Source organism: Somniosus microcephalus, chromosome 1 (genome assembly GCF_052327205.1).
Source record: "Somniosus microcephalus isolate GS21.2 chromosome 1, FLI_Smic_1.0, whole genome shotgun sequence".
NCBI lineage: Eukaryota > Metazoa > Chordata > Chondrichthyes > Squaliformes > Somniosidae > Somniosus > Somniosus microcephalus.
In genome coordinates this window covers 334,360,661-334,428,029 of record NC_140987.1, presented here as the reverse complement: position 1 = coordinate 334,428,029, position 67,369 = coordinate 334,360,661, and the positions used below count along the sequence as shown (strand labels likewise).

Below are 67,369 nucleotides of genomic sequence, written 5' to 3'. Positions count from 1 at the left end.
GAGGGACAGACAGACACGGCCTGAAAGCCTGGTACTCGATTTAAAATGTTGCCCGGCAGCAGATTGAGAGAGGGACACAGACAGGGCCCAAAAGCCTGGGACTCCATTTAAAATGTTGCCCGGCAGCAGATTCACAGAGGGACACAGAGAGGCCCCAAAGCCTGGCACTCGATTTAAACCGCCCGGCCCAAAACAGCCCTGGCAAAGCCGGGCTCCCCCAGCTAGTATTTACATAAATGAATTGGCAAAACTACTTGAACAATCTACAGCACCTGGCCTCGCCCTATATGACTCCAAGGTTAAATTCCTCCTCTATACAGATGACCTGATTCTGCTCTCACCAACTGAGGAGGGTCTACAGCGGAACCTGGATCTGCGAGAGTCGTTCTGTCAGACCTGAGCCCTGACAATAAACCCCCAAAAAACCAAAGTTCTGGTATTCCAGCAAAGATCCAGACATCAGGGACCCAGAATAAACTTCACACTAGGAGCAACTAAAATCGAACAAACAACAAATTACACATACCTAGGCCTAAAAATCAGTTCTACGGGAAACTTTCATTTGGCTGTGAATGAACTGAAAGAGAAAGCAAGAAGGGCTTTCTATGCCATTAAGAAGTCAACCCAAATAGAAATTCCAATTGTCATTTGGCTCAAAATTTTTAAATCAGTAATTGAACCAATTGCACTCTATGGCAGTGAGGTGTGGGGTCCGCTAACACAACAAGAATTTGCAAAATGGGACAAACACCCAACTGAAATCCTGCATGCAGAATTTTGTAAAAGTATCCTCCGGACTCAGAGGAAAACCACAAACAATGCATGCAGGGCAGAATTAGGCCAATACCCACTACTAATTAATATCCAAAAACGAGCAATCAAATTTTGGAAACACCTAAAAATGAGCAACCCCCACTGCTATCATTACGATGCCTTGAAATGCCAAGAGATGATCATAGAGAAGAGTCCCCTCAGTCAACTAGTCCTGGGTCTCAGTGAAGTAACTACCAACATAATAATAATAACCAGCCCCAGGACAGTGACACCCTAGCACAGAGAATTCAACCCAACACAATTATCACTAAACAAAAGGAAAAATATTTGACCTTTTGGACAGAAACGACAAAAACCCAAAACAAACTCGATTGCTATTTCGCCCTAAGCAGACAAAACACCATGGCTGAATACCTGACCATGGTAAAGGATAGCAAACTGAGAAAAACCTTGACAATGTACAGACTTAGTGAACATAGCCTGGCCATTGAAAAAGGCAGACCTGGCTGCCAAGAGAGGACAGGATATGCTCTCACTGCAGTCAGGGAGTGGGGGAGACAGAGATGGACTTCCTCACAACTTGCAGAAACTATCAGGACATGAGGGAGAATTTCTACCCAAAATTCACAAAAATATGCCCTGAATTCAAAAATTTGAATGACCTCCAAAAACTCCCATATCTATTGGGGGAACAGAGAAAATATGTAACTATAGCGGCAAACTATGTTACAGCTTGCCACAAGCTGAGGGACAACCAGTGACACATTAAATCTAAGAAAAGATTATATGCATATTATATGTGTATATATCTATGTATACATGGGTATACTTGTCTATACACTGTATGTCTAGATTGGTGTTTATGTGGTCAATCATACATGTATTTCTGTGCTTTGGCAACATAAGATGTATCTTGTCATGCCAATAAAGCAATTTGAATTGAATTGCAAATTGAGGAATTCCTGTGGGGGGGGCGGTGTGGAGTGAGTCTGCAGGAGTGCCTGAGGGTGTGTGGAGTGAGACTGTAGGTGTACCTGAGTGTTGTGTGGAGTGAGACTGTAGGTGTACCTGAGTGTTGTGTGGAGTGAGACTGTAGGAGTATCTGAGGGGGGTGTGAAGTGAGACTGTAGGAGTACCTGAGGGTGTGTGGAGTGAGACTGTAGGTGTACCTGAGGGGGTGTGCAGTGCATCTGTAGGAGTACCTGAAGGGGTGTGGGGTTAGACTGTAGGTGTACCTGTGGGGTGTGTGGAGTGAGACTGTTGGAGAACCTGAGGGGAGTTTGTGGAGTGAGACAGTAGGAGTATCTGAGGGGGGTGTGGAGTGAGACTGTAGGAGTACCTGAGGGTGTGTGGATTGAGACTGTAGGAGTACCTGAGGAGTCTGTGGAGTGAGACTGTAGGAATACATGAGGGGGTGTGGAGTGAGGCTGTAGGAGTACCTGAATGGGTGTGGAATGAGTCTGCAGGAGAACCTGAGGGGGGTGTGTGGATTGAGACTGTAGGAGTACCTGGGGGGGGGGGGTGGAGTGGGACTGTAGGAGTACCTGAGGGGGTGTGGAGTGAGAATGTAGGAATACCTGAGGTGGGTGAGGAGTGAGACTGTAGGAATACCTGAGGAATGTTTGGAGTGAGAATGTAGGAGTATCTGACGGGTGTCTAGAGTGAGACTGTAGGAGTATCTGAGGGGTGTGTGGAGTGAGACTAGGATTATCTGAGGGGTGTGTGGAGTGAGAATGTAGGAGTACCTGAAGGGGTGAGGAGTGAGACTGTAGGAGAACCTGAGGGGAGTTTGTGGAGTGAGACTGTAGGAGTACCTGAAGGGGTGTGGAGTGAGTCTGTAGGAGTATTTGAGCGATGTGTGGAGTGAGTCTGTAGGAGTACCTGTGGGGGTGTGGAGTGAGACTGTAGGAGTAATTGAAGGGGTGTGGATTGAGAATGTAGGAGTACCTGAGGAGTCTGTGGAGTGAGACTGTAGGAGTATCTGATGGATGTGTGGAGTGAGACTGTAAGAGTATCTGAGGGGGTGTGGAGTAAGACTGTAGGTGTACCTGAGGGGTGTGTGGAGTGAGACTGTAGGAGTATCTGAGGGGTGTGTGGAGTGAGACTGTAGGAGTACCTGAGTGGGTGTGGAGTGAGACTGTAGGAGTACCTGAGGAGTGTTTGGAATGAGACTGTAGGAGTATCTGATGGGTGTGTGGAGTAAGACTGTAGGAGTATCTGACAGGGGTGTGGAGTGAGACTGTAGGAGTGTCTGAGGGGTGTGTGGAGTGAGACTGTAGGAGTACCTGAGGAGTCTGTGGAGTGAGACTGTAGGAGTACATGAGGGGTGTGGAGTGAGGCTGTAGGAGTACCTGAATGGGTGTGGAATGAGTCTGCAGGAGAACCTGAGGAGGGGTTGTGGATTGAGACTGTAGGAGTACCTGGGGGGCGGGGGGGATGTGGAGTGGGACTGTAAGAGTACCTGAGGGGGTGTGGAGTGAGACTGTAGGAGTTCCTGAAGGGGTGTATGGAGTGAGACTGTAGGAGTACTGGGCGGGGGGGGGTGGTGTTGAGTGAGACTGTAGGAGTACCTGAGGGGGAGTGGAGTGAGTCTGTAGGAGTATCTGAGGCGATATGGAGTGAGACTGTAGGAGTGTCTGAGTGGGGTGTGGAGAGCGACTGTAGGAGTTTCTGAGGGCGGTGTGCAGTGAGACTGTAGGATTATCTGAGGGATGTGTGGAGAGAGGCTGTAGGAGTACCTGAGGGGGGTGTGGAGTGAGACTGTAAGGGTACCTGACGGGGTTGTCGAGTGAGACTGTAGGAGGAGCTGAGGGGGTGTGGAGTGAGTCTGTCGGAATACCTGGGGGGGGGAATTTGTGGAGTGAGTCTGCAGGAGTGCCTGAGGGTGTGTGGCGTGAGACTGTAGGTGTACCTGAGGAGTGTGTGGAGTGATACTCTAGGAGTATCTGAGGGAGGTGTGGAGTGAGACTGTAGGAGTACCTGAGGGGCTGTGGAGTGAGACTGTAGGAGTACCTGAGGGGCTGTGGAGTGAGACTGTAGGAGTACCTGAGGAGTGTTGGAATGAGACTGTAGGAGTATCTGATGGGTGTGTGGATTAAGACCGTAGGAGTATCTGAGGGGGGTGTGGAGTGAGACTGTAGGAGTGTTTGAGGGGGGTGTGGAGAGAGACTGTAGGAGTACCTGAGGTGGGTGTGTGGGGTGAGACTGTAGGTGTACCTTTGGGGTGTGTGGAGTGAGACTGTAGGATGACTTGAGGGGGTGTGGAGTGAGAGAGTAGGAGTACATGAAGGTGTGTGGAGTGACACTGTAGGAGAACCTGAGGGGGGTTTGTGGATTGAGACTGTAGGAGTACCTGAAGGGGTGTGGAGTGAGAATGTAGGAATACCTGAAGCGGGTGAGGTGTGAGACTATAGGAACAGCTGAGGAATGTTTGGAGTGAGATTGTAGGAGTATCTGACGGGTGTGTGGAGTGAGACTGTAGGAGTATCTGAGGGGGGTGTGGAGTGAGACTGTAGGAGTACCTGGGGGGGGCGGTGTGGAGTGAGATTGTAGAAGTGCCTGAGGGGGTGTGAAGAGTGAGACTGGAGGAGTACCTGAGGCGGGTGTGGAGTAAGACTGTAGGGGTACCTGAGGGGGGTGTGGAGTGAGACTAGGAATACCTGAGGTGGGTATGGAGTGAGCCTGTAAGAGTACTTGAGGGGGGTAGAGTGAGACTGTAGGAGTATCTGAGCGGTGCATGAAGTGAGACTGTAAGAGTATCTAAGGGGTGTGTGGAGTTAGACTGTAGGAGTACCTGAGGAGTGCGTGGAGTGAGTCTGTAGGAGTACCTGAATGGGTGTGGAATGAGTCTGTAGGATAACCTGAGGGGGGGGTGTGAATTGAGACTGTAGGAATACCTGGGGCAGGGGGGTGTGGTGTGGGACTGTAGAAGTACCTGAGGGGGTGTGGAGTGAGACTGTAGGAGTATCTGACGGGGTTGTGGAGTGAGACTGTAGGAGTATCTGAGGGGATATGGAGTGAGACTGTAGGAGTACCTGAGGGGTGTGTGGAGTGAGACTGCAGGAGTGCCTGAGGGTGTGTGGAGTGAGACTGTAGGTGTACCTGAGGGGTGTGTGGAGTGAGACTGTAGGAGTACCTGAAGGTGTGTGGAGTGAGTCTGTAGGAGTACCTGAGGAAGGTGTTTGGAGTGCGACTATAGGAGTACCTGGGGGCTGTGGAGTGAGATGTAGGAATACCTGAGGCGGGTGAGGAGCGAGACTGTAGGAATACCTGAGGAATGTTTGGAGTGAGACTGTAGGAGTATCTGACAGGTGTCTGGAGTGAGCCTGTAGGAGTATCTGAGGGGGGTGTGGAGTGAGACTGTAGGAGTACCTGAAGGGGTGTGGAGTGAGACTGTAGGAGTACCTGAGTGGGGTGTGTTGGGTGAGACTGTAGGATTACCTGCGGGTGTGTGGAGTGAGACTGTAGGAGGACCTGAGGGGGTGTGGAGTGAGACTGTAGGAGAACCTGAGGGGAGTTTGTGGAGTGAGACTGTAGGAGTACCTGAAGGGGTGTGGAGTGAGTCTGTAGGAGTATCTGAGCGATGTGTGGAGTGAGACTGTAGGAGTACCTGTGGGGGTGTGGAGTGAGACTGTAGGAGTAATTGAAGGGGTGTGGATTGAGAATGTAGGAGTACCTGAGGAGTCTGTGGAGTGAGACTGTAGGAGTACCTGAAGGGGTGTGGAGTGAGACTGTAGGAATATCTGAGGGATGTGTGGAGTGAGACTGCAGGAGTACCTGAGGGGGTGTGGAGTGAGACTGTAGGACTACCTGAGGTGGGTGTGGAGTGAGACTGTAGGAGTATCTGAGGGTGTGTGGAATGAGTCTGTAGGAGTACCTGAGGGGGGTGCGGAGTGAGATTGTAGGAGTACCTGAGGGGATGTGGAGTGAGACTGTATGAGTACCTGAGGGGCGTGAGGAGTGCGACTGTCGGAATACCTGAGGGGGTTGAGGAATGCGACTGTAGGAGTACTGAGGGGGTGTGGAGTGAGACTGTAGGATTACCTGAGGGGGTGAGGAGTGAGACTGTAGGAGTACCTGAGGGTTTGTGGAGTAAGACTGTAAGAGTCCTTGAGGGGGTGTGGTGCGGTTCTGTAGGAGTACCTGAGGAGTGTATGGTGTGAGACTGTAGGAGGACCTGAGGGTGTGTGGAGTGAGAGTGTAGCAGTAACTGAGGGTGTGTGGATTGAGATTGTAGGAGTACCTGAGGGGTGTGTGGAGTGAGACTGTAGGAGTACGTGAGGGGGTGTGGAGTGAGACAGTAGGAGTACCTGAGGGGGTATGGAGTGAGACTGTAGGAGTACCTGAGGGGAGTGTGGAGTGAAATTGTAGGAGTACCTGAGGGGGTGTGGAGTGAGACTGTAGGAGTACCTGAGGGGTGTGTGGAGTGAGACTGCAGGAGTGCATGAGGGTGTGTGGAGTGAGACAGTAGGTGTACCTGAGTGTTGTGTGGAGTGAGACTGTAGGAGTATCTGAGGGGGGTGTGGAGTGAGACTGTAGGAGTACCTGAGTGGGGTGTGTTGGGTGAGACTGTAGGATTACGTGCGGGGTGTGTGGAGTAAGACTGTAGGAGTCTCTGAGGGGGGTGTGGAGTGAGACTGTAGGATTATCTGAGGGGTGTGTGGAGAGAGACTGTAGGAGTACCTGAGGGGGTGTGCAGTGCATCTGTAGGTGTACCTGAAGGGGTGTGGAGTGAGACTGCAGGATTACCTGAGGTGGGTGTGTGGGGTGAGACTGTAGGGATACCTGTGGGGTGTGTAGAGTGAGACTGTAGGAGTACCTGAAGGTGTGTGGAGTGACACTGTAGGAGAACCTGAGGGGGGTTTGTGGATTGACACTGTAGGTGTACCTGTGGGGTGTGTGGATTGAGACTGTAGGAGTACCTGAAGGGGTGTGGAGTGAATCTGTAGGAGTACCTGAGGAAGGTGTTTGGAGTGCGACTGTAGGAGTACCTGGGGGCTGTGGAGTGAGAATGTAGGAATATCTGAGGCGGGTGAGGAGTGAGACTGTAGGAATACCTGAGGAATATTTGGAGTGAGACTGTAGGAATATCTGACGGGTGTGTGGAGTGAGACTGTAGGAGTATCTGAGGGGGGTGTGGAGAGAGACTGTAGGAGTACCTGAGTGGGGTGTGTTGGGTGAGACTGTAGGATTACCTGCTGGGTGTGTGGAGTGAGACTGTAGGAGGACCTGAGGGGAGTTTGTGGAGTGAGACTGTAGGAGTACCTGAAGGGGTGTGGAGTGAGTCTGTAGGAGTATCTGACAGATGTGTGGAGTGAGACTGTAGGAGTACCTGTGGGGGTGTGGAGTGAGACTGCAGGAGTAATTGAAAGGGTGTGGATTGAGAATGTAGGAGTACCTGAGGAGTCTGTGGAGTGAGACTGTAGGAGTACCTGAAGGTGTGTGGAGTGAGACTGTAGGAGTACCTGAGGAAGGTGTTAGGAGTGCGACTGTAGGAGTACCTTGGGGGTGTGGAGTGAGAATGTAGGAATACCTGAGGCGGGTGAGTAGTGAGACTGTAAGAGTAGCTGAGGGGTGTGTGGAGTGTGACTGAAGGAGTACCTGAAGGGGTGTGGAGTGAGACTGTAGGAGTACCTGAGGGGTCTGTGGAGTGAGACTGCAGGAAACCTGAGGGGGTGTGGAGTGAGACTGTAGGAGTACCTGAGGGGAGTGTGGAGTGAGATTGTAGGAATACCTGAGGGGGTGTGGAGTAAGACTGTAGGAGTACCTGAGGGGGTGTGGAGTGAGACTGTAGGAGTACCTGAAGGGGTGTGGAGTGAGTCTGTAGGAGTACCTGAGCGGTCTGTGGAGTGAGACTGTAGGAAACCTGAGGGGGTGTGGAGTGAGACTGTAGGAGTACCTGAGGGGAGTGTGGAGTTAGATTGTAGGAGTACCTGAGGGGGTGTGGAGTAAGACTGTAGGAGTACCTGAGGGGGTGTGGAGTGAGACTGTAGGAGTACCTGAAGGGGTGTGGAGTGAGTCTGTAGGAGTACCTGAGCGGTCTGTGGAGTGAGACTGTAGGAAACCTGAGGGGGTGTGGAGTGAGACTGTAGGAGTACCTGAGGGGAGTGTGGAGTTAGATTGTAGGAGTACCTGAGGGGGTGTGGAGTAAGACTGTAGGAGTACCTGAAAACGTTTGGAGTGACACTGTGGGAGAACCTGAGGGGGGTTTGTGGAGTGCGACTGTGGGAGTACCTGGGGTGCGTGGAGTGAGAATGTAGGAGTAACTGAAGGCGTGTGGTGTGAGTCTGTAGGAGTGATATACCTATCAATTCCTCCAATAAAAGGCGAAGAGTTACGAAGGTGACTAAAGGTTTTTATTGACTAAATAACAGAGCCCACTCTCGTGGGTGATCCGATCCAAGCAGGAGGAATACCAGCCAGTCGCTCACCTTTATACCTGGCCTGGTGGGTGGAGCCAAGGCGGAGTCGGCAGTGGTCATCCCAGGTATAGCAGTGTGGCAAGAGGCGACCTCGTACCGTGATACAATAGTGGTCAGTGATACAGTTATAACGAACAGTGGTGAACAGTGCTAACTACTAACAGTGATACGATAGTGAACGTGGTTTACCACATTCACCCCTTGTTTAGAATTAAGTCCGGCGGGGTGAAGTGTACTACCAATTCTGGTAGGTCAGTCTGTCCGGAGGCTTCGTAAGCCTCTCCGATCGCCGCAGCGGTGGTGTTGCCTTATCCGGTGATGGTGCCTTATCCGGTGTTGATGCTGGTGTTTGCGTGGTCGGCGAGGGCTCGTGGGGTTCCGGCATGCCGTCTACCTGGGCTGAGGTTGGGGGGGGTGGTGGCGGTGTTTCCGGATCGGCTGAGGGTGCGAGGTCTCGTAGGGAGACAGTGTCCTCCCGCCCGTCTGGGTACGCCACGTAGGCGTACTGGGGGTTGGCGTGCAGGAGGTTCACCCTCTCGACCAGGGGGTCCGTTTTATGGGCCCTCACGTGTTTCCGCAGCCAGACCGGCCCCGGGGCGGTCAGCCAGGTTGGTAGAATGGTTCCCGTAGTCGACTTCCTGGGGAAAACGAACATTCGTTCATGGGGGGTGGTGTTAGTGGCCGTGCAAAATAATGACCGGATGGAGTGCAGCGCTGTCGGGAGGACTTCTTGCCAGCGGGAGGTTGGGAGGCCCTTAGACTTTAAGGCTAAGAGGACGGCCTTCCATACCGTCGCGTTCTCTCTTTCCACCTGACCGTTACCTCTGGGGTTGTAGCTGGTGGTCCTGCTTGCTGCAATACCTCTCTCTAGGAGGAATTGCCGGAGTTCCTCGCTCATGAAGGAGGAGCCCCGGTCGCTGTGTATATAGTTCGGGAACCCGAACAAGGCGAAGAGGGCATTCAGGCACTTAATGACCGTGCTACTGGTCATGTCGGGGCAGGGGAAGGCAAAGGGGAAACGGGAGTACTCATCAACGATGTTGAGGAAGTACACATTATGGTCAGAGGACGGGAGGGGCCCCTTAAAGTCGATGCTCAGGCGCTCGAAGGGGCGGGCGGCCTTGATCAGGCTTGCTCGGTCCGGCCTATAGAAGTGCGGTTTGCACTCCGCACAGGTCTGGCAGTTCCTGGTCATGGTCCTGACCTCCTCGATGGAGTAGGTCAGGTTGCGGGCCTTAATGAAATGGTAGAGTCTGGTGACTCCGGGGTGGTAGAGCTGGTCGTGGAGGGTCTGAAGCCTATCGATATGCGCGCTGGCGCATGTCATTCGTGAAAGGGCATCAGGGGATTCGTTCAGCTTGCCTGGCCGGTACAAGATCTCATAATCGTAGGTGGAGAGCTCGATTCTCCATCTCAAAATCTTGTCATTCTTGATTTTGCCCTTCAGCTTGTTATTAAACATGAAAGCCACCGAACGCTGGTCGGTGAGGAGGGTAAATCGTTTGCCTGCCAGGTAGTGCCTCCAGCGCCGTACTGCCTCCACGATCGCCTGGGCCTCTTTCTCGACCGACGAATGTCGGATCTCGGGGCCCTGTAGGGTCCTTGAGAAGAAGGCCACTGGCCTCCCCTCCTGGTTTAGGGTGGCGGCTAAGGCGAAGTCGGATGCGTCGCTCTCCACCTGGAAGGGGATGGACTCGTCCACTGCGTGCATCGTGGCCTTGGCTATGTCTCCCTTAATGAGGGAGAAGGCCGCGCACGCCTCCTCCGTGAGGGGGAAGGAAGTGGCTTTCAGGAGGGGTCTGGCTTTGTCCGCGTAATTGGGTACCCATTGGGCATAGTAGGCGAAAAGCCCCAGGGTTCTCCTAAGTGCTTTAGGGCAGTGGGGGAGGGGTAGCTCCATGAGGGGGCGCATTCTTTCTGGGTCGGGGCCGATGATTCCGTTCTCCACTACGCAGCCGAGGATGGCAAGGCGCGTGGTGTTAAACACGCATTTCTCCTTATTGTAGGTGAGGTTCAGCCGTTGGGCCGTACGGAGGAATTTCTCCAGATTCGCGTCATGTTCCTGCCGGTCGCGGCCGCAGATAGTGACGTTATCTAGGTAGGGGAATGTAGCCTGCAGTTCGTTCTGGTCAACCATCTGGTCCATCTCCCTTTGGAAGACCGAGACCCCATTAGTGACACCGAAGGGGACCCTAAGGAAGTGGTATAGGCGCCCATTCGCCTCGAAGGCGGTATACTGGTGGTCCTCAGGGTGGATAGGGAGTTGGTGGTAGGCCGACTTCAGGTCGATGGTCGAGAATACTTTATACTGTGCAATCTGATTGACCATGTCAGATATGCGGGGGAGGGGGTATGCGTCCAGCTGGGTATATCTGTTTATGGTCTGGCTGTAGTCGATGACCAGGCGGTTTTTATCGCCGGTCTTTACGACTACGGCCTGGGCACGCCAGGGGCTGCTGCTCCCCTCGATAATGCCCTCTTTCAGGAGGCGCCGCACCTCAGAGCTAATGAAGGCTCTGTCCCTGGCGCTATACCGCCTGCTCTTGGTAGCGACGGGTTTGCAGTCAGGGGTAAGGTTAGCAAACAGAGAGGGTGGCGGGACCTTGAGGGTGGAGAGGCTGCAGGTGTTACGCGGTGGGCGGTTTAACGTTTGCTGGTTGTTGACTGTGAGTGGGGGGAGGGGTCCACCGTATGCTAGGGTTACGCTTTGGAGGTGGGATTGGAAGTCCAGCCCTAGTAGGACGGCAGCGCAGTGATGGGGGAGGACGAGGAGTTTAAAGTTTTTATACTCCGTGCCCTTAACCGACAGGGTCACGACACAGTAGCCGCTGATGTCCGTGGCGTGGGACCTCGATGCCATCGAGATTTGGCTGCGCGTTGGTAGGACAGAGAGGGAGTAGTGGCTCACCGTGTCTGGGTGGATGAAGCTCTCCGTGCTTCCGCTGTCGAACAGGCAGGTCGTGGCGTGGCCGTTCACTTTGATGTCCATCATTGACTTGGACAGATGGTGCGGGCGGGCTTGGTCCAGGGTGACGGAAGCTAGTGTGTAGCTGAGCGAGTCGTTGTCATCTGCGGGCGAGGCGGTTGGGCGTGGTGAGTAAAATGGCGTCTCCCACGAGGTAGGGCAAAATGACGGAGAAGATGGCTGCCCCCGTAGCTCACATGAGGCACTATTGGGGTCGGTTGCCTTAATCAAAGATGGCCGCCCCCATGACTCATGTGTGGGGATGCTGGCCTCAGTTGCCCTAAACAAAGATGGCCGCCCCATGACTCATGTGTGGGGATGCTGGCCTCAGTTGCCCTAAACGAAGATGGCCGCCCCCATAGTTCGCATGCGGCACTGCTGGCCTCTGAGGATCCGCTCCTGCAGGCCTTGGAGAAGTGGCCTTTCTTCAGGCAGGTTTTGCATATGGAGTTCTTGGCTGGGCAGCGCGACCTCGGGTGCTTCTCCTGGCCACAAAAAAAACAGCCGGCGGCCCGATCGCGGATGCCCGATGTCGGGGCCGGTGCCGGGGGTGGCGGGGCCGGTCGGGTCCGGGACGCCGACGCAGAGGTAGGTCCCGGGGGCGGCGCTGGGAAGGGTGCTGTGGTAGGGGTCGGGCCCGAGTCCCAGGGTCGCGAGCAGTACCTGGTGAATGCTTCCTGATCTTGGTGGGCCACTTCCAGGGAGATAGCGAGGGCTTCAGCTTTTTCCATGCTGAGGTCTTTAGCTTCCAGCAGTCTTTGCCGTGAGTACTCGGACCGTAGGCCTTTCAGGAATGCGTCGCGGATATTATCTTCAGTATTTTCGGCTGCCGACACCGATTTAAAGTCACAGTTCCTGGCGAGTGCATATAGCGCCTGTGAGAATTCGGCTACTGATTCTCCTGGCTGTTGCGGCCGTGATCTTAGGAGGTGCCTAGCGTACATGTAGTTTACCGGGGTCCGGTACTTCTGTTTCAGCAGGTTGATGGCGGTCTCGTAGGTAGTCATGTTCTCGATGAGAGTGTATACTCTCGGGCTCAGTTGTGCCTGCAGGACACTTAGTTTGGATGCCTGAGGGACGCTGGATTCTCTCAGGTATGATTCGAAGCAGACCAGCCAGTGTTTAAAGTCTGCGGCTGAGTTTGCTGCTCGTGGGTTCAGGTCCAGGTACGGCGGTCTGAGGGCTCGCAGCCAAGCTGGCTGGTGTGGCTGTGCTCCTGGGAGCTGCGCTGGTGGCTCCTCCGCCGGTTGTGACTCGTTGTCGGACATCATTAAATTTAGTCAATAAAATTGATATACCTATCAATTCCTCCAATAAAAGGCGAAGAGTTACGAAGGTGACTAAAGGTTTTTATTGACTAAATAACAGAGCCCACTCTCGTGGGTGATCCGATCCAAGCAGGAGGAATACCAGCCAGTCGCTCACCTTTATACCTGGCCTGGTGGGTGGAGCCAAGGCGGAGTCGGCAGTGGTCATCCCAGGTATAGCAGTGTGGCAAGAGGCGACCTCGTACCGTGATACAATAGTGGTCAGTGATACAGTTATAATGAACAGTGGTGAACAGTGCTAACTACTAACAGTGATACGATAGTGAACATGGTTTACCACAAGGAGTACCTGAGGGGGTGTGTGGAGTGAGACTGTAGGAGTACCTGAGGAGGTTTAGAGTGAGAATGCTGGAGTATCTGAGGGGTGTGTGGAGTGAGGCTGTAGGAGTACTTGTGAGGGTGTGGAGTGAGACTGTAGGAGTACCTGAAGAGTGTGTGGAGTGAGGCTGTAGGAGTATCTAAGTGTTCTGTGAAGTGAGACCGGTGAAGTATCTGAGGGGTGTGTGGAATGAGACTGTAGGAGTACCTGAGGGGGTGTGCGGAGTGACACTGTAGGACTACCTGAGGGGGGTGTGGACTGAGACTGTAGGAGTACCTGAGGGGGTGTGGAGTGAGACTGTATGAGTACCTGAGGGGCGTGAGGAGTGCGACTGTCGGAGTACCTGAGAGGGTTGAGGAATGCGACTGTAGGAGTACTGAGGGGGTGTGGAGTGAGACTGTAGGATTACCTGAGGGGGTGAGGAGTGAGACTGTAGGAGTACCTGAGGGTTTGTGGAGTAAGACTGTAGGAGTACCTGAGGGGGTGTGGAGTGAGACAGTAGGAGTACCTGAGGTGTGTGTGGAGTGAGACTGTAGGAGTAACTGAGAGGGGTGTGGAGTGGGACTGTAGGAGTATCTGAGGGGGTGTGGAGTGAGAGTGTAGGAGTACCTGAGGGGGTGTGGAGTGAGACTGTAGGATTACCCGAGGGGTGTGTGGAGTGAGACTGTAACAGAACCTGAGTGGGTGTGGAGTGAGACTGTAGCAGTACCTGTAGGTGTGTGGAGTGAGACTGTAGGAGTACCTGAGGGTGTGTGGAGTGAAGCTGTAGGAGTCCCTGAGGGGGGAGTGTGGGGTGAGACTGTAGGTGTACATGAGGGTGTGTGGAGTGAGACTGTAGGAGTACCTGAGGGTGTGTGGAGTGAGACTGTAAGAGTATCTGAGGGGGTGTGGAGTGAGACTGTAGGAGTATCTGAGGGGGTGTGGAGTGAGAATATTGGAGTACCTGAGTGGGGTGTGGAGTGAGACTGTAGGAGTATCTGATAGTTGTGTGGAGTGAGACTGTAAGAGTATCTGAGGTGGTGAGGAGTGCGCCTGTCGGATTACCTGAGGGGGTTGAGGACTGCGACTGTAGGAGTACCTGAGGGGGTGTGGAGTGAGACTGTAGGATTACCTGAGGGGGTGAGGAGTGAGACTGTAGGAGTAGCTGAGGGTTTGTGGAGTAAGACTGTAAGAGTCCTTGAGGGTGTGTGGTTTGGTTCTGTAGGAGTACCTGAGGAGTGTATGGAGTGAGACTGTAGGAGTACCTGAGGGTGTGTGGAGTGAGACTGTAGGAGAAACTGAGGGTGTGTGGAGTGAGACTGTAGGAGTACCTGAGGGGTGTGTGGAGTGAGACTGTAGGAGTACCTGAGGGGGTGTGGAGTGAGTCAGTAGGAGTACCTGAGGTGTGTGTGGAGTGAGACTGTAGGAGTAACTGTGGGGGGTGTTGAGTGGGACTGTAGGAGTACCTGAGGGTGTGTGGAGTGAGACTGTAGGAGTATCTAATGGGTGTGTGGAGTGAGACTGTAGGAGTAACTGAGGGTGTGTGGAGTGAGACTGTAGGAATATCAGAAGAATGTGTGGCGTGAGACTGCAGGAGTACCTGAGCGGGTGTGGATTGAGACTGTAAGAGCACCTGAGTGGGTGTGGAGTGAGACTGCAGGAGTATCTGATGGTTGTGTGGAGTACGACTGTAGGAGTACCTGAGGGGGTGTGGAGTGAGACTGTAGGAGTACCTGAGGGGGTGTGGAGTGAGACTGTAGGAGTATCTAATGGGTGTGTGGAGTGAGACTGTAGGACTACCTGAGCGGGTGTGGAGTGAGACTGTAACAGAAGCTGAGTGGGTGTGGAGTGAGACTGTAGCAGTACCTGTAGGTGTGTGGAGTGAAACTGTAGGAGTACCTGAGGGTGTGTGGAGTGAGGCTGTAGGAGTATCTGATGGTGTGTGGAATGAGTCTGTAGGAGTATCTGAGTGGGTGTGGAGTGAGACTGTAGGAGTACCTGAGGGGGGTGAGGAGTGCGACTGTAGGAGTACCTGACGGGGGTGTGGGGTGAGACTGTAGTAGTACCTGAGGGGGCTGTGGAGTGAGACTGTAGGAGTATCTGAGGGTGTGTGGAGTGAGACTGTAGGTGTACCTGAGGGGTGTGGCGTGAGACTGTAGGAGTACTGTGGGGGGGGGGGCGGTGTGTGGAATGAGACTGTAGGAGTACCTGAGGAGGTGTGGAGTGAGATTGTAGGAGTACCTGAGGGGTGCGGAGTGAGACTGTAGGAGTACCTGAGCGGGGTGTGGAGTGAGACTGTAGGAGTATCTGACGGGTGTATGGAGTGAGACTGTAGGAATACCTGAGGGGTGTGTGGAGTGAGACTGCAGGAGTACCTGAGGCGGATGTGGATTGGGGCTGGAGTAGAGTTCTGTAGTGTGAGAAAGATTGTGACTGTAGGAGTAGGTGAGGTTCTGTGGATTGGGAATGTAGGAGCACCCGAGGAGGGTGTAGAGTTGGATTCTTGGAGTACCTGGGCAGGGCTGGAACAAATGTCGTAGGGGGAGTGTTTGCTAGTGGTCTGGGGGAGGGTTTAAACTAAAATGGCAGGGGGTTGGGAACCTGAGCAGGGAGACAGAGGAAAGGGAAACAAGGATAAAAGCAAAAGATAGGAAGGAGAAAAACAAAAGTGGCAGTCAGAGAAATCAGCGATTTAAATCAAAAGTGGCCACAGTAAATAATAATTCTAATAGGTCTAAGAGCGTTAAAAAAACAAGCCTGAAGGCTTTGTGTCTTAATGCGAGGAGCATTCGTAATAAGGTGGATGAATTGGCTGCGCAAATAGAGGAACTGAAAGAAATCAGTCTTTGTAGGGAAATGGTGTTATGAAAATTGATGGGACTGAAGGCCGATAAATCCCCAGGGCCTGATAATCTACATCCTAGGGTACTTAAGGAAGTGGTCCTAGAAATAGTAGATGCATTGCTGGTCATCTTCCAGAACTCGATAGACTCTGGAACAGTACCCATGGATTGGAGGGTAGCTAATGTTACCCCACTATTCAAAAAAGGTGGTAAAGAAAAAGCGGGGAATTATAGACCGGTAAGCCTGACATCGGTAGTGGGGAAAATGCTAGAGTCCATTATAAAAGATGTAATAGCAGAGCACTTGGAAAGCAGTGACAGGATCAGACAAAGTCAACATGGATTTACAAAAGGTAAATCATGCTTAACTAATCTACTGGAAATTTTTGAGGATGTAACTGGTAAAATAGATAAGGGAGAACCAGTGGATGTGGTGTATTTGGACTTTCAGAAGGCTTTCGATAAGGTCCCGCATAACAGATTAGCTTGCAAAATTAAGGCACATGGGATTGGGGGCAAGGTATTGACTTGGATAGAGAACTGGTTGGCCGACAGAAAGCAAAGAGTTGGAATAAACGGGTCATTTTCCGGGTGGCAGGCAGTGACTAGTGGGGTACCGCAAGGATCGGTCCTAGGACCCCAGCTGTTCACAATATATATTAATGATCTGGACGAGGGAATTGGATGTAATATCTTCAAATTTGCAGACGACACAAAGCTGGGTGGGAGGGTATGCTGTGATGAGGATGTCGTGAAACTCCAGTACGATTTGGACAGGTTGGGTGATTGGGCAGAAACATGGCAAATGCACTTTAATGTGGATAAATGTGAGGTTATCCACTTTGGTGGCAAAAACAGGAAGGCAGATTATTTTTTGAATGGCAATAGATTGGGAGAAGGGGAAGTGCAAAGAGACCTGGGTGTTCTTGTGCACCAGTCGCTGAAGGTAAGCATGCAGGTGCAGCAGGCGGTTAAGAAGGCAAATGGTATGTTGGCCTTCCTAGCAAGAGGGTTCAAGTACAGGAACAAGGATGTCTTGCTGCAGTTGTACAGGGCCTTGGTGAGACCGCACCTTGAGTATTGTGTACAGTTTTGGTCGCCTTATCTGAGGAAGGACGTTCTTGCCATGGAAGGAGTGCAGCGAAGATTCACCAGGCTGATACCTGGGATGGCAGGAATGACGTATGAGGAGAGATTGTGTCGATTGGGCTTATACTCACTGGAGTTTAGGAGATTGAGAGGGGATCTCATCGAAACATATAAAATTCTGTCAGGTCTGGACAGACTAGATGCTGGAAGGATGTTCCCGATGGTCGGGGAGTCCAGAAGCAGGGGTCATAGTCTAAGGATAAGGGGTAAGCCATTTAGGACTGAAATGAGGAGCAATTTCTTCACCCAGAGAGTGGTGAACCTATGGAATTCTCTGCCACAGAGGGTGGTGGAGGCCAGTTCATTAAATATATTCAAGAAAGAATTGGATATATTTCTTAAGGCTAAAGGGATCAAGGGATATGGGGAGAAGGCAGGGACAGGGTACTGAATTGGGATGATCAGCCATGATCTCACTGAATTGCGGAGCAGGCTCGAAGGGCCGAATGGCCTACTCCTGCTCCTATGTTTCTATGTTTACCTGATGTAAGGAAGAGAATCCTTTTTCTTTTGACACAATTTTCAAGCTGGACATTAAAACTTGCAAGAACTGTAGCAAAGCAGTGAAAGCAGATGGTGCTATCAATAAGGAACAAAGATAATGGCCCAGAAATTCGGGTCGGGGGCTTGCCGCGCGTGCAAGCCCCCAATATGCACTTACCCGACGCGCCGGCCATTGAGCTTCAGGGACGCCTGGAATTGCTGTTTTAAAATGTTGACTCCTGGGCAGCGTCTGACGTCACGCCGCCCAGGAGTGCAGCCAGCGCGAAGCCTGTAGCGCGCTGTGCAAGTGAGACACGCCCCTTGAGGTCTCAGTTTAATAGGACACGCCCCCAATGTTTCTCACAAGCTGCTAAGCATTTTTACATGCAAAGCAGCATTTTAAATAGGTTTTTGGTATTTTTATGAAGCTTTTGGTAACTTTAATAAACTTTTAAAAACGTTTACATTATTTTGAAGAATCTGAAGTAGTTTTAAACAGAATTAAAGCAATTTAAAGACTTTTAAAAGCCCTAAAAGAATTTTTTTTATTCCATTTATTTATTTAGCAATGTCGTCGTCATACGTGTCTTCACACTGTTCCCTTTGGGGAACTGTATGAAGTGGTGGAAGGATTTATGGCCGTGATTAATGCTCATTCCGTGACCGTAACCATCTTTGAACCAGCCATTAGGGTGGTTAGTCCTATGGCGGGAGGGTTTTACGGGCTCCCACAAGCTATACAAGGAGGGGGGGCCACCCACACCCACGGATGCAAATATCCCACTGGATGTCAACCCAGAATTTAGAGCCGGAGCTCCAACTCCACTTGCCGGGACTGTCTGGACGGGGTTCGAAACCCTACCCCGTCTGGCCCAGCGGCGGGGATCCTACCGCTACGCCAAAGGCCCAATCCGATTAGCAACGTGAAATGGCTGGAATGAGCACAATTCACGGCATTAAAAGAACTCACAATTGAACTGATGATGACCTCAGCAATCTCCTCAGCGAGGTGGAGGCGCAGCGCCTGCTCATCATTGGTAATGAGAAGTCAAAGGCGCCGCAAAAAGGACAGATGATAGCTTGGTCTTTCAAATGGCAGCATAGGGCTCCAGTCACGGGGAGGGAAAAGGCGCAGGAAACGTATGGGTGTCACCTTTTGCGCGGAGTGGGCCTTTTGCGTAGCGGTAAGCATCCCCGCCGCTGGGCCAGAAGGAGTAGGGTTTCGAAACCCGCTCCAGACAGTCCCGGCAAGTGGAGTCGGAGCTCCAACTATAAATTCTGGGTGGACATCCAGCGGGATACTTGCGTCCGCGGGTGTGGGTGGCCCCCCCCCCTCAGATGGGTTGTGGGAGCCCGTAAAACCCTCACACCATAGGACTAACCACCCTAATGGCTGGTATGAAGATGGTTATGGTCACGGAAGGAGTGTTAACGTGGCCAGAAATCCTTCCACCACTTCATACAGTTCCCGTAAGGGAACAGTGTGAGGATACGTACGACGATGACCTCTTGCGCAATGCACCTCCTTGGACCCTCAGTCACAGATGCGAGAGGGCAAATCGTGCAATTGTTAAATTTTTCATTTTATTGACATGTAAAATGTTGGCCCAGTAATTCCCTTCCAAACGCGCGAGTGCGGTCGGGGTACTTGCGCGTCTGGCCGGAGGAAATGCCGGTTTTCAGCATGCACAGCGCATGCGGGGAAAACCGGCATTTCCTGTCCTCTGAACGAAGGGGTTCAGAGGCAGAACGCGTGCGACTGTACAGGCAGCGCGTGCGCAGTAAAATTCGCCGCTTTCATTCATGCTTTCAGTGAGGTCAAGTCCTTACAACTTACACATGAAAAAAGCATGAGTACAGTTGCTCCAGAGGCTGCGGAGGAAGATATTTCTTATCGTGGAGCTTCTGAAAGGCAATATTTTTGGGGGGAAAGGGAGGAAAGTTATTTTAAGAAATGCTGAGGTAAGTTTTAAAGTTTATTTTTGTTTTTTAAAACGGGTTTTCAGTACTGTAGGTAGAAGGATCAATTGTGGCTGTGTGAATTGAATTTGCTGTGTTTATTAAAAGGTGAAAATGACTCCAACATTTTTAAGAAAGAAACTTTTCATCAGTAATATATTCTTTTAAGTAATTATGTATGTATGTCTGTATATATTCCTTTGCGTGTATGTATATATTCCTTTAATATGTGTATGAATGTATGTATTTAATTATGATTTTCAGAGGAAGTAACTTATTGGAAAATCATAATTAAAAACATACATTCATACACATAAGTAAAGGAATATAAAACATACATACATATACGTAAAGGAATATATGCGGACATACATACATAATTACTTATTACTGATGAAAAGTTCCTTTCTTAAAAGTGTTGGAAATGTTACATTACTCATTTTAGAACACTCATTCTCACATTCAATTCACACAGCCACAATTGCTCCTTCTACCTACCGTACTGAAAACCCGTTTAAAAAAAAAAAATTTAAACTTTAAAACTTACCTCAGCATTTCTTAAAATAACTTTCCTCCCTTTCCCAAACAAAAATATTGCCTTTCAGAAGCTCCACGATAAAATATATCTTCCTCCGCAGCCTTGGAGCAACTTTACACATGCTTTTTTCAAGTGTAACTTGTAAGGACTTACCCTCACTGAATCCATGAATGAAATCGATGAAGTTCACTGCGCACGCGCTGCCTGTGCAGTCGCACGCGCTGTGCCTCTGAACCCCTTCATTCAGAGGACTGGAAATGCCGGTTTTCCCCGCATGCGCTGTGCATGCTGAACACGGGCATTTCCTCCGGCCAGACGCATGAGTACCCCGACCGTACTCACGCGTTCAGAGAGGAATTACTGGGCCATTACGTAGCTAAAGGAGACATCTGTGTAAACAATGAGCGATTCGGCCTGGACGAGATTACATTGAACTCAGTGGGCCTCTTCAATAAACAATCCTTATCAGAAAGTTTGCCAGCTAAACGGTTGAACATAAGAACATAAGAAATAGGAGCAGGAATAGGCCACTTGGCCCCTCGAGCCTGCTCCTCCATTCAATAAGATCATGGCTGATCTTGGTCTCGAAGCCACTTCCCTGCCCACTCCCCATAACCCTTCACTCCCTTATCTTACAAAAATTTGTCTATCTCCACCTCAAATATATTTAATGGCCCAGCCTCCACGGCTCTTTGGGGCAGAGAATTCCACAGATTTACGACCTTCTGAGAGAAGGACCTGTTGTCACAGATGTTACATGGCAGAAACCATGCATATCTTGGAGCAACTCCCTCCTGGAAGGCCGAATCAAATGAATTGTCAGAGGATCAAATATCTCCTCCAGTGAGGAGCTGACCGTCTAACTAGATCCTTATTGTTAAGTATGTGTATTGTATTGAACAATTAACACAAAGACTTAAACGTATAACTCAAACAGGTCTTTACTGGTTGGAGGTAGGGACTACACGTAGGTCTTTACTTCATGCCCACAGGCGGGAACTGAGGGGAGATCAGTACCCACAGTACTATTTATACCCCTATGGCCAGGAGTGGTACTGCGTATCACTACGCCCTACAAGTAGTGCAGTCCTGTCCATAGGTTCAAAGTAGCACACATATTACATACACAACATTCCTCCCTTCTTAGCTTTACAGTCATCTCCCCATTTAACATAACGTAATAACATATATACATATATAACTTCAGGTTTACATAACAGAATAACATAGATACATAGATAACTTCATGTCAAAACAGATCACAGATTCAGTCTCTGCGGAAACAGTTCACAGATTCAATCTCTGCGGAAAATAGTTCACAGATTCAGTCTCTGTGGTGTAGTCGGTTCACGTTGCTGGAGTGACTCATTCAATAGTCCTTCCATGGATTTAACAGCTTGAACTTCCGAACTGATTTGGCTCCGTTCGGAGGGACCACGTGTGTGATCTGGTAGGGGTGATAATGGTTCAGATGGTTATCATCTTCTGCTTCGTCTTTTCCTTTTCTGCTTCTTAGAGACTCTCTGGGCTCCCCTGTCAGCTGTAGCGCCACCATCTCCCTATGTTCCTTAGACTTTAAGTGATTCATCCTGATTTCTGCACTTTGGGAGTTTTCATCACAAGCTGGGCAGACCAGGTCACTATAATATTCAGTGTCACTCAATAGGTCATGGTAATATTCGGTGTCGTCCTGATCTAGGCCAGCGAGAGGGTCTTCTATTTCCTCCATACCCAGCTGGGCGTTAGCCAGCTTTTGTTCCAAGTCCAGACATCTTTCCTGAAGAGACTTCTTCATGCGTACCTCTTCATCCAGCTTTAGTCCTGTCCATAGGTTCAAAGTAGCACACATATTACATACACAACACTTATCTATCACTTAGACCTTGGAACTGAGATTTGCATGAGCTATCCAGCCAATTAACTGTTACTGTGGTCTTCACATGCTGGCTTTAACTTTACGTTTAAACAAAAACTGTGACATAGTATTGGCTATCATGATCTAAGGCTATCATCGATAGGTCAATGCGGCCTTGGCGATGTAACATCCTGTCCACCATTGAAAGGAAAAGATATAAAAGAAGCTGTTAAGGTAACTTGGCTACTGCAGTCAAGGGGTTGGAAATAGAGCTGCAGTCAAAAAGGGGGGAGCCTGACTGATCGTTGGAAGGAGAGAACTGCAATCAACAGGAGCTGGCCACTTCGGGGCGATTGTATGACCATTTACTTGGAACATATTTGGGCATTGTATTGCTAGAGCATCTTTATTGCTAAGAGTAGCGTAAGAAGGGCATTGTATTGCCGGGTAGGCTAAGAAGGGCATTGTATTGCCGGGTAGGCTAAGAAGGGCATTGTATTGCCATTTAAATCTATAAGTGTTTTTGTTTTTTTTCTCTCTTCTTTTCCTTTAATAAATGACCTTATTTAACTTAAGAGCTTTTGGATGATTCATTCATTATTTGCCTTGTAATTCATGGGTCAAAACGAACTGCAAGCCTGAGCCTAGGACATGGGTGTACAGTGGGAATGTAGGAGTACGTGAGCTGAGTATAAAGTGCATTTTCCACTCCTGCCCCATACCAGGCTCCAATCTGCGTGGTTTTCACATGTTACTGGATGGTTCTGGTAAATTGTGGGTGAGAGTCTGCTGTAATGTAGGTGAATTGTCCACTCTGACTGTGGATGTTAGTAACTGTAAACTGATTTACTGCAATGTGCAACTGTATTTTTAACTGATTTATGAATTAATTTTTGATTCTTTCCATTCACAGGTCTGAATATGTGCTAAAGATGATCAACACCCAAGGGAGAAATGGATCACAATTTAGGTTTGTATCTCAGGGATTTTATTGTGATGTCTAATTTTGTTCCCAAGTTGTCCTAAACCAATTCAACTGAAGTGACACAGTTACAGCTCGGCACCTCTGGTTGGATAGCAGTTAACACTCAGCTCACCCTCAGAGATATCAGGTGATTGCACAGGACACAATTAGACACATAACTACAATTTTTAATTAATTACTTGCAAATGGTCATAGATTGTCAACATTACCATCATGAATGCAGGAACCCCTTAGTTTAGGGATTACAACAGTACAGCATTAGCTGGGTTCAATTTAACACAACACAGCTCACTCAGAACTACAGTATCACAACCATCACTGGAACGAGCCTACAGCCTGCATGGCATTGCTGTGAAGACAAGATGACTTTGACCAAGTTCACCTGCTGTATCAAAACATTTGAGTCTTCCTGTGTGGAGCGCTGGTTCTGGCTGCAGGGATACATTTTCAGCGAGTTGTCCGCAGTCTTCTTTCTTCCTAATAGTCCAAAAATTTCCTTCTTCTGTTTTTTAGCTTTTGCATGCATTTACAATTATGTTATACTTCATTAATACTTCTGAATTAACAGATTGCAGTGTTTTGTACAATTGTATGTGAAACAACAGCTGTGGACTATTCTCTGAATTAAACTCAGACAATCTACAAAAACATTCTTCACATTTTTCACTCTATAAACAATCCATGTATTTAAGTACCTTATCTTGATTAGAAACAGAAAAATAGGAGCAGGAATAGGCCATTTGGTCCTTCAAGCCTACTCCGCCATTCAATATGATCATGGCTGATCCTCTATCTCAATACCATATTTCCACTCTCTCCCCATACCTCTTGGTAACTTTTGTGTCTAGAACATTACTTCATCCGGGAAGGCGCCGAACACCTCGAGTCTCTTCACCGGGAGCAAGCGGAAGCCAAGCGCAGGCAGCGCAAGGAGCGCACGTCAACCCAAGCACCCCACCCACCCGCCCCTTCAACCACTGTCTGCCCCACCTGTGACAGAGGCTGTAGGTCCCGCATTGGACTAACCAGTCACCTGCGAGCTCATTTTTAATGTGGAAGCAAGTCATCCTCGGTTCCGAGGGATTGCCTAAGAAGAAGACGACTTCAGGCAGTCTGAACAATCAATCCCTTTTCCACAAGGATAGAATTTCACTGAAGCTCCTCTAGTAAGGATAATGATTCGGGCTCCTGCTGGTGTGGTAAGAAGTCGTTCATACAGACCACAGCTTTGATTCGCAGTCAGTGAGGAGTCAGCTGATCTCAGATGGGGCAGTTGTTGTGCTACAATTGGCTTTGAACTCTGAGCTAGGGAAGTGCACACATGTGGACATCCGACAAGCTCAGGATCAGATTTGGTTATCATGATCCAGCATTAAACAGTTGGGCCACCTTCACTGTCTAGTCTCAAATAGAAAGACTGTCCACTTGGGTGAGGTACCAGAGGACTGCAAGGATCCATTGAATTGTGCCCTTCTGGAGAGGAAGGCGGAGAAAGGGAAAAAGGGTAGATTTGTTTAGTGTTGTCATGGCCTGTACTAATAAGGCCAAAGTTTGTTTGGCTGGGTAGTGTCTCTTTGAAATGTTAATCTCTTGACTTCACAGACTGGAGATAAATGAAAGCACGCACATAATGAAGCTCAGATTACAAACAAAACTATCAAATATACCATTGGGATCATGAAGCAGCCATTCACATGGCTTGGTGAAGATGTGATGTCTACTCTCCACCACCCCCCCTCCCCCGCAACAACCTCCCATTGCATGTTCATTAACTTTGCATTTGCAAAGGTGCCTCAACATGCAGGTCGATGTCCAGAACAGCAAAGTCACGGGAGAGCAAGAGTGTGAAAATGACAATGAGGAATGATTTGAAAGGGTAAACATAGAAGATAGGAGCAGGAGTAGGCCATTCGGCCCTTCGAGCCTGCTCCGCCATTCAATGAGATCATGGCTGATCATCCAAATTCAGTACCCTGTCCCTGCCTTCTCCCCATATCCCTTGATCCCTTTAGCCTTAAGAAATATATCCAACTCCTTCTTGAATATATTTAATGAACTGGCCTCCACCGCCCTCTGTGGCAGAGAATTCCACAGGTTCACCGCTCTCTGGGTGAAGAAAATACTCCTCATTTCAGTCCTAAATGGCTTACCCCTTATCCTTAGACTATGACCCCTGGTTCTGGACTCCCTGGCCATCAGAAACATCCTTCCTGCATCTAGTCTGTCCAGGCCTGACAGAATTTTCTAGGTTTCGATGAGATCCCCTCTCAATCTTCTAAACTCCAGTGAGTATAAGCCCAGTCGACACAATCTCTCCTCATACGTCATTCCTGCCATCCCAGGTATCAGCCTGGTGAATCTTCGCTGCACTCCTTCCATGGCAAGAACGTCCTTCCTCAGATAAGGCGACCAAAACTGCACACAATACTCAAGGTGCGGTCTCACCAAGGCCCTGTATAACTGCAGCAAGACATCCTTGTTCCTGTACTCGAACCCTCTTGCTACGAAGCCCAACATACCATTTGCCTTCTTAACCACCTGCTGCAGCTGCATGCTTACCTACAGCGACTGGTGCACAAGAACACCCAGGTCTCTCTGCACTTCCCCTTCTCCCAATCTATTGCCATTCAAATAATAATCTGCCTTCCTGTTTTTGCCACCAAAGTGGATAACCTCACATTTATCCACATTATAGTGCATCTGCCATGTTTCTGCCCAATCACCCAACCTGTCCAAATCGTACTGGAGTTTCACGACATCCTCCTCACAGCATACCCTCCCACCCAGCTTTGTGTCGTCTGCAAATTTGGAGATATTACATCCAATTCCCTCGTCCAGATCATTAATATATATTGTGAACAGCTGGGGTCCTAGGACCGATCCTTGCGGTACCCCACTAGTCACTGCCTGCCACTTGGAAAACGACCCGTTTATTCCAACTCTTTGCTTTCTGTCCGCCAACCAGTTCTCTATCCAAGTCAATACCTTGCCCCCAAATAGATAAGAGAGAAACTATTTCCTCTGATGGAAGAGTCCAGATCAAAGTGGCATAACCTTAAAATTAGAGCTCGGCCATTCAGTGGTGATGTCAGGAAGTGCTTCTTCACACAAAGGGTAGTGGAAATAGATAGAAACAATGATAAAAATAGAAAACACTGAATAGACTAATGAATAAGGTCAGAGCATGCAAAGTCAGGGAACAATTAGCAGAATGGGTAACTAGCTGGCTTCAAGACAGAAAGGAGAGAGATGGGGTAAATTGTTGCTATTCAGAGTGGCAGAAAGTGGGAAGTGGTGTTCCACAAGGAACAGTGCTGGGACCACTGTTGCTCACAATTTAGGTTAATGATTTAGACTTTGGAATCAAAAACACAATTTCTAAATTTGCGGATGACACCAAATTGGGAGGGGGGAGGGCAGGGATAGTCAATACTGAGGAGGACTGCAACAAATTACAAAACACGATATTAATAAACTTGAAGAATGGGCATATAATTGGCAAATGAAATTCAACACAGATAAATGTGAGGTATTACATTTTGGTAAGAAAAATAGAGAGATCACATATTATTTGGAAAATAAGAATCTAAATTGGGTAGAGGAGCAAAGGAATCTCGGAGTACAAATACACAGATCACTCAAAGTATCGACACATGATATAACAAGGCCATAAAAAAGCAAACCAAGCACTAGGGTTTATTTCTAGAGGGAGTGAATTGAAAAGTAGAGAAGTTATGCTAATCTTGTATCGAACCTTGGTTAGACCACACTTGGAGTACTGCGTACAAATCTGGTCACCATATTATAAAAAGGATATCGAGGCACTGGAGAGGGTGCAAAAATGATTTACAAGGATGATACCAGAAATGTGAGGGTATACACATCTGGAAAGGATGAACAGGCTGGGTCACTTTTTCTCTTGAAAAGAGAAGGCCAAGGGGTGACCTAATAGAGGTCTTTAAAATTATGAAAGGTTTTGATAGAGTGGATACAGAGAGAGTGTTTCCACTTGGAAGGAACAGCAAAACTAGAGGCCATCAATATAAAATAGTCACCAAGAAATTAAATAGGGAATTCAGAAGAAACTTCTTTACCCAGAGAGTGGTGTGAATGTGGAACTCGCTACCACAGGGAGTGGTTGAAGCAAATAGTATAGATGCAATTAAGAGGCTAGGTAAGTACATGAGGGAGAAGGTAATAGAGGATTACGCTGATAGAGTTAGACGAGGAAAGACAGGATGAGGCTCGAGTGGATCATAAACACCGGCATGGAGTGGTTGGGCTGAATGGCCTGTTTCTGTGCCGTATATCTTATGTAAAAATCTGGAACTCTCTGTCAAAAAGCTGGTGAGGCTGGGGATCAATTAAAAATGTCAAAAAATGAGATAGGCAGATTTGTGTTAGATAAGGTATAGGGTTTACGGAACCAAGGCAGATAGATAGGAGTTAAGATTCAGATCAGCCAGGATCTAGTTGAATAGTGGAACAGGCTCAAGGAGATGAATGGCCAGCTCTTATTCCTATGCTCCTATTTAGCATCATAAAATCATACAACTTCAGATCAAAGCTTGACATCAGAAAAACTGTGGGTGATGAAATCCCTGCCTCTTGCAAGTTCCTGACACAGTCATTCCTGATCTTTTCCAGTTCTTCTTCTTCATTAATTTTCCTCCGTTGCTTTTTCATTGAATTGAGATCATTGTCAATTTTAGATCGAACAAAGTAGAAATTCTTCCCCAGCTGTTTAATCTCTTTGGCGAGTTTGGCATCATTTTCTCTGAATCGACAGTGTGAGATAATGATGAAGAAATCATATCTTGTAAATTTCATATCCATCAGATATTTATCCACTGGGAATCTTGTAGTTCCAATTCCTGGCAGGTCCCAGAAGCAAACATTGGGCAGGTAGGGATGTGGGTATGGGGTTGGCTCCATTGTAGTTTCTGTGGTCCCAGTTTTAGCTGCTCCCTCATCATCATTCCGAAGCGCTCTCATAGCATTGATGAAGGTGGATTTCCCTGCGCCTGATTCTCCCGTCACTGCAATGTTAACATCTGTATTGTCCAGCTCATCTAACTTCCACTGCATCAGAGGTGTAACCTTTCCCAGCCCACCAGTTTCATAATGAGACTTCAGTTTATTGAGCTCTTCCAGATTGAAGTATGTTGTGTTCAAAGGCTGAGCCATCTGTTCACTGGAAGGAAATATTTTACATGATGTGTTGCAACAGACCAAATGAAAATGAGACAATTAGCAATCTCATAGTAAAGGATTCTCTGGGGCAGAGTGATCATAATATGATAGAATTTCATGTTAATTTTGAAAGTGACTTGCCTAAGTCCGAAACTAGAGTCTTAAACTTAAATAAAGCCAATTACATAGGTATGAGGGGCGAGTTGGCGCAGGTAGATTGGAAAGTAGATTAAATGGTATGGTGGTAGATAAGCAGTGGCTAGCATTTAAAGAAATATTTCATTGTCAACAAAAATACATTCCACTGAGAAACAGAAACTCCATGGGAAAAGTGATCCAACCGTGGATAACTAAAGAAGTTAAGGATAGCATTAGATTGAAAGAAGAAGCTTATAATGTTGCAAAGAATAGTAAGCCTGAGGATTGGGAGAGTTTCAGAAACCAGCAAAGGTTGACCAAAACATTGATTAAAAAGGGATAAAATAGACTGAGAGAAAACTAGCAAGACATATAAAATCAGATTATAAGAGTTTCTACAAGTATGTAAAAAGGAAAAGAGTAGCAAAAGTAAACATTGGTCCCTTAGAGGCCTAGACAGGAGAAATTATTATGGAGAATAAGGAAATGACACAAAATATTTGTTTAAAGCTTCTATTTGTCTTCACAGTAGAAGACACAAAAAGCATACCAAAAATGGTGGGGAACCAAGAGTCTAATGAGGGTGAGGAACTTAATGTAATTAATATAAGTAGAGAAAAAATACTAGAGAAACTAATGGGACTAAAAGGCGACAAATCCCCTGGACCTGACAGCCTACATCCTAGGGCTCTAAAAGAGCTGGCTGAAGAGATAGTGGATGCATTGGTTTTGATCTTCCAAAATTCCCTAGATGCTAGAATGGTCCCAGCGGATTGGAAGGTCGCAAATGTAACACCGCTATTCAAGAAAGGAGGGAGAAAAAACAGGGAATTACAGGCCAGTTTGCCTGACATCAGTCATCGGGAAAATGCTGGAATCCATTGTTAAGGAAGTGGTATTAAGTCACTTAGAAAATCATAACATGATTAGGCAGCATCAACATGGTTTCATGAAAGGGAAATCGTGTTTGACAAATTTATTAGAGTTTTTTGAGGATGTAGCTAGAGGGGAACCAGTGGATGTAGTATATTTGGATTTCCAAAAGGCATTCGATAAGGTGCCACATAAAAGGTTATTACACAAGATTAGGGCTCATGGGGTTGGGGGTAATATAATACCATGGATAGAGGATTCGTTAACGGGCAGAAAACAGAGAGTGGGGATAAACGGATCTTTTTCAGGTTGGCAGGTTGTAACTAGTGGGGTGCCACAAGGCTCAGTGTTGGGGCCTCAGCTATTTACAATCTATATTAATGAACTAGATGAAGGGACCGAGTGTAATGTATCCAAGTTTGCTGATGATACAAAGCTAGGTGGGACAGTAAGCTGTGAGGAGAACACAAGGAGTCTGCAAAGGGATATAGCGAGACTAAGTGAGTGGGCAGTAAGGTGGCAGATGGATTATAAATGTAGGGAAATGTGAGGTTATTCACTGTGGTAGGAAGAATAGAAAAACAGAATATTTTTTAAATGGTGAGAAACTTTCAAATGTTGGTGTTCAGAGAGATTTGGGTGTCCTCGTGCAAGAAACACAGAAAGCTAGCAGGCAGATACAGCAAGCAATAAGGAAGGTAAATGGCATGTTGGCCTTTATTGCAAGGGGTTTGGAGTAGAAGAGTAAGGAAGTCTTGCTACAATTGTACAGGGGCCTTGGTGAGACCACACCTGGAGTACTGTGCACAGTTTTGGTCTCCTTATCGAAGGAAGGATATATTTGCCTTGGAGGCGGTGCAACAGAGGTTCACTAGATTGATTCCTGGGATGAGAGGACTGTCCTATGATGAGAGGTTGTGTAGAATGTGCCTATACTCTCTGGAGTTTAGAAGAATGAGAGGTGATCTTATTGAAACATATAAGATTCTGAAGGGGATTGACAGGGTAGATGCTGAGAGGTTGTTTCCCCTGGCTGGAGTGTCTAGAACTAGGGGGCATAGTCTCAGGATAAGGGGTCGGCCATTTAAGACTGAGATGAGGAATTTCTTCACTCAGATGGTTGTGAATCTTTGGAATTCTCTGCCCCAGAGGGCTGTGGATGCTGAGTCATTGAGTATATTCAAGGCTGAGATAGATAGATTCTTGGACTCTCGGGGAATCAAGGGATATGGGGATCGGGCAGGACAGTGGAGTTGAGGTCGGTGATCAGCCATGATCTTATTGAATGGCGGAGCAGTCTCGAGGGGTTGTATGGCCTACTCCTGCTCTTACTGCTTATGTTCTTAAAAACATTTATACAGCAAAATGGCCTGGATTTTGTGGTCAGCGGCGAACGAATGGCACTAGCTGTTCATTTCACTTACACTTGCCCAAAGACCTTCTATGGGTTTTTGCATTGGACCTTTTGGTGATTAGAAATCCAAAACAGCACGGTGCCCTCTACAGGGGATGTGGGACCTGTGTGAACAAGGCAAACAACTGTATATCTCCTTAACCAATCAAATTAAGGAATCCTCACTAAGACACACAGGGCTCGATTTTGTCAATGGGGAGCTTTTGGAGGCGGGACTCCCACTTTTTGGGTTGTAGTCCCACCTCCATCGACTTGTGGCTAACCCACGCTATTTTCCCTTGATTGACCTTGTTAAGCCTGCCCAGCGGGCTCAGCAGGCCAATTAAGGGACACCTGGTTACTGGTGACATCAGCGATTGACATTTCATCTGTCAAGAGCTTTTGACAGATGAAAACTCAGCATTTGAGAAGCTGTCAAACACTGACAATCTGTCTTCTAACTTGAGTCCTTCTACTCAGACTCAATTAGAGAGCTGTCCAGACCAGAAAGCAGAGGCTGCAGCTTTTGACAGTTCAGCGGCCATTCTGCTTTCTGTGCCAGTGAGCTAAGGGACTCCCGAGAGCTGAAGGAAGGAAGCCTGCAGGAGAAAGTAAAGGTAAGTAAAACTTATTAAAACACTTTACACTTACCTCACACACATGCACCCATCACTCACCTGCACAATGGACATCTCGACCCCTCCAACCCCTGCAGACCAACAGTCCGCCTCGCTAACATGCCATGGTTCGGAGCCATTGGACAGCCCACACTTTGGGGCTAAAAATAGGGATTAGGCAAAAAACTGCCAGTTAACTACCTGTTAATGGGCAGTTAATTGGCACTAATCCCCTTCCCGCCTCGGGGCGGTGGCTCCCAGCACAGGTCGGGTACCCGCCTCGTGGGACATTGGCATGGAGGCGGGTTGGGTTCCTGCCCCCCGATTCTGCAATTTTCCCACCACTCCCGCCTCCAAACCCGCCTCCTCGGGGCTTGGAAAATCGAGCCCACAGAGTCTGAACCAGAAAGTTTAAGTTAGAAGAGTTAATTCAATACCAAATCATGTACAGAAATTGAAATAAAGAGAGAGGGAAAGAAGAATGGGATCACAAGAGAGATAAGAGACAGAAAGAAGGAATGAAAAAACTGTATTTAAATTTTTTAATTAAAAAAAATCTTCAACAATAATTAGAATCTGAAGGAATGGGACTCCACACTTGTTAAAGTTCATTTTCAGTGCCAGAGAGGTTGTTTGGCAGTAATTAAGACTTACTGCACCATTAAAAATTCACTTACACTTGAAAGGACATGTCCTAACTTTTTCTGGCGAGTTTAGTGGGTATCTATCACATAAGTATCGCAACTTTATGCCCTTCTATGCATTTCAATGCTGAAGTGGTGAGCGTGTTACCCTCTGAGCCCCACTAATGCAAAATAATTTAGAAAAGTTAAAATAAAGGTAGTGGAGAGTTTAATAGGAATAAAGACGGCTAAGAAATATTTCAAATTTAATCTATGCAAACAGTTACCAATTAAACTCATTAGACACTGGAAATGGGTGCTCATTATTCCAGTTATGAGCAAGAATGTCACAGAAATAATGTAGTACTCAACTATGAAACAATTACTGTGGTTCAGTTATAACTGGGGGCTATCCAAGGTGTGGAAACCAGACATCCCTGGGGGATGAGCAGATAAGAATAACAAGAGGACATGTATAGCAACGTTAAACTTTAAATGTAAGTGAGATTTGATTCTAATTATCACTCTGTGCATTCACGTTCTGTCTCCAAAATGAAGCAGCTTATTGATTTGTACCCGGCCTTAGCTCACTAAAGTGTTTTCAGTCTGCCTACTTGGTGGAGTACCTGTGAGGACACGTGTGAAAGGCATGATGTCCAATTCAAATCTATTGTTGGGCTCCCGATTTACACAACTGTATGATTAGTAATTGGGCAGTTCAGAGGCACTGTCCTGAGACACACCTGTTCCATGCACACACCCGCTACTGGGCTGGGCATTTGTCTGATCAGAGGGAAAGCAGATTGAATGGTTCCAATCAGATCTTTGGAGCCCTGAGAATTGGTCCTCTCCACTCTGGTGCCCAAGTTGCCTATGCCAGCTACAGCTGACCTTGCCTCCCCTGTTGGGGGACTTCTGCTGCATGACTCCAGGGTCGATATGACTCCAGGGTCGACTGCGTGGCTGTACACACATTCATCATGGTGCTGCAGTTGCAGATAGTGGACTCCACATTCTGGGACATTATTTTAACTGCCTGGACATGGGTTTGATTTTGTTTAAGCTCCCATCCTTTAGCTGGTTGTCACCGAGATCCCAAGGTACCACTTGCCACCAGCTAAGAGCAAGCATCGCCTGTCCCTCCAGACAGCAGCGACTGCCCCCTCATCTACCACCTCAAATTTCTCACCACTTGCCCTCTGTGCATCACTGTGTATTCTCCCCTCAGTCTAAGCCCTCCTGAGTGGGTGTCCCTCGCTGGTGCTTGCGAGGCTCAGATACAGTGATGGGGTTGAAGTGAGGGGTGGATGGAGCCCAAGTTGAGGGCCCTAATTCTTGAGGCTGTTCCTCCTGTGCTGAAGTGCTGAAGAAGAGGAGAGGTTAACAGAGGTACATGAGCTGCAGAATGGCCAGTGACAATATTACAAGTGACGATATTGAACACTGGCAATATATTGGATGATGGACTGTGCTGTATGTAGCAGGAGGAACTGAAGAGACACAATACGAGGAGTTTCCTGACCAACCTGGAGCTGGCTCCTCCCATCCTACTTCTGTGTCTCTCGCTGCTTGCCCCGTGTGACTGCCCAGCGATTCCAGAGCTTCCTCCTCAGAAAGGGCGAGAGGTCGGAGGCTTGTGGCTCCTCCCCTGATGCCAATTCTTTGTCTTGGTGTTTTTCTCCTTTAAGGAGGAAAGTAGAGAGTGTGAGTGGCAGCACTTTATTTACCATCAGATAAAGTTCAAGACTGGTGTGAGTAATCATCCTTAATTAGGGTGAGAACAGGTGCAAGAAACTAGAAAATACATGATGGATCTTTTTCACATCTTCACTGAGTCAGACTGTGAGGGAAGGAATGGGATGTGAAGGGTCTTGTGGCTTCTCCTCAATATTTCAGGGAAGTAGCACCTGGGGTGGGACACAGGGGATCCGATGCAACGTGATGGTCGAATCCCCCAGCACCAACATCCTGGGTGTCACCACTGACCAGAAACTTAGCTGGACCAGCCACATAAATACTGTGACTACAAGAGCAGGTCAAAAGGAGGGTATTCTACGCAAGTCACTCACCTCCCGACTCCCCAAAGCCTTTCCACCATCTACAAGGCACAAATCAGGAATGTGATGGAATACTCTCCACTTGCCTGGATGAGTGCAGCTTCAACAACACTCAAGAAGCTCAACACCATCCAGGACATAGCAGTCTGTTTGAATGGCACTCCATCCACCACCTTAAACATTCACTCCCTCCACCACCGGTGTACCGTGGCTGCAACGTGTACCATCTACAGAATGCACTGCAGCAACTTGCCAAGGCTTCTTCGGCGGCACCTCCCAAACCCGCAACCTCTACCACCAAGAAGGACAAGAGCAACAAGTGCATGGGAACACCACCACCATCCTGACTTGGAAATATGTCGCGGTTCCTTCATCATTGCTGGGTCAAAATCCTGGAACTGCCTACGTAACAGGACTGTGGGAGCACCTTCACCACGCGGACTACAGCTGTTCAAGAAGGCGGCTCAACACCAGCTTCTCAAGGGCAACTAGGAATGGGCAATAAGTGCTGGCCTTGCCAGCAACACCCACATCCCGTGAAATAATAAATAAACAATCAGGTCAGCCAGGAGTTGAGTGTCAGCCGTGGCTCAGTGGGTAGCACCCTCACCTCACAGTCAGAAGATTGTGGGTTCAGAGTCCCACTCCAGAGACTTGAGCACATAATCCACGCTGACACTCCAGTGCAGTGCTGAGGGAGTGCTGCACTGTCGGAGGCGCCATCTTTCGGATGAGACGTTAAACCGAGGCCCGTCTGCTCTCTCAGGTGAACGTAAAAGATCCCGTGACACTATTTTGAAGAAGAGCAGGGGAGTTATCCCTGGTGTCCTGGCCAATATTTATCCCTTAATCAGATTATCTGGTCATTATCATATTGCTGTTTGTGGGAGCTTGCTATGTGCAAAGTGGCTGCCGCGTTTCCTAAATTACAACAGTGATTACACTTCAAAAAGTACTTCATTGGGAGTAAAGCGCTTTGGGACGTCCGGTGGTTGTGAAAGGCGCTATATAAATGCAAGTCTTTTTTGGAGCTGGTGATTTTGATTGACAGCGAGGTCAGTGAGGGGGGCAGGGTCAATGATGGGCAGGTCTGTGGCCAGAGGTTTGTATTGGGTTACCTGTACTTCACTCATCAGTCTACAACCAACAGAGGGGGGCCCGTGTTATTCAGTGACTGTCTGATTGTGTTTAGCCATGGAAAAAAGTGAGTGACGACATTCAGATGTAAGCAGAAAGGTGGCTCAGAGAGAAACTTCTTTACTCTTTTTTGTTTGTAATTACTGCAAATACAGGTATTGGAATAGTAATGGCGGCTGGCACACGGATTGGTCGGAGGTTTACCGGCCTCGACGAGGGTGTCTGCAGGTCCCACTGCAAGCATCCAGGCTCGGCAAGTGGCCCGGACACCCTTGAAATTATCTTTTCAAAGTTTTTTTTTCCAGATTAACTCCTTGCTTACTTTTAGGAGGTATTAGGTTACAAGAGTAATGCTTTTCCTCACCCAGTCCCCCTGTTAGACGCCCTCGTCATTCACAGGAACACTACGGCCGTCCATATTGTAGAACAAGACATTTCCTGGCTCACCAGTTTCTGCTGTGACACTTTCATTAACTCTTTTAGAACTCCTTACTTTTAGGAGGATTTTGTGTTATGAACAGATCCAGAACTGGAAGAGATAAGGAGATTGAGACAATGAGGGGAGAAAACTCATAACAATCTTTCAAGTTGAGCTGGAATTCTGTTTAAACCCGTTGAATATGATTCACCCTCGAAATTCTGATAACTACACTCAGTTTGTTGTTTCATTTCTGGGTCCTTACCTGCACTGGTTTCTTGAAGGAGGAGAGTCTGTCAGTGAGATTCTCACACCGTCAACACCTTGATCCACAGTGACTGGTCCTGCTGTTTGTGTCTCACTCATAGGGTGATAGTAAATAGGGACAGTGCTGAACTGGTCCAGTAACACAGCCTTTGCAGTCATTGAGTAGCTTCCTGTACGTTATCCAATGTGAATCAAGCACAGTGCGAGCTCATTTGTTGCTGGGGAGATTTTGCTTTTACATTCCTGACATGCATCTGAACAGCAGTGATTTCTGACTCTAGACACAGAATGGTTGGAAAATTGTGGGCAGTGCGAGCCTGAATTTTAGATATCCGCTCTCGCGAGGCGAGACTTCCCACGGTTGCACGGGTTCGAAAAATCCAACTTTTCAATAACGGATTTGGGTTTGAAATTTACTTTTCACTTAATTTCCTTCAATTTAGAATTTCATAGAATTTTACAGCTCAGAAACAGGCCATTCAACCCAATCGATTTTGCCATTGGGGCGGGCTGGGGGCATGTCAGGTGTTTTTCGAGTCCTGAACCCAACTCCAGTGTGATGTGGGGAAAAAAGTGTGATTTTCCCCTAATTGGGCAATTGATTTCCAATGTGTGGGAACCCCTGGCCCCCTGGGCCTGGCCAAGAAAGCCATCAATTGGTCCTGGCAGCGGGCGAGCGAGGGGGTCGTCCGACCGGATTGCCTCCCCCTCTTCCGTGGCCATGTTCGCGCCCGGGTGGCCCTAGAGATGGAGCACGCGGTGTCCGCCGGCACGCTCGAGCTTTTTCGTGACCGGTGGGCGCCGCGGGGACTGGAGTGCATAATTAATCTGGGCAACCAAATTTTAATTTGATTGGTGGAGGGCTCTTTAAAAGGGTTATTGTTTTTTTTTGTTAGTTAATTTGTGCACTTGTTTTTTGGTCGAATGAAAAGAGAGGGAACCCCTGGCCCAATTAATCTTTCCATCCTGAAAGTCGCCTCCGATGACATCATCAGTGCTGCTCGATTTAAGGCCTGCAAACAGCCTTGCTTCTTCTGGAGACTGCAAACTTTATGCCCATTGCTGTGATCGCTTCATTCAGCAACTATGTCTAACAGTAGGCCAAAGTGTGCTCCACGGTTCGATGACGCCGCCCTGCAAGCTCTAATGGAGGGAGCAAGAGCAAATAAGGAGGAGCTCTTCCCTTCCTCAGGGAGGAAGAAGCCTCCCCAGCAAACTAAAGCTGTGTGGATGCAAATGGCCCAGGAGGTCAACTCTATGTCTATGTGCCGCAGAACCTGGCTGCAGTGCAGGAAGAGGTTTCATGACCTTCTGCGCACAGGAAAAGTAAGTATGACTTTCTCATCACCCTCAATCAGATCCCCATCGCCTCTCCTCACCAGCACTCTGCTTTGCCAACCTCCTCCTCCATAGAAACATAGAAGATAGGAGCAGGAGTAGGCCATTCGGCACTTCGAGCCTGCTCCGCCATTCAATGAGATCATGGCTGATCATCCAAATTCAGTACCCTGTCCCTGCCTTCTCCCCATATCCCTTGATCCCTTTACCCTTAAGAAATATATCCAACTCTTTCTTGAATATATTTAATGAACTGGCCTCCACCGCCCTCTGTGGCAGAGAATTCCACAGGTTCACCACTCTCTGGGTGAAGAAATTGCTCCTCATTTCAGTCCTAAATGTCCTACCCCTTATCCTTAGACTATGACCCCTGGTTCTGGACTCCCCGACCATCGGGAACATCCTTCCAGCATTTAGTCTGTCCAGGCCTGACAGAATTTTATAGGTTTCAATGAGATCCCCTCTCAATCTCCTAAACTCCAGTGAGTATAAGCCCAATCGACACAATCTCTCCTCATACGTCATTCCTGCCATCCCAGGTATCAGCCTGGTGAATCTTCGCTGCACTCCTTCCATGGCAAGAACGTCCTTCCTCAGATAAGGCGACCAAAACTGCACACAATACTCAAGGTGCGGTCTCACCAAGGCCCTGTACAACTGCAGCAAGACATCCTTGTTCCTGTACTCGAACCCTCTTGCTAGGAAGGCCAACATACCATTTGCCTTCTTAACCGCCTGCTGCACCTGCATGCTTACCTTCAGCGACTGGTGCACAAGAACACCCAGGTCTCTCTGCACTTCCCCTTCTCCCAATCTATTGCCATTCAAATAATAATCTGCCTTCCTGTTTTTGCCACCAAAGTGGATAACCTCACATTTATCCACATTATAATGCATTTGCCATGTTTCTGCCCAATCACCCAACCTGTCCAAATCGTACTGGAGTTTCATGACATCCTCCTCACAGCTTACCCTCCCACCCAGCTTTGTGTCGTCTGCAAATTTGGAGATATTACATCCAATTCCCTCATCCAGATCATTAATATACATTGTGAACAGCTGGGGTCCTAGGACTGATCCTTGCGGTACCCCACTAGTCACTGCCTGCCACTCGGAAAACGACCCGTTTATTCCAACTCTTTGCTTTCTGTCCGCCAACCAGTTCTCTATCCAAGTCAATACCTTGCCCCCAATCCCATGTGCCTTAATTTTGCACGCTAATCTCTTATGCGGGACCTTATCGAAAGCCTTCTGAAAGTCCAAATACACCACATCCACTGGTTCTCCCTTATCTATTTTACCAGTTACATCCTCAAAAAATTCCAGTAGATTAGTCAAGCATGATTTACCTTTTGTAAATCCATGTTGACTTTGTCCGATCCTGTCACTGCTTTCCAAGTGCTCTGCTATTACATCTTTTATAATGGACTCTAGCATTTTCCCCACTACCGATGTCAGTTACCGGTCTATAATTCCCCGCTTTTTCTCTGCCACCTTTTTTGAATAGTGGGGTAACATTAGCTACCCTCCAATCCATGGGTACTGTTCCAGAGTCTATTGAGTTCTGGAAGATGACCAGCAATGCATCTACTATTTCTCGGGCCACTTCCTTAAGTACCCTGGGATGTAGATTATCAGGCCCTGGGGATTTATCGGCCTTCAGTCCCATCAATTTTCCGAACACCATTTCCCAACAAATACTGATTTCTTTCCCACATCCCACTTGACACTTACATCCCTGCACCCTTATCCATTCCCTCTCTCTCTATGGTCACATTCAACTATTCGACCATGCAGCCCTCACACTATCACTGTGATGCAATGACAACTTACAACACACAGGGAGAGCCCTTTGTCTCCTTCTAAGCATCTATGCTATGGAATCTCTACACTCACTCCTTCATTCTCACTCAAACTCCACTTGTGCCCCTCATTGCAGGAAAAGAGAGCCCACAATAAGAGGGAAAGAGCAAGGACTGGAGGAGGGCCACCCTCAGTAGCCCAGCTCACCACCTCGGAGGAGGCGGCCCTGGAAATTGCCGGGATCGAGGAGGATTCCCAAGTGGGGGCCATCAGGCAGGCGCTTCACAGCAAGCTGGTGACAGAATAGTTTGGCATCGCTCTCATTGACATTGCATGAGTCACTGATAATGAATCTGATGCTCTAACAGATTGACTTATGATCATCTGCACTATTCAATGTGCATGTAACCTTGACCTCACATCTCTAACTCTTTCCTTTATTTCCCCACAGGACCATCGACAGCCCTCGTCCCCACCGTCCAGGAGGAAGAGCCTGAGCTTCTAGACTCCTCAGAGGAAGCTGCAACCTCTGAGGGCGCTGCGTCAGCAGAGGTAAGCACACACATCACCAGCGCAGACACTCACCTCGCTGAGACCATCGGGATATAGAGTAGAGTTGTCACCTGGTGTATCACAACTCACAAGTGAGCATCAGCAGATGGTGGAGACAGGGACAGCAGTGGAGAGTCCTTGTCGGAGGGCGCAGGATGCTCCCAGCTCAGCTCCGCTGCATGTCAACCCTGTGCCTCCGGGTCCATCCAGAAGGAGAGCAGTGCTGGAACTCCAGGAACAGGTGCAGGAGTCTCTGGCAGGTTTTGTCTCCAGGGTCACTGCGAGTGTGGAGCGAATGGAGGAGTGCATCGCTAACATGAGCAGAGCCTTTGTGGAGGCGTTGGCGCATGAATGCATCACCACGGAAAGGATGGCTACCTCCATGGTAAGGCTGGCTACCGTAAAGGAGAGGATGGCTACGGTAGAGGAGAGGATGGCTACGTCCATGGAGGAGCTTAGTCGCCAGGGTATGGAAAACATGGTAATTGTTCAGAATAGACTGACATCTCTTGAGGAGCGATGGTCAGCTATTGTGCAAACAAACCAGACCTTCATGCAAGTCCTCGGGAGTAGGACTTCCAGTACAGAAACGGGTCTTCATGGCCCCCCTGAAGTGCAGCAAGGTGCTGTCCTTCATGGCCCCCCTGAAGTGCAGCAAGGTGCTGTCAAGCCACTTGCTAGCTCTGAAGTGGGGCTGACCCATGAGTGGGATGTTGGTGGCAGACAACAAGGAAGTAGGGGCTCCACTCCAAGCGCTCACACGACCATGCCACTGCAAAGCCCTCGGTCAGAGCCCCAGCAGAGTCCCCACCCAACTGAGATCTGCGCCTCAACCCCTGCACAGCCGCAGGAGCAGCAGACTGTTGCCGAGCTCTCTCGGGTTCGCAACCCCAGAGGACGCCCGCCAAAGGTATCGAGACAGGAGCAGCAAGAAAGTGAGCAGGGGGCCTCCACATCTGCTGAAGCCACAGGGGAAGCACCACGTAGGAGCACGCGTAAGAGGAAGATACTGCACAAGTAGTCACAAGGGTAGTCACTTGGGTGTAATGTTATGTTTAATTTTGAAAAGCCATCAGCTGGTTATTGGCATTAAAAATTCTGATGACAAACTGTTGCAATTGTGGCATGTGTCATTTCGCTAATGGGACTTCCACATTGAGGGCTTAGGATGACTGGCAATTGTCAGTATGGTGGTCAGAGTGATAGGAATCTGCAGGTTCTTGGCCATTGTTGATGGTCTGATAAGAAGGTGCGAGGCAAAAGTGTTTAATTGTGCAGGCTAAGCAAATCTGGCCAAGATGAGTGCGTGCCTTGCATCCCGGGCAGCAATGCACTCGCATGCTGCTGCCGCTGGTTGATGTGCCTCTGCAAGCTGTTCGTTGTCGCTCTCCTCCTCCTCCTCCTCCTCCTCCTCATCTGAGGAGGAGATGTGATGAGCCACTTGTTCCTCAGGCATCTGCAAGCCACGATGCTGTGCCATGTTGTGAAGTGCACAGCAAACCACGACCATTCTGGAGACCCTGGCTGCTGAGTACTGTAGGGCTCCACCTGATCTATCCAGGCACCTGAAGCACATCTTCAGCAAGCCTATGGTTTGCTCGATTATGGATCTGGTGAAAATGTGGCTGGAGTTGTAGCGCTCCTCAGCTTCGGTCAATGGGCTCCTCAACGGCGTCATTAGCCACTTCTTCAGGGGATAGCCCTTGTCTCCAAGTAGCCATCCATTAAGTTGGTCTGGCGGACTGAAGAGCAGAGGCACACTAGACTGGTGCAGGATGAAGGAGTCATGGCAACTGCCAGGGTACTTGGCACAAACATGCAAAATTTCCTTCTTGTGGTCACACACCAGCTGTACGTTGAGGAAGTGGAAGCCCTTGCGGTTGACAAAAATACCTGGATTGTGATGGGGTGCCTTACGGGCCACATGTGTGCAATCAACGACACCCTGCAGCCTTGGAAAGCCTGCCAGATTGTCGAACCCAACTGCATGCGCGCTTACACTGGCTTGATCTTTGGAGAAATTGATGTAATTGTGCGCAATGGCAAAGACGGCATCGGTTACCTGCGTGATGCAAGTGTGTGCGGCCGCCTGGGAGATGCCGCTGATGTCTGCTGCTGATCCCTGGAATGAGCCTGAAGCAAAAAAGTTGAGTGCGGTGGTGACTTTGACGGCCACTGGTAAGAGGTGTCCACCTGCTCCTCTGGGCTCCAGGTCTTGCTGCAACATTGCGCAGATGTCACCCACTACCTCTCTCGAATGTCGGAGCCTCCTTTGGCACTGCTGCTCAGTCATGTTGAGGTAGCTGATCCTCTGTCTGTAAACCCTGTTTTTGGGGATATCTCCTGCGCCGACGTGCTTCCATGCGCTGGTGCCTTCTGGCCTGTGCAGCTTCAGGTGGGTGAGCAACAGCTTGGAGCTCCTGCTGTTGCTCCTGCAGTTGGTGCTGCTGTTGGTCAGGGTTCTGCTGCTGCCGCGTCTGGTCTTCGTCCGAATCTGATGTCCAGGAGGAAAGGAAATAAATAGTTCCCATTCTTCTGGTCTATACCTCAGTTGAGGAAGCGCTCATTCAAGATGGGGGAGAGGGGTTTCCCAGAAGGTCACACTGGAGATGGGTGTCAGGCTCCAAACTTCCACAACAATGAGTATGCCTGCTAAAAGTTCCCCCAGACCTGAGACAACAAAGTTCTGCCACCTGCAAATGATGATTGGTGAAAACTCCTTTTTAATGGTGGAGCTGCAGCTGTTAGTAAGCAATCCACTTGTGATGCCGCCAGGATTCATTGGCGTGTTCCAGGGGAGGCGTGCAGCAAGTGGGAAAATCAGAAAGGCCTCTCAAAATGGGATTATAGAGGTAATTAAGTGGTTGTTAGGGGCCTTAAGGGCCTATCCCGCCTCTTGGAGGCAGGATGGAAATGGGGTCAGAAAACTCACATGTGGGAAAATTGCTTGGAGGCGGGATCGGACACGCACGCCATTTTTTGCGATTTTAGCACCTCACACGCCTCCAATCCCGCCTCCTCGGGCCTGGCAAAATCGACTCCAATACGTCTATGCCAGTGTTCCTGCTCCAAACGAGCCTCCTCTCACCTTATTTCATCTCAACCTATTAGCATACCCTTCTATTCCTTTCTCCTTCGTGTACTTATCTAGCTTCCTCTTAAATGCATTTCTATGCTATTCACCTCAACCACTCAACCAGCCCCTGGAAAAAACTCTCCCAACTCTCTTTCAACTGCACTTACGAAATCCCAATTGTCCAGCCTTTGGCCCTCCATTCACCATGACATTTCTGCAGCTACCAATCTGCTCAACCACACCCTCACCACCACTTTTGACACCCTAGTCCCTATCAAAACAATTACTCCGTCTCAATCTGGCCGTTTCTCCTGGTACAGCCCTCATCTTCACTCCTTTAATTCCAAGGGACGCAGACTTGAATGGCTATGGCGGACAACTGGTTTAGCCATTCACCGCCAAATCTGGCTGGACCACATAAAGCACAGTCGGGTCCTGCTCTCATCTGCCAAAATTGCTCACTATTCCAGAATAATTCTGGAGTGCAAAGATAAACCCCGGCTCCTATTCGCTATTGCTAACCATCTTCTTAAAGCCCTCTCCCCTGTCTCCTTCGCCCTCACCTCCAACAAAAAGCTCATGGACGACTTTGTCTCTAAGATTGAGACCATCCATTCAGCTGCCTCTGTCACTTCCTTTCCCTCCCCTAGCCCACTGGGCCAAACTTCCTCTAAGGTTTGCCCCTGCCCTAGCCCTGAACTCACATCTTTCTCCAGTTTCTCACCGATCTCCCTTCATGACCTCTCCGCGCTCATCTTGTCCATGAGACCCACTTCCTGTTCCCTCGACCCTATTCCCACCAAACTGCTGACCACCCAACTTCTTTTTCTGGCTCCCATGTCAGCTGACATTGTTAGGTTCTCTCTCCTCGGATACTGTCCCCCCTCTCCCTCAATCAGTCATCATCACTCCTCTCCTCAAAAAACGAACACTTTACCCCTCCGTCCTTGCAAATTACCGCCCCATCTCCAACCTCCCTTTCCTCTCCAAAGTCCTTGAACCTGTTGTCGCCTCCCAAATCCGTGCCCGTCGTTCCCGCAATTCCATGTTTGAATCCCTCCAATTAGGTTTCCGCCCCACCACATTACCAAAATGGCTCTCATCAAAGTCAAAAATGACATCCTTTGTGACTGTGACAAAGGTAAACTATCCCTCCTCGTCCTTCTTGACTTGGCTGCAGCCTTTGACATGGTTGACCACTCCATCCTTCTCCAACGCCTCTCCATCGTCGTCCAGCTGGGTGGGATTGCACTCGTCTGGTTCCATTCTTATCTATCTAATCGTAGCCAGATAATCACCTGCAAAGGCTTCTCTTCCCACTCCCGCATCATTACATCTGGTGTCCCCCAAGGATCTATCCTTGACTGCCTCCTATTTCTCATCAGCATAGATGTGGAAAACACAGCGTCAGTCTCCACATGTACGCTGATGACACCCAGCTCTACCTCACCACCACTTCTCTGTCTTGTTTTGCATGCTTTGTACAAAAATAATAAATTGCAGGACAACGGAGTATTACAGTTTAAACTCTTTTAATGAAGCATCAGCTCTGTAAGCTTTCTCAATCATATAGCACCGTGTGGACAAGATGGAGTCAGGACCCCGGGTCCTCCAAAACAATAGCAGTCCTTACAGATGCCTGCAGGCCAATGGCAACTCAGCATGTGATCACATGTGAATATAATAGGTATTCCTTACAGATGCCTGCGGGCCAATGACAATTCAACATGCAAATGTTACACTCTCGGCCCCTCCACGGTCTCTAAATTGTCAGACTGCTTGTCAGACATCCAGTTCTGAATGAGCAGAAATTTTCTTCAATTAAATATTGGGAAGACCGAAGGCATTGTTTTAGGTCCCTGCCAAAAACTCCATTCCCCAGCTGCTGACTCCGAGGGGGAAAAATTCGGTATCGCCCCGTTTGGGGCGCCATTATCGGCCGTGCGCAAAGTATAGCAGCTGGCGCTAATTATCGCCTCCGACAGCAAACTTGGCTTTTATCACTCCTGGAGGTGATTGGAGCGCTAAATCAGATGCTTCACATCTGTCTTAAGGCGCAAAGGCCGAGGAGCGAGGCGCTACCTCACAGCGCTGGCAAAGCTCATGTGATGTCAGTCAGCAATGGAACACAGGCACACTGGCACCGGCCAATTCTTAAAGGGGAGTTCTGATGAATGGTCATCGACCTGAAACGTTAACTCTGTTTCTCTCTTCACAGATGCTGCTTGACCTGCTGAGTTTCTCCAGCATTTTCTGTTTTTATCTTAAAGGGGAGGGTTGTTCTTGCTCTCTATCCACATCCTGCTCATTGCAGCCTTGAATCTCAGCCTGGAGAGACCTGTACATCAAATCTGCTGGAAAGAACAATGGAGAGACCCAGGGAAAGAGCTCAGAGTGCAGCCCCCACAGTCTCTTCTAAATAGATACAAGGAAGGGCAAATCAAAATGAACCTGCAAAGTGCTGCTCAGTATGCAAAACTCCTTCACACAACGTTGAATTTCTCCAGAAGTGTCTCTCTCTCTCTCAGAATTCGTGGTGCACAAATGTCACCAATAAAAAAAGGCAGGAAGCGGTCGCCTTTAAATAGCGCTCCCCCAGTCCCTTTCTGACTGCAAAATGCTCCCCTCAACCTGTCATTGCTAGGGGCAAGCAGTAAGGCAGGGGGCGCCACTCAATATCCGGGGCGTTGCGCACTCGACTGATGTCACGATCTGCCGGCGCAAGAGATTGTGGCGGCAGTGTTTAGCGCCGCCGCAAAATGTCTAGTTAATTTTGCGAGCGGCGCAAACATCGCCATGCCCGGGCGCTAGTTGCTTTGTGTCCCATTAGTGCCCTCTTATGGCGCTAACGGGAGGCGCAAACAACTGAATTTTTTCCCCCATACATCTCCCTAACACCTGTCTGAGGCTGAACCACATTGTTCACAACCTTGGTGTCATATTTGACCCTGAAACGAGCTTCCGACCACATACCCGCAGCATAACTAAGACTGCCTATTTCCACCTGCGTAACATCACCTATTTCCGCCCTTGCCTCAGCTCATTCGCTGTTGAAACTCTCATCCATGCCTTTGTTACTTCTAGACTTGATTATTCCAACACACTCCTGGCTGGCCTCCCACATTCTACCCTCCGTAAACTTGAGGTTATCCAAAATTCGGCTGCCTGTATCCTAACTCGCACCAAGTCCCGTTCACCCATCACCCTTGTGCTCGTTGACCTACATTGGCTCCCGGTTAAGCAACACGTCGATTTCAAAATTCTCATCCTTGTTTTCAAATCCCTCCATAGCCTCATCCCTCCCTATCTCTGTAATCTCCTCCAGCCCCACAACCCCCCAAGATATCTGCACTCCTCAAATTCTGCCCTCTTGAGCATCCCTGATTATAATTGCTCAACCATTGATGGCCGTGCCCTCAGCTGCCTAGGCCCTAAGCTCTGGAACTCCCTCTCTGCCTCTCTACCTCTCTTTCATCCTTTAAGATGCTCCTTAAAACCTACCTCTTTGACCAAGCTTTTGATCATCTGCCCTCATTTTTCCTTTGTGACTCAGTATTAAATGTTGTTTTATAACACTCCTGTGAAGCGCCTTGGGCCGTTTTACTGTGTTAAATGTGCTATATAAATACACGTTGTTGTATGGTAGCGAGTTCCAAATTCTCACCACTTCTATGTTCTCAAGCCCCACTTTCCTGGATTGTAATCACATTAAATATTGTCTGGAAACCACTACAGCTGATGTGCATAACTGACCGTTTTCTGGCGAATGCTCACCAAGAACAGAATACAGCAGCTTTTCAGTTCTTTAGTTTTAAATTTCAACTCTTACTGTGTAACTTCGGACCACTGTTTGGAGCTGAGTCTGAATCTTTGCTTTGTGCAAAGTTCCTCCTCCCTCGAGATTGTATTGAAAGTAATTAAACTCCCTGTTTACAACAACAGGATAAACTGAAGCTGATCCAAATCTCTGCTGCCCATATCCTAACTTGCAGGGAGTCCTGTCCACCCATCATCCCTGTCCGAGGACACGTGTGTACGGGCCCAGACACAGTTCCCTGGAAATATTAGAGGGACTGCATCTCGGGAGATTAGGCCTCACCAGGGAGGCCATTGTGGAATGTGTTGTATTGCGGAGTGTTACGCACTCCATGAATAAAGGCTCAAGATCCAAAAGTCAGATCAACTTAACAGAGATTTTATTGGACAGTGCACGAGTAATGCAAGTGATGCGTCTTTACACTCACCAGCAGTGTCTTCTCGGGGACTAGAAAGTCACCAGTCGAGTTGTTGAGGTTGTTCCTAACACTGAGTTCACCTGACAAAGGGTTTCATACCATATTTATACCTTTCTTGAAACACACCGACTTCACTTGTACCGTTTCTTCATCTGCAACTGTCACTCATACTGACACACTTGATGGCACAAAGCTGCATGAGATGAGGGGCACCAGTGCATATGAGGGGCACCAATGCATATCAGTATCAGTTCTCAAGGCTGCTGAATCATTCCACAATTGTTATCTGTACTATCCTTACATTAACTGTCCATGTTCTGTTTTAGTGTAATCTCCCACATTATAATTCTCCACACCACTCTGCATGCAATCCCTTTGCTTCATATTATAGGCTAATTATCCCATAATGCATAACATTTATGCCACGCCATTTAGCCTGTCATGGTACAAGATCCCACATGTCGCCTCCTACAGGACGACCTGTGTGAGACATGAATCCAATACCTTTATCCAGTATGCTTTGGGAAATAGACCAAATTGGACAGCAGAGACTCATGGGAGGGGGAAGGGCACCTGACCAGCTGATGCCTTCCAATATAAAGATCAACTCGGGTTGGAGGACAGTATACTGACACATAATGACTGATGGGTTGTGTCCAAAGTGCTCCGCCCAGATATAGTGCGTTGGATTCACACGTTCAGCAGACACCATAAGAAGGGCACTCTACAGTCCCGCCTAGATGCCCACATGTGGTGGTCAAAAATGGCTGATATCATGAATGTAATTTGTCACTGCCTCATCTGTGGTCAGTATGACCCGGGACAAAAACTTAAAGCCCAGCCCAATTTTATTTGTCCCATGCCTGAACCTTGGAACTTCCTCCAGATTGATTATATAGGTCCTTTTCTTAAAGCAGTCGGGAAACCAACACGCCCTGGTGGTGGTCGGCTGTTTCTGTAAATGGATGGAGGCTTTTCCCATTTGCCGTCAGATGGCGCGAGACACTGCTTAGAGTTTTAATTAAGCATTTCTTCACATTTTGGGTCCTCCCCATTAAAATCGGCCTGGAATTTGCAGTCAGCGACAAAGCGACGGCATCGCTGCTGGCCTCGAAGAAAGCTGCCCACAAAGATCTCGCAATCTCTGTGGTGTAAAACATTAGCTTTCTCGACCTTAATTTAATTGTAGCGCTGTCAAAAGGGGATCAATCCCCAGCACACTGCAGCAGTGATGTCATCAAGCTGTCTAAGCAGCCAATCACATCGAAGAATTTGACAGAGAGCAAAATAAAGATTGGGACATACACATGGGGTTAAGGTAAAAGCTGAAATATCATTAAAAAACTTAAATTTAAAAAAATATATTTTTATTATTTTAAAAATCTCTCAATTTTTATCATAATGGAGAAATTTGACATTTCACAAATATAAAATTAGGTTTTCAGGGCTATAAAGTTCAGCAGTAAATACGCTGTTAAAACCCCAGTTACACCTCTTTCAACAAGGCTAAATTTGTTATGGGGTGTTTAACAGCGGTATTAGAGCAGAAAAGGAGACATTTTTATCAGTTCAAGTGATTTCACTGATTGCCGGCTATGGGGAGTTCCACAGCGTAGCCTGTGGTGGACCAAGGAATGACTGGCCGCAACTTCAGGATTTCCGCATTTATCTGCGCATGCGCTAAATGCTGAAGTTGCGGTCAGTTTCAGAGGGGCAATGATGGCGAATGCTGACAATTTCCCCGTCATTACCACTGCAAAATCTCGGCCATAGAATCTGACCAAGGGACTCTAAGTACCGGTCAGGTTATGAAGGAGGCCATGAAACTCCTGGTTATGTCCTTCTGACTCAAAGGCGAGTGTGAAACCCACTGAGCCACGGCTGACATAAGAGTTTGTTTGCAAGGAAACAGCGCTGTTGGAAGGTAAGCTGTACAGCAGGGTCAGGAGATGGACTGTCACTTCCTCAAAAACAACCTTTGTAGAACAACTGTCCGATCACATTTCAGCAGTCCATTTGTCCGCTACCCAATCATTAGGGGCACGTAATAATTTAGCATCTAGCTGGTAATTGGGGAAAAGGCCTGTCCATTGTAGACAAAGTTATGGTATATCTCCAGCCCTCTACAGTCAAATGGTCCCCTAAATATATTGGCCCCTATTCCATCATTGAGAAAGCCAGTAACAGTGTGTACAAGATCCTCTGTAATAAGTGGGATAGGTGGGTCCACATGAACCAATGCAATCGATTTCTGGGTTACAATGATGAGATTCAAGCCATCCATCCAGTTACCCTTCATTGGTTCCTCTGGGACTCCACCCTGACAATCCTACTCCTCCACCACCCCCTGTGGAAGAGGGGAAGGATGCTCCAGATAACCGGGGTTTATTTCCCTGATGGGAACCATACTGAAGGGCAGAAAAGGGAATTGTGATTGTTTAAGTTACAGGAAGGATGTGATTGCACAAGCGAAGGTACAGAGGAGATTTACGAGGATGATGCCGGACTGGAGAATTTTAGCTATGAGGAAAGATTGGATAGGCTGCGTTTTTTTGGAACAGAGGAAGCTGAGTGGAGATTTAATTGAGGTGTATAAAGTTAGGAGGGGCCTAGATAGAGTGGATAGGAAGGACCTACAGGAAACTCTATTATCTGGCACCAACGGGACCGGCGTGGTGCCGGTTTATCAAAAAGTCCAGATTACAGAGAGATATAGTTAAAAGGTACGAGAGCTCCGTAATCCAGGTTTCCCTGTTGCTTAGCAACATGTGCAGGAACTCCGGCCACAGACCACGCATCCCTGTTGCTTAGCAACAAGTGCACGAACTCCAGTTACACAGCCACAGATCCAGGAACTGCCACTAATATGAAGTAAAACTTACCTGAACCTACTCCTGAATTTTGCGTGTTAAAAGAGAGTTTCCTGTATTTCATTCAGCAGGGAGGTCAATAACCAGGGGGCATAGATTTAAAGTAATGAGTAGAAAGATTAGAGGGGAATTGTGGAGAATTTTTTTCACCCAGAGGGTGGTGGGGGTCTGGAACTCACTGCCTGAAAGTGTGGTAGAGGCAGAAACCCTCATTGCATTTAAAACGTGCTTGGATATGCATTGAAGTGTTGTAACCTACAAGGCCACGGACCAAGAGCTGGAAAGTGGGATTAGGGTGGATAGCTCTTTCAGCTGGCACGGACAAGATGGGCTGAATGGCCTCCTTCAGTGCTGTAAACTTCTATGATTCTAAGTGCCGAACTGCAGTGGGGAGTGGGATTGTGCTTTACAGTTTCAATAGCACTCAGGATTTGTATTGGCTATCAGATGTGGAATAGGAGCAGAAATTACCTTGACCTTTTGCATTACAGGATAGGATTATGACAACCCCCTGTATCTGGATTTGGACGTGCATGTTGCTCTGCCCAGGTATCTGATGTCGAGAACCACTCAGCAGGACACACAGAGCAGGAAAACGCTACGACTCAAGAACAACGGGATATAACGATATGGATGGTAATCTCATCCAGCCATATCCAATCCCAGTGTACCATAACAGGGCAGTTACTAGGGATACTTGGTCTGTACAAGACGCTCCAGGGGTTAGATTGGAATGTTTGTGCCCGGTTTCACAGGAGAAACGTATGAGGATACAGAGGTATTGCCATCTGTAGGACAGAGTGTACCTGTAGGATTTAGTAAACATTATTAAGATTCAAAAACATTTTTATATAACTATAATATGTGAAATTGTATGTTTAAAACCTAAAAAGCCTGTATAAAATGGCGAATGGCTAAGAAGTAAAGCATGATGGTAAAACCTAACATCCCTTCTCACTGAAGTTTCAGACCAGGCTAGATAATGGGCTATGGGAAAGGCAAAAGACATCTGTTGTAATTCATGGGAAGTCTGGCTATGTAAAAGTTCTCAGCAAAAAGCTCACAGCAGAAAAAGGGAGGGAATCATAGACCATACTTGTGAAGGTCAGAATGGTGAGATAGTCCAAGCAGCTGCAAGTTGCTATGTATTTTTGAAAGAAAAAAAAGCTAATAAAAGGAACAGCTATTGAACACTGAAAGCAGCATGAAGCCAGAGGATGAGAAGCTTCAGTCAACAGAACACAGCAAGAGAATAAAGAGACCACGCCACAGTCACTCGGAAGGAACGCCGGGGGTTCAATGAACAAACTGTGACTATCTTCTTGTTAAGTATTTCTTCTTTGTACTGGATGTTTAATGCTTAATAAACCTGTTTTACTGATACACAATATACCTGGACCCAGAGTGGTTTGTGTAGTCACGGACTGTTTTACTGATACACAATATACCTGGACCTAGAGTGGTTTGTGTAGTCATGGACAAATTATTATAAAGAGCTTTTGAAAGCTACAGATGGGCACCCAACGTAGGGCTGTGACTATTAACTGAAACCAGGTCTATTGTGCTTAAGGCAGGCGCTTGGATTTTTCTATGAAAGTCCTTGTGGAAAATTAGGCTATCTAACAGATAGTGTCTCTTTAATGTACAGCAGAATGTCGAGTGAGAATTATTTTGTAGACTTTTAAATGAAGTTAATGAAGAAGTGCGAGGATGCACAGTCACAGACGTTAGTAGTAGAATATCTAACAATGAGTAAGAGAGTATCCTTTGAGGATGTTGTTGCGTTCATTGAGAAACAAGTTAAGGAGAAGAAATGGAAGTCAGATAGGGCAGTGCAGCTAATGGCCTATGCGGCAGTGTATTGTGTAGAGCAAGATAAAGAAACCTTCCAGAGATGGCAGCACGGTGGCATAGTGGTTAACACTGTTGCCTCACAGCGCCATGGACCCGAGTTCAAATCCTGCCTCGGGTGGCTGTCTGTGTGGAGTTTGCACATTCTCCCCGTGTTTGCATGGGTTTTCTCCGGGTGCTCCGGTTTCCTCCCACAGTCCAAAGATGTGCGGGTTTAGGTTGATTGACTATGATAAATTGACACTTAGTGTTAGGGGGATTAAATACGTGGGGTTACGGGGATCGGGTGGGATACGTGTCGGTGCAGGCTCGATGGGCCAAAATGGCCTCTATCTGCACTGTGGGGTTTCTGTGATTCTGTGATAATGAAACCAAGTTAGATAAATTAGAAAAAGACAAGCTACGGCTGATAGAAGAGAATCTAACGTTAACGGAGATAACAAAAACGTTAATGGGCCAGAAGTCAAACTGGGAAAAAGAGGCTGTAGAGTTAAAAAGTAAGAATGAAGTTCTTCAGGGCCAGGTCGGTGTTTCGACAGCAATAGTACAGCAACAGCGTATGAGGAGGCTAGGTGTCAGGTAGCCTCCTTAACAAAAGACAATGACCGTCTTACCAGACAATTAAATGATTCACGAGGATGCCTAAGAGAGGCTCTTTAGCACCCCCAAAGGGAGTCGGACCACAGGCAGTGTCATATCACTATACAGCAGTTGGAAAACCAGCTGGGTAAACAATGGCCTGTAATAGCGGCAGTCACGGGAATAGACCCCCCGGCGAGTTATGATAAACAATGCGAGGAGATCAGCAGAGAATTATATCCTCCCTTACTACACCCTTCCCAAAAGGCTCCCGTTCCGTATAGCACCATCGACCTGCCTGAGAGACCCCCCAGGCTATGCTAATAACAATATGATAAAAACCTCAGTGGACGAGCCTGCACCCTTTAAAGCCCCAGTTAATGTTCTGACTCTACCCAGGTGACTCCGAACACGCTGCTGACGGTGACCAGACACAAGCAGGAGCACAACCAGCTGCAGCTCACCCGGGAATGCTTTGGGCGGGTAATTGAGCAATTCCAGCCCTTGAACTATGCAGAAATACAGGCATCTGTTCAGCAATTCAGATCAGTTAACCGACGAACATGCCCCATAGAGCTAAGGCAACGGTTCCGGAATTACCATCCTAATTTTGAGGACAGTGACATGAAAAATGTTATACTGTCTGCCCTGACCCCGGACCTACGAACTAGTCTGCCCTTAATGGCCTTTAATGTGGGGAACCCCCTGAATAACTTAATCACAACTATACAAACAGCTCTGGGCTTGGACATTATTGATCTAGTTCAGAAATTAAACCAGTCTCAACAAGGGCCTCGTGAGACCTCTGCTGCATTCGGGGGTCCGTTGTACACTGTTTATGAGATGATGCAGGCACGCCCCAATGATAATGTCTTAAATGGGAAGAATGAGGCAGCATTTAAGCAAATATACTTAAAGAATATTCAGGCCTCACTGCAAACAGCTTGAGGGTACACTGTCAGCCACAACTCGCAATGGACAGACCTTTTAAGAGACGCTAACGCTGCATGGGCCTACGCTAAAACTCAGGTCCAGGTACCAACAGCAGAGACGCCAGTGCATGTAGTTGAGGGACCCCAGGACCAGCCAGGGACGCCACCCCGTAAGCAACCCTTGATATGTTATAACTGTGGAAAGGTGGGGCACTTTGCAAAGGATTGCCGAGGTTCTAGACAGACAGGCTCTGGAGGTGGGAGGAATAATAATAATTACTCTCGTTATGGTCCGTCCCATTCACCCAATCCCATGGAACGTAAAATAGAAGCCCTAGGCTCATGTATGGAGAGAATGTCATGTATTGTGCAAACTCTTGCATCGACCCAGATGTCGGGGTGTCCCGTGGCTCCAACTATGAGCTCGTCATTCCCACCCCCCACCATTGCCCCAACAGCCCATTATGACGGGATCCGGCCCCATCGGCCTGGTCTGAAGTGGGGTTCAGACGAGATGACCATGGTCGACCGGTGGTCTCAGCTTTGCTGCCTGGGTGCCGACAGCAGACTACGGTAATAGACACTGAGTCATCTGTTTCAATCCTGCATTCTCCAGACCCTGAACGCTAGCTTGAAATAGGCAAAAGTAGCTTCGTAATAACAGGAGTCACCACAGGAACCAGCATGTCCAGGAGAGGAAGTTAGTATTTCCCTTGACGCCTTCCCCATAAAAATCACTGATCCGTTATGTATGTGTATGATCAACGAAATGGGAATACTTGGCAATGACACCCTACGGGGAATGACAGCCATTATAGATTACAATCAGAACTGTTTGTGGGTTGATTCTAAACCGGGAGATGCAGTGCAAATTTCAGATGCCCCCTCGGTGTTTGCTATAAAGAAGCCTGAGCAGATAGCACTGCCGACACATTCCCTACCTCCGTCTGAGGGAGAATTATATCCTCCCTTACCACATCCTCCTACAGCAGCCCCCGTAGCCTATGTCAACAGTGACATGGAAAAATCCCCGCTGGACGGCTCCGCGTATATTGAGAAATTAGTTAGTGTCCTAACTAGAACTCAAGAAACCCTAAGTTGCTGAGACGCCAATTTAAAAAAAGAGAGAAACCTAAAGTTTTACCGACATGGAAGTTATTAATGTCTGTGCCGAGAGAAATAAAACACAAGATTGCTGAGTTAAGGAACCTTTTTAAAAAAAAAAAAAATAATAATAATTCTGGAATTTCAGTTTGTGTGAAAGTGTGTTAAAGTGTGAAAGTTTTCTTGACTATAAATTTTTAAGAAGTTACAGTATTCCTTTTGTCTGAAAAGTCTGTTCACTGTGTTAAAAGCTTTTAAAACTTTTGTCTTGTCTTGGATTTTGGAAGCTTTAAGAATGTGCGAATAAGATTGTGCCCCAGAATTGAAAAAAAACTTTGAACTATTTAAGTTAAGCTGGTGTGTAACAACTGAGGAAAAACAACAAAAAGTTTGTTTAACAAAAGATTAAGTTTCAGTCTAAGATTTAACCTTGGAGTTGTGGTTGCTATGGTGATTTTTTTTGTTTTGATGTACCTGTACCCAGAGTGATTTGTGTAGTCATGGACAAATTATTATAAAGAGCTTTTAAAAGCTACACTACCCAAAGACAACTTTGCAGACGGTGGATAGACGGCGGATAGAACAAGGGGATGGTGGTTGTGCCACTCGATTACCAGACCTAGGAGTACCTTATTTGCAGGAGGGCCCCAAAAGGTCTGATGGTTATCAGGCCAGCAGTCTGATCTGGTCACAGTTCTGGCCCCGCCACAAAGCAACTTTCTATTGTAGACAGGAGGGGGGAAACACCCCATTCTGTTTGCACAGGAAGGCAAAGTTACCTTCCATGATGGCGCAGCGTATCGTTGGGGTGAAAACAAAGGCCCGTATTTTCCGATGCCTACGGGTGTGTACGCGCTGTGTATACACCCGTAGGGACATCGCAAATGCCAGTTTCAGGCGCGGGAAGCGCATGCGCTGAAAACCGGCATTTCCGATATGTCAAGAATCCTCTTGACAGACCATCCACCTGCCCTGGAGAAGGGCCTCTGCGGGTGGATAGTTCCGCTTTCTGCAGAACCTCCGCCCGCTGAAAACACTTAAAAATCTTACGTCTGGTAAAAGTAGATATAAGGCCTGCTTTTACCAGCATAAGAGTTGAAAAAAGTTTAAAAAAAAAAAAAAAAAATTTTTTTTTCCATTTATAATTTAAAAATACTTTTAAAAAAGGTAAGTTTATTTTTAACTCCGTAAAAAACTTTAATATTTTTCAAAAAATTTAATTTTTGTTTAAAATATTTAATTTAATGTAATTTTAACTCATTTTAAAAACATGATTTAAAAAAAAAAATAATGTTTTGATGTGTTTTTGGGGTGATCCCCATTCATACTTTTGAAGAGTCTATCTGTCAAAAATATGAAGGGAGATTCCCTTCTCCTATTGGCTGGCCTGGCCCATGTGATCCCAGGGATGCTTGCGAACTGCATGCGCCCCTGGGATACGTGGGCCCTGCGCATTGGACTGTGGAGAGGCCCAGGAGCGGAAGTATAGGTGCCTCAGGAGCCCTCGGGTAAGTCAGTAGATTCTTTCCAGATCAGAGGCCTCCACACGCAGGAAGCCTCCTGTCAGAAATTACGGGCCAAAGTCTCTATCGTTACCCAGCCGCAGTCCCGTACGGATGGGGCTGAGCCAAAGGAACCACCCTGCCCAACCCTAAACCCAGGACCCGTAAACGGTCTGGTGACTTTTGAAACTTTTGTATAATGATGCGAGTTATTACATTTTTCCTGTAATTATTGATCTTTCAATTATATATTTACTCAGTGGTCTGTGTAGCGAGATCTGTGAGCCTTTTTACCAACAGATGCTGTCCGTAATGACCAAACCATTTTTAGAAAGGAACTCTGGGAATGGTAACCAAAGAAAACCTATACAGGAAAGTGGTAGCCGTAGAAAAAGTGATGTGGGAGAATTGCTAGGATTAGGGGCTCAATGGGAACTACACCTGGAGTGAGAAGGTAATTGAAGGATATTCTTAAGCAAGAGGGTAAGAAACGGGGAGACCTTGTTTATGAGGAACGACAGGTCCTAATGGTAAAAGACCTAGTGGAAACCGATGGTCAGATACAAGCTCCAATCAACGCAGTCATTAATGACCACAAGGTGAAAAGGGCCTCCAAGGCTATTACCTGTAGCATATACGGAACTTTCATGTTAGATCAAATTCCAAAGGGCATGAATGATAGTGAGAAAATTCGAGATCCGGCCTTTATTACTCAGCAGCAGCCGATCCAAGTGGGCCATTCCAGCTAATTATTGTTGCTGAGCCAGACAATCTGGCTCAGTGTTTATGCTAAAAAGAGACTGCACCACTGTTTCCACAAGCCTACTTAATCGCCTTACAGTCATGTTACTAATGCTTCAAGTTGAGACACATGTCCCACTGCCTGTGTATGCGGTTGAGTCCATAGGAGTCTTGGAAGGATAGCTCCACAAAGAATATGTGGAGTATCCATGCACCCTGTCGAGAAAAGAGGGAGCATGAGTGGCACCAGACATAGCCTGTTGATACAGGAAGCCCGGTATCTACGTGCGTCGATGTGGTGTGTTCACAGCAAATGTTCAGCATGTGGCTTCACTCTCGACAAAGACTCTTCTAGCTGCCCTGTTAGTTTGGAAAAATGGAACTCTGAGTAAAACATGCCTACAAAAGGTCAAGGCGAATACTGCGTGTCTACTTACAACCGGCATGACAGTTGCTGGACAACGATGTCCGATCACTATCCCTAATTTTTGTTTGTTGCCCAGTTAGATATCTCAGATGGGTAATGCCATACTCATACCTGTCCCGAGTCACAATGTTACCAACATTACTGTAGAGCTAGGTCTACAGAAGGAGGCACTATAAGCTGTTCAGCAGTTCAGTCACTCCATCCCTACACAATTGAAATTGTACATGTTACTTTGCTATTTAAGAATGGTGAGAGGGGGAAACCAGGGAATTAAAGACCAGTTAGCCTCTCATCCAGCGGCATATTTGTTTCTGGCAGGATGACAGAGTCAGCTTCTGTGAATGTTTTGGGTGGTGCCACAGATTTACCATTCGAAGGGGACGGCTATGTGGCATATGAAACTGGACAACATTCACCAGGCACCATCAGCTTTAGTGATTTCCACATGATAGTTGTTACATTGTTATTATTACATCGTTAAATGGAACTACTTGTTACATCGTTATATGGAACTACTTTGGTTAGTGTATTTATATTGCTATGTGGCACACTGAAACGCAGTGCAAGGTCGGACATCTTGTATCACTCCGCACTATGCGGCAGCAACATCATAAAAGCAAGAATACAACTGAGTAAAAGTCGTAAACTAAAGTGAGTTAAAAGTGTCTGTATAGTAATAAGAACAAAGCACCTACAAGACTGCAAAGACTACTTCTAAGGCTTCAAAGCTACGACTTCACGCTTAAATATAAGCCAGGAAAGGAAATGGTGCTAGCAGATGCGTTGTCTCGATTGTCACCATATGAGAAATATGAGGTGGAGGGTCTAACAGTAAAAATCCACCACCTAGTGAGTGTTACCCCTACAAAGCTCAGTCAAATCAGAGATGAGACTAGCAAAGATGAGGAATTGCAACTACTCACGCAACAAGTGATACAGGGGTAGCCGGAGAGAATCCAGCAGGTACAGGCGACAATTCGTCAACACTGGATGATTAGAGACGACATCGCAATAGAAGACGGTATTCTCCTTGCTGGATTGAGGATCATCGTGCCAAAGATGATGCAGACAGAACTTCTCCATCTAATAGATGAAGGCCACATGGGAATGGAGACATGCAAGCTGAGAGCCAGATCAGCTGTATACTGGATAGGCATGTATAAAAATATCGAACAGATGGTTTCTGCATGTGGTATATGCCAGAAATCCAGAAATGCACAACAGAAAGAGGAGATGATACCTAGTGAAATACTGTCAAGACCATGGCACACTGTTGGGGAAGATCTCTTCATGTGCAATCAAGAATGGTATCTCATAGTGACAGATTACTATTCTAAGTTTCCTTTTGTGAGAAGGATGAAAGATCTGAGAGCCACAACTACCACCAGGATTGCAAAGAGCTTGTTTGCTGAACAAGGAATCCCGGAAAAGGTAATCTGTGACAATGGAACCCAGTTCACATTGCGTGAATTCAGAGCTCTGGCAGAAAAGTATGGGTTCAAAATAGTAACCTCATCCCCACATTTCCCAAGGGGGCACGGGTTCATCGAAAGACAGATCCAGACTGTCAAGAGAACTCTCATCAAAAGCAGTGAGATGGGGGAAGACCAAGACCTTGCCCTTCTATTATTCAGATCAACACCACTGAAAGCAGACATGAAATCACCTGCGGAATTGCTGAATGGGAGGAAGTTTAAGACTACCCTACCAGCAAAAATACATCCTCCCCAGGACCACGAGGACTTCAGACAGAAGCTGGCAGAAGCACAAGTCGTAGGGAGCAAACATTACGACAAACATGCAAAGATGCTACCAGAATTGCTGAATGGGCAATCAGTGCATGTGCAAGACCAAGTGTTGAAAACCTGGAATCCAGCCAAGGTCCTTGGAAAAGCTGATACTCCAAGATCCTACTTCGTAGAGACCGAACCTGGTAACCAATACAGATGGAACAGAATCCACATCAGACCTTCACCTAAACTGGTTAAGCAGCAGACAACATCAGCAACATTGGCAACACCATCTACCACAAGCAGTACGATGCCAGATACAAGCGCCACAAATCAAACAACCACGAGCATGCACACTCCAACTCCAAGTGCCACAGCAACAACAACAAGAGCGGAACACACCAAAACACCGCAGAGAGGAGTGGTCACCACCAAATCCACAAGATGGAGGGACAACATCCAACCACCTGAGCGATATCGCGAATAAGAAAAGAAAACTCACGATTCTTTATATTTGATAATAGTTTAGATATAATTTTTTTAATTAAATTAAATTTCATGTTTTAGTTTTTTTGAGAAAGGGATGTTACATCGTTATTATATCATTAAATGGAACAACTTGTTACATCATTATATGGAACTACTTTGGTTACTGTATTTATTTTGCTATGTGGCACACTGTGAAGCGCAGTGCAAGGTCGGACATCTTGTATCACTCCGCACCTTGCAGCAGCAACATCATAAAAGCAAGAATACAACTGAGTAAAAGTAAACTAAAGTGAGTTAAAAGTGTCTGTATTATCACAGAATCACAGAAATCACAGAAACCCCACAGTGCAGATAGAGGCCATTTCGGCCCATCGAGCCTGCACCGACACATATCCCACCCGATCCCCGTAACCCCTACACCAACACATATCCCACCCTATCCCCGTAACCCCACGTATTTAATCCCCCTAACACTAAGGGTCAATTTATCATAGCCAATCAACCTAACCCGCACATCTTTGGACTGTGGGAGGAAACCGGAGCACCTGGAGGAAACCCACGCAAACACGGGGAGAATGTCTGTGTGGAGTTTGCACAGTCACCCGAGGCCGGACTCGAACCCGGGTCCCTGGCGCTGTGTGGCAACAGTACTAACCACTATGCCACCGTAATGCCATAGTAATAAGAACACAAGGAGACACAACAATAGTCTATGTGATTATAATCCAGGAAAGTGGAACTTGAGAACATAGAAGGAATCTGTTGTCGGGAAATTACTAGAGTCTATAATTAAGGATAGGGTGACAGAACACTTTGAAAACATACAGCTGTTCAAAGAGAGCCAGCATGGATTTGTAAAGGGTAGGTCATGCCTAATGAACCTGATTAAATTTTTTGAAGAGGTGACTAAGAAACCCTGCACAAGCCTGCAATGTATTCCAGAGGATCACTACGCTTGCCTGAAGGACATTTAGTGAGCCAGTTTGGTAGGTTTCATTATCGTTTCTCTTGAATTCCATTGCTCAACTTGACATGGCAGGGTTTGAACTCATGACCTCCTGGGTTGCTCGCCCAGTACCACAACCACCAGGCAGAATTACCCATCCAGAGCGGGAGAATTCAGCCTCGCCCCAACAGTGTTTGTTCTACTTTGCTGCTTGTATAACCATGAATCATAAGTCATCCAGCGGCATATTTGTTTCTGGCAGGATGACAGAGTCAGCTTCTGTGAATGTTTTGGGTTGTGCCACAGATTTACCATTCGAAGGGGAAGGCTTTGTGGCAGCTACGTGACATATGAAACTGGTTCTGTTGTTGGACAACATTCGCCAGAAAACTTAGGCACCATCAGCTTTAGTGATTTCCACATGATAGTCAATGTGATTATAATCCAGGAAAGTGGGACTTGAGAACATAGAAAGAAATGAGTGAAAAGACAATTTTAAACAGTACCAAATCATTTACTAAAAAGTGGGAATTTTTCAAACCCGTGCATCTGTAGGGAGTCTCGCCCAGCGAGAGCGTATATCTGAAATTCAGGCTCGCCCTCCTCCCGATTTTCCAACCATTGTGTCTGAGTAAGAAGGCCGCAATTTTGCTAGTGCTCAGAGGGCGGGTTTGGAGGCAGGTCCGAGGGTAAAATCGCTTTGATTGACCTCGGAGTCCGATCCCGCCATCAACCTGCCTCCACGCCACATTGCCAAATGCCGGCTCCCAGAGTCCTGGTCGGTCCCGCCACCAAACGGCGGGAGAGGCCCTTAAGGCAGTTAATAGCTTGTTAACTGCCTGGATAAGCCTATTTTAACAGCGGTTTTCGATTTTTCAACATTTTCTGCGTGTTACACGCCGTTCCCAAACCACGCTAGCTGATTGTGCCAGGTTCACAAGTGGCTGCCTTCTTGACAGCTGCAGCTCCAGCATAAAAACCGAGCTCTCAAAAGGCTCACTTACAAATGACAGAACTTTGTTTTTTCAGGTCTGGGAGAACTTTTTTCAGTCTACTGATCTTGGAAGTGTTTAAGCTGGGATCCATCTCCACTGTGACCTCCTGGGAAAACCCTCTCCCCACATTGACCGAGCGCTTCTTCAACTGAGATATCTATCAGCAGCATGGGAACCATTTACTTCCTTTCATCCTGGTCCTCAGATTCAGAGGACGAGCAGCCGTGGCAGCAGCAGAATGAGGCACAACAGCAGTAGCAACAACAGGAGCGCTAACCTCCTGCTCACCCACCTGATGCTGCACAGGGCAGAAGGCATCAGCGCAGGAGATACCCCCAACACAGGGTTTACAGGCAGAGGATGAGCTTCCTCAACATGATTGAGCAGCAGTACCAAAGGAGGCTGAGACTTTCGCAAGAGGTAGTCGATGACATCTGTGCAATGCTGCACCAACACCTTGGAGCCCAGAGGAGCAGGTGGACACTCTTTACCAGTGGCTATCAAAGTCACCACCGCCCTCAATTTCTTTGCTTCAGGATCCTTCCAGGGCTCATCAGCAGACATTGTGAAAGAATAAGCCATATTCAGAAAAATACACCATTCTATGAAAGAATTCTGGCCTTTGTAACATGACAAACTGGGTTTGGAAATCTGGAAGCCTCAACAATCTAAAGCTGTTAACCGCATACAGGCTATTGAGATAAAATAAGTTGTTGGCACTGAATCAATAACCTTATTGAAAGAGGAGGTTGGAGGTTCCTGATAGTCTGAAGCTTTGGAAAGAACACTGGCACACCCTTACAAGGTGTCTTAAATTACACTTTGGAAAGAATCACACAAGATTAAGAAACATATGCCTTCGTAAAAATGACATCAAATGAAACACAGGAGACACGATTCTGTGTTGCAACCAGCTGCGGTAAATAAGAATTGCATAGATCACCCTGGTTGAGGAGTTTTAATTTACACATCGTAAAAAGACAGAAACAGAAGACCTTGGTAAGAATGACATCAAATAGATGCACCTGCTGGTTACACCATTCTTTATGATAAGCTTCGAACACCTAGGGTAGAAACATAATTCTTAATGCTACCAGCTGATCTAACTAAGAATAGCAAGGGTCAACAGAAAAATGACTAGAGATAATTAGCTTGCACCAGCAGAAAACTTCAAAGGAAATACCACTACAAAAGGGTATAAAAATTGAACTTTCAAATGGGATGATAGTCTCGCTGTAAAGGGGCAAAGTGATTCTCGGCTTCATAGGCAAGCTCTAAGTCTACAACTCCGTGTCTCGGGGATCAGCAGTATTGTATTTGATTTTGGTGGATATTCTGAATAAGACTGAGAACTGTAAAAATGTAGAGAAGTTAAGATTTGAGAATAAGGATCTCTGATAATAGAATTGTAAGCTTTTTGTATTTGGAACTGTTAATGCGATTGAAACACCTACTGTAATTACATGTTGGTTCTTTAATAAATCTATATATTTTTAGAATTGTCTCACATAATACTTCTGTATCAAACTTGCGAACTCAATCTCTGTACACTCTTTGGTGGAGTTGCAGAATTCTGGAGGAGTTTTCCGGACTCTCATAATATCCGGAAGGTTACAGTCTAGCTAAACTTATTAAAAGTGCTATCTGGAGGATGGTAATATCTTCAGGTTGTTCCTTTCCTTTAGGGAGAGATAGTCCGGACCTTTAGACCCAATTAAGCGTCTTTAGGACTTGGCTACCTCAAACTGTAGTTGAAAGTGAACCTCTGAGGAATACGCCTGATCTGGGGTAGCCCTAAAGGGGCTAGGACTAGTAATAATCCTTTCAACATCAGCGGCATCTCCCAGTTGGCCACACACACTTGCATCACACAGGTTACCGATGCCCTCTTTGCAAAGGTGCACAATTACATTCACTTCTCCACGGATCAAGCAGGTGTAACCATGTTTGCAGTTGGCTTTGCAAATATGGCAGGCTTGCCAAGGGTGCAGGGCAAGCCTGCCATATTTGCAAAGCCAACCGCACACATGGCACCCCATCACAACCCAGCTGTTTTTGTCAACCGCAAGGGCTTCCACTCCCTTAACGTCGGGCTGGTATGTAACCACAGGAAGGACATTATGCATGTTTGCGCAAAGTACCCTGGCAGTTGCCATGACTTGTTCATCCTGTGGCAGTCTACTGTGCCTCTGCTCTTCAATCCGCCAACCTAACTTTCCGGATGGCTACTTGGAGACAAGGGCTATCCCCTAAAGCCATGGCTAATGACGTTATTGAGGAGGCCATCAAACAAAGCAGAGGAGCGCTACAATGCCAACCACATTTCCACCAGAGCCATCATCGAGCAAACCATCGGCTTGCTCAAAATGTGATTCAGATGCCTCAACAGATCAGGTGGAGCCCTACAGTACACAGCAGCCAGGGTCTCCAGAATCATCGTGGTCTTTTGTGCACTGCACAACATTGCACAGCATCGTTGCTTGCAGCTGCCTGAGGAACAAGTGGCTCAGTGCACAGCCTCCTCAGATGAGGAGGAGGAGGAGGAGGAGGAAGACCCTGCGGAGGTGGATGAGCCAGCTGCAGCAGCACGCGAGCACATTGCTGCTTGTGATGCAAGGGATGCACTAATCTTTGCCAGATTCGCTTAGGTAGATGAATCAAACATATGTGGCTGGCACCTTCTCACACCATACAAGAACCTGTGGGTTTCTATCACAGTCACCACCATCATTACAAATACAAGTCGCCCTGAGCCCTCAATGTGCAACTTCCATTTCCCAGTACACATAGGCCAGAACTTCAACTGTTTGCCATCACTTCTGTTTAATACATGCACAAAAGGATGACAATGCCAAATATTAAACATAGAAGATAGGAGCAGGAGTAGGCCATTCGGCCCCTCGAGCCTGCTCCGCCATTCAATGCGATCATGTCTGATCATCCAAATTCAGTACCCTGTCCCTGCTTTCTCCCCATATCCCTTTAGCCTTAAGAAATATATGCAACTCCTTCTTGAATGTATTTAATGAATTGGCCTCTACTGCCTTCTGTGTTAGAGAATTCCACAGGTTCACCACTCTCTGGGTGAAGAAATTCCTCCTAAAGACAACAGAACAGAACACCCAAGTGGCTACCCTTGTGATTAATTGTGCTTTATCTTCCTCTGACGCGTACTTCTACGTGGTGTGTAGGGGGTAGTATGTGGGTGGTGTTGCTTGGCGCGTACGTGCGCCCAGTCAGTTATGCCTCTGACTGTTATGTGAGCGGTTTGAATCGCTCCCACGCCCCTGGGTTCTAGACACCGGACTTAGGTACAAGGCGGCGGTACAGAGAAGACTCGAGTAGACAGGTGGTTGGATGTAAACAAAACCAAGATTTTATTGAAGAGGAAAACTTGATACAATCTTATGGAAAATTTACTAGTGTACACTTCTACAGGCAAAATTACAAAAGAATAATAATAAACTATACTTATACAGGGAATGGGGAACACACGGCACTATATCAAGGGAAAACAACTATCTTAACAATCCCCTTATCCTTATACCACCCCCTATACCTAACTAGATTAAGCTATGAGGGGTCAGAACTTCATGCTCACCAATCAAAAGGGTTGGTTAGACTCAAAACAACAGTTGGGTTCGAGATTCGCTCTTGGTACTCTCTGGAGCCTGCCGTCATCACATGGTTTTCGGGCACTGCAAGGGCGTTGTCCAGGTTCGTGTACCCCAAAGTTAAAGTCTCTGGGCACTTTACCCTGCAGGGATGATTCTTCGTCGACAGCCGCCAGTTTGAGTTGGTGTGCAGATATTCGAAGGTCGGCCGAGGCTGAAGGCCCGATCATTCGAAGCCTCCCCTCAGTTTGTCTCCTCAGTTGGTCTTCTTCAGCCGGTCTTCCTCAGGTGGCCTGCCCTTTTGTGGTCTTCCCTCCTCCCCTCGTCGCGTCCCGCCTCGCCTGGCCTGAATTGTCCGTGTCCGCCTGACCCGGTGCCGGGGCGATTCCAGATGGAGTGGGAAAGGGCACGGGCAAAGGCCAGGGGGTAAGCGCAGGACGGGGAAAGAGCGGCAGCCACGAGGGCGAGGGGCCGAAGAGCAGCACCAGCACACCAACCAACGAACGCACCTGACGATCTTCCACCCCCCCCTCAATGTTACCCGGGGCCTTCAATTATACCTTCGTCAAAAACCCTTATCTGCGCGCCAAATCAGGTTAGTTCTTTGTTTTAATTTTGGCGGGCTAGTTTAAATAATGGTAGCAATCCATGCTAACTGGTTTTAGATGGCCAGTAATCACATCTACCGGCCTGATAATTGACTTGTATTGTCATGAAAGTTCCTTGATGGGCTTGTCCAGCCTCGATGGCTGTGTTAATCTGTTTCCGATAATATATGTAAACTGTTTGATGGCCTTAACTATAGGGCTAAACTGAATTTAGATTTTGTCTCCTATTCGGTCTAATGCATAATTCAGAGTCCTGTCTGGTTTCAAAATACAAAGTTTCTCTTCACAGAAAACCTGCAGCTTTGGTTTCGATTTCTCCAAGTTGTCTGCGTTGCAGAATCCATTTTAAAATCCCACAGGCTTTCTGCCACGAGGCATGGACACCATCTTGGGTACCCTTTTTGATTTAAAATGTCCACGTAGTGTCCCGTTTATTAATAACAGCCTTCGGGGAAATGCAGAAATTTTGCGAATCTTGCAGTCCGCCCTGTGATAAAGCGTGCTTGAAGTATCGTACAATTAAAGTGAGCAAAAATTTTCTGACCCTCCATAGTCAACCTTCCCCTGTAATTATCTATCTAATATACCCACGACACATGCACTTCCCATGCCACAAAAATGTAGTGTACGTCAGCATAGAGAGAGTAAAATTACAGACTTTACACACACACCCAAGCATGGAGGGGTCCAACACCCCTGCACCATTTGGTACACATATATTAAACCGCGCCACAAAAAAACAACAAAAGAAAAACCTTTAATTAAAAATAACAAACACAAAGCAACAACAATCCTTTAATCAAAATACAGGGAAAAGGACCTAAACCAGTGTATCTCCCTCCACCTTTACATAATGTTCTTTCCAAATCCTCTGGTTTTGGAATTCTGACCACCGACCTTTTCCCTTACACTGGATACAAACTAAATACAACACTATCCCTAACTGGCAAACCACGAGAATATGGGAAGCCAGTCTGATCCACGAAGGGACCTCTATATTACTAAAAATGTTCCACCAGGTTGGAGTCACAATATTCAATACCTTCGTCCCTATCTCTACTGTTTTCTGTTCGAGTGTATAAAAATGTTTCTGCGAAACTATAACGGCTTTGAGTATTTTGGTCAGATGTTCAGGGAGAGGGGGAATTTTGTAGCCAAAGTGCGCTACGTACTTTTGCAAGTTCGTAAAATTCTCCTTCACAGTGAGGTGGGACAATTCGCTCCTGGGTCACTTGAACTTCTGCCTTGGGTTTGAAACAGAAACTGCTGTCACTAACTGGACACCAGCTATGCTGTCCATGCTGGTAGTGGGACACGCTGGTGGTGACACAATATGTCCCACCTATATATGCTACCTGCGGGGGAACATGGCCTTGTGCCATAGCCTCCATGGTACAATTTATAGGCTTTGCGTCAGCAGCTCTGAACCCACACTGCGGTTTCAAAAAGGCATTCAAGTGCTGGGGACACAGGATTATGTGTGCTCCCTGGCTCTGGCACCCTGAGAGGTCAGTACCTGTCATAGTGTCCTCCCACTTAATGACTCCAATGTTCTCCACCCTGTATACTGGTGCGGGTCGGGCTGTCCTACCCATGACCGACATCCTAACTACTACTCCTATGATAGTGTGGTTGGACCGCCCACAATCCACGGGGACTGGACACGCTTCGGAGGCAAGCCGGAGTTGGCACGGGCTCAATGCATTCTCAAAGGGTGGAGGACTGTGAGGTGCTTGTTGCTAATCCAGGAGGGGACCAAACCTTGTTTTAAATCCTCCAGGTTACTGCGGCCCTCGCCCAGTAACCACACCCCGTATAACACGCACACCTCATTCTGCGCAGCCTGGTCACAGAAACATAGAAACATAGAAGATAGGAGCTGGAGTAGGCCATTCGGCCCCTCGAGCCTGCTCCGCCATGCAATGAGATCATGGCTGATCATCCAAATTCAGTAGCCTATCCCTGCCTTCTCCCCATATCCCTTGATCCCTTTAACCTTAAGAAATATATCCAACTCCTTCTTGAATATATTTAGTGAACTGGCCTCCACCGCCCTCTGTGGCAGAGAATTCCACAGGTTCACCACTCTCTGGGTGAAGAAATTCCTCTTCATCTCCGTCCTAAATGGCTTACCCCTTATCCTTAGACTATGACCCCTGGTTCTGGACTCCCCGGCCATCGGGAACATCCTTCCTGCATCTAGTCTGTCCAGGCCTGACAGAATTTTATAGGTTTCAATGAGATCCCCTCTCAATCTTCTAAACTCCAGTGAGTATAAGCCCAATCGACACAATCTCTCCTCATACATCATTCCTGCCATCCCAGGTATCAGCCTAGTGAATTTTCGCTGCAATCTTTCCATGGCAAGAACATCTTTCCTCAGATAAGGCGACCAAAACTGCAAGGTGCGGTCTCACCAAGGCCCTGTACAACTGCAGCAAGACATCCTTGTTCCTGTACTTGAACCCTCTTGCTACGAAGGCCAACATACTATTTGCCGCCTTAACCACCTGCATGCTTACCTTCAGCGACTGGTGCACAAGAACACCCAGGTCTCTTTGCACTTCCCCTTCTCCCAATCTATTGCCATTCAAATAATCTGCCTTCCTGTTTTGGCCACCAAAGTGGATAACCTCACATTTATCCACATTATTGGGCAGAAA

At 47.5% G+C, this 67,369-nt stretch overlaps 1 protein-coding gene and 2 long non-coding RNA genes across 4 annotated transcripts; 2 read left to right on the top strand and 1 right to left on the bottom strand.

The window, feature by feature from the left end:
- Window positions 1–20,078: 20,078 nt before the first annotated feature.
- LOC147124915 (T-cell-specific guanine nucleotide triphosphate-binding protein 2-like) lies at window positions 20,079–35,479 on the bottom strand. 2 transcript variants are annotated; one of them, XM_085994724.1, is made up of 3 exons: window positions 35,313–35,479; window positions 32,962–33,116; window positions 20,079–21,579 (listed from the first exon to the last, which is right to left on the bottom strand). In XM_085994724.1, the coding sequence occupies exons 1-3, from the start codon at window positions 35,471–35,473 to the stop codon at window positions 21,128–21,130; spliced, it is 768 nt and encodes a 255-aa protein (XP_085850850.1). In that variant the 5' UTR covers window positions 35,474–35,479; the 3' UTR covers window positions 20,079–21,127. The 2 variants fall into 2 exon arrangements, with proteins under 2 accessions (XP_085850850.1, XP_085850860.1); XM_085994734.1 differs by lacking the exon at window positions 20,079–21,579 and adding an exon at window positions 22,750–27,792.
- Window positions 35,480–47,897: 12,418 nt separating this feature from the next.
- LOC147124914 (uncharacterized) lies at window positions 47,898–50,578 on the top strand. Its single transcript, XR_015079225.1, has 2 exons — window positions 47,898–48,242; window positions 49,680–50,578. It is a non-coding gene; the product is annotated as an uncharacterized LOC147124914 (long non-coding RNA).
- Window positions 50,579–51,502: 924 nt separating this feature from the next.
- Window positions 51,503–61,983, top strand: LOC147124913 (uncharacterized). Its single transcript, XR_015079223.1, has 2 exons — window positions 51,503–52,720; window positions 60,519–61,983. It is a non-coding gene; the product is annotated as an uncharacterized LOC147124913 (long non-coding RNA).
- Window positions 61,984–67,369: the final 5,386 nt, after the last annotated feature.

Bases quoted from the DNA above. Each gene is read 5' to 3' on its own strand.
- LOC147124915 (XM_085994724.1), bottom strand. From the start codon at position 35,473: ATGACTGCAAAGGCTGTGTTACTGGACCAGTTCAGCACTGTCCCTATT. The intron at 33,117-35,312 runs GTAAGGACCCAG...TCCTCCTTAAAG, and splicing joins CCTTCAAGAAACCAGTGCAG to GAGAAAAACACCAAGACAAA. The intron at 21,580-32,961 runs GTTGGTCAGGAA...ACCTATGGACAG, and splicing joins ATGGGAGGAGCCAGCTCCAG to GACTAAAGCTGGATGAAGAG.